At 38.8% G+C, this 72,089-nt stretch overlaps 1 protein-coding gene and 1 pseudogene across 1 annotated transcript; both read right to left on the bottom strand.

Annotated features, from left to right (window-relative positions):
• Positions 1 to 32,212: 32,212 nt before the first annotated feature.
• Positions 32,213 to 57,842, bottom strand: LOC149216411 (putative pre-mRNA-splicing factor ATP-dependent RNA helicase DEAH5 pseudogene; annotated as a pseudogene).
• A 5,734-nt stretch (positions 57,843 to 63,576) lies between these two features.
• Positions 63,577 to 64,218, bottom strand: LOC149216410 (uncharacterized). Its single transcript, XM_089389942.1, has one exon. The coding sequence runs from the start codon at positions 64,216 to 64,218 to the stop codon at positions 63,577 to 63,579; it is 642 nt and encodes a 213-aa protein (XP_089246068.1).
• Between the last annotated feature and the right edge of the window lie 7,871 nt (positions 64,219 to 72,089).

Genomic DNA, 72,089 nt, shown 5'->3' with positions numbered 1-72,089 from the left:
GAGGTAGCACCACCTACCGCCATCTCTTTGATTACTGCAAAACAATGCAGTAAGATCATTTCCAAAACTAGGAAATTTGTTTTCCTGATGATACGCCCTCAAGGAAAGAAGAAGACAGTGGCCGCGACCTCCAGACGGGGTCCCTCTGCACGACAACTACAGATGGACAAGGTTGTGGAGGAGTACGAGGACATCTTCACCTCCCCGGCAGGGGTTCCTCTACACTGTCAAGTCAAGCACTCCATCGATCTGACCCCAGGTGCGCCGCTACCCAATGGACCAATTTATCGGCGCTCTGTTCTGGAGAACGATGAAATAAAGAGGCAGATTCAGGAGCTCCTGCAGAAAGGTCACATCCGTCCAAGTTCATCGCCCTGTGGGAGCCCGATCGTGTTGGTACAGAAGAAGGATGGGACGTGGAGACTCTGTATTGACTATCGGGCGCTGAACAAGATCACTGTCCGTAATAGGTACCCGATCCCGTAGATTGATGACCTCCTAGACCAACTAAAGGGGGCAAAATATTTCAGCAAGATCGATCTGAACTCAAGATATCACCAGGTACCAATCGAACCCTCTGATTTGTGGAAGACTGCCTTCAAATCCAAGGAGGGCCTCTTCGAATGGTTGGTTATGCCTTTCGGATTGACGAATGCTCCTGCAACCTTCATGAGGCTAATGGATGACATCTTGCGGTCATTCACCAACTCCTTTGTAGTAGTATACTTGGATGACATTCTGATCTTCAGCCAGAGTTGGGAAGAGCACCTCCACCACATCCGACAGGTTCTCCGAACATGGCGGCAACACAAGCTATGTGCCAATTTGGAGAAATGCACTTTTGGCATGACCCAGGTTCAGTATCTGGGATACATCATTGATGAACAGGGGGTGCATGTTGATCCAGCCAAGATCCAAGTCATTCGGGATTGGCCCTCTCCAACCACTCTAACAGAGCTCCGCAGCTTTCTAGGTCTTGCCAACTTCTACCGCAGGTTTGTGTTGGGGTTTTCTCATATTTCTTGGCCCTTGAGTCGAGTCACCAAGGGAGGGGCGAAAGCAAAATTCTTTTGGTCTGAATCTCAACAGAAGGCATTCATGGAGTTGAAGGATCACCTCTGCACGGCACCAGTGCTCGCGTTACCAGATTTACAACAACCATTTGAGGTCGAGACAGATGCCTCTGACTATGCTATTGGGGCAGTCCTTACTCAACATGGACATCCAGTGGCATATCACAGTCCGGAAGTACCCCACTTAAGATAAAGAGATGTATTCCATTGTATAGGCCTGCCGACAATGGAAGCATTACATTTTGGGGAAGGAAACGGTCATCCACACAGACCACCGACCCCTGTAGTTCATACAGACCCAAGGGAAATTGTAGAATGATCACCATCAGAAGTGGTCTACATACCTGCAACAGTTCCACTTGAATATCAAGTATAAGAAGGGCAGCACCAATAATGTTGCAGATTGCCTCAGTCGACCAACGATCATGGCGTTAACCACTGTGCTCAACTCTTGTGGGCACAAGACTTATGATTGGCCACTTCTCTACAAAAGCAACCCAGAATTCGACCACACATACCAGACACTCTTGGAGGGTCGGCGTGTTCCAGATTTTCACCTTCAGGATGCCCTATTATGCCACCTCCGTCACCTTTGTGTTCCTTCAAGCGAGCGTGCCAAGATGATTTGGGAAGCCCACTACAGTCGGGCTGCTGGGCATATCGGGGTCGAGAAAACAGTGGCAATTCTGCAAAATTATTTCTATTGACCGAATCTTTGACAAGATGTTGGAAAGTACATCAGATCATGTACTACCTGTGCCATTGCCAAACCGACCATTAAGAAGCAAGGCCTCTATACCCCGTTGCCTACCCCAAGTCGACCTTGGGAATCCATCTCCATGGATTACATGTTAGGCCTTCCTTCCACCAAGCATGGAAATGACTGTGTTTTTGTGGTCGTCGACAAATTCTCGAAGATGGCCATTATGGTGGCCCGCAAGAAAAATATCACAGCAGAAGCCACTGCTAAACTCTTCTTTGAACGAGTGTGGGTGCACTTTGGGATCCCACAGTCTATCATCTCAGATCGGGACAGTCAGTTTCTCAGCACATTTTGGTCCAGTCTCTGGTCAATGCTGGACACCAAACTCACGAAGTCCACAGCCTTCCATCCTCAAACTGATGGCCAGACAGAGGTTGTCAATAGGATGATTGTGAACATTCTGCGCATGTATAACTCAAAGCATCCACGCACATGGGACGAGAGCCTCCCTTATGTTCAACACAACTACAACCGAGCTCTTCACAGCTCCACTGGCCATAGCCCTTTTCAGGTGGGTTTGGGATTCCAGCCACTATGCCCCATTGATGTGGCCATGCCACTTGCAGCTACTCACATAAATTCAGCTCATGTCCAATCCGAAACAGATAAGGCCACCAGCTTCATTGAGCGCATCCAACACATTCGCCAGCAAGTCCATGACATTCTTGAGAAATCAAATTCCAAGTACAAGCAGCGACATGATCAACATCGGGTGCCACACAAGTTTCAGGAGGGCGACAAAGTCTGGTTGCATTTGCAAAAGGAACGCCTTACTGGAGCATATTGGAAATTGATACCACTCTGATATGGTCCTTACACCATTAGTAAGGCTATGGGAGACAATGCATTTGAGCTCAGCATTCCCCCATTCCTTGGCCTGCACCCAGTGTTCAATGTGGACCGTCTTCGACCATACTTTCCACCATTGCTAGACACATCCGACATTGCAGAACAGCTGAAACCCACAGAATTAAATCCAGATTGCATGGAACAAGCTGCAACTGATCGGATCATGGACACACAGATCAAGAACACTCGCCAACAGAATATCCAACTGTATCGAGTTGCCAAAGCAGGCCAACTCCTTCAGCAGGGCAAGTGGCTCACCAGGGAACAAGTTCAGCAAAAGTTTCCTCATCTCATGGAGGAGCTCAACGCAATTCAGGACCATTGCTTCCTAAGGGGGGAGGAATTATCCAGGTGGATATTGGTGGCCACCTGCCAAGTCCACCTGGACCCCCACCATTGTTCTTCTTAGCATTTTCAGTTTCCTTAATTGTAGCACAATTTACTATTTTTAGCAGTTTTTCGGATCCTGAACTTCCGGAGCCGTTTTGAGGCCCTAAACGACGTTTTTTGGGGAATCCGGGGGCAACATGGGTCCATGGAATGGACCGATGTTGCTCGTTCCAACAATGATGGTGCTCGGATAGATCTTTCTAACGAGCTATTGTATGCATCAAACGGAGATCGTATGCCAAAGTTACGACCCCGGGAAGTTGATGTACCAACTTACCCCAAACGGGGCCCCATAGTTTGGCGTTTCATCTTCCAGGGTTAGGTTTTGGAATGTTAAGGGTTTTTCCACTGTTTCTCAACAATAAATAGGCCTTCGAGCCTCATTGTAAGACAGTTCAGAGGCATGTAGCCATCACATCTCTTCTCAGAGATAAGCTACCATCACCCTAGCTGGTTTATTTCCATTTCTGATTGTAAGCATATTTCAGTATTTTCCATTAATGAAATGAAGTATTATTTCCACTGCATCTTTGTGTATATGGTTTTCTCTGTAATTTGTTGCGTTCCTGTTTAAATCTAGATCATTGGTTTCACTTCCGGTCAGGAAACTGCTGAAATGCTCAATGCTCCTCATCACTCTCTGCTTTGCATTGAATATCAACCAAACATCCATATTTCTCTTCCTTCACTCAAACTACACGATCCCATCGCTCATATGTTGGAGTAATCTTACACAACAAGCACACATGCACAATGTAAGTGGTCTACCTTTCTCATGTTTGCTTGCTTATCACAGTCAAGAGAATACATACACTCGACATCAACATGTAGTGTAGCACAACACCATGGCAAGTCCACATAATTTATGTCAAGCGCTTTCACTCAGATTTGTTCTGTGGTCGCTTGTAAGCTTGAAGTGTGTCTGTCTTCACTGTTACATCTTTCTTGTTTGTTGGTTCACACAATTGCCTTGTTCAGGAACCATGCCTTCACCAACATGGGTCATCCAATGTGCCAATGGTTGCATTGGAAGTATCACTTCACATGAGATGACCCATTAACTGTTAGATTAGGAGTAGGAGTAGTGTTTTATTTTCAGTTAGTCTGTTTGCATGCTTGTTTGCTTACTTGCTTCATTTATTTGTTTGTTTTTCTGCTTTCTTGTTTGCTTACTCGCTTTGATTTTACTTTTTCTTTTGCTTTTTCTTTGCTTCATTGATTGTTAGTTCGCATGTTTTGTTCGTAGGATAGCTTTGCATGAAACCATGTATGACCCTTGAAGAAAGCTGTGTAAAATACACAAGACCTTGTACACCTATCACTAATTGGTTATCTGTCATCTCACCTCTGTATGAAGAACTTGTTATTTTTAGTCCGTGATACGTCGATGGAAAATATGTACTCTTCGAAGTGAACCTTGGTGAAAACACAATGTGTGCATACTAACTAGTATCACCTACTCTAGTCGGTTATTTTTGGGTTAACCCTTGTCAGCTTAGTCAAGTAGAGTAAGGTGAGGGGGAAAATATTAACAGGCACGTCAGAGGTATAATAAACTACTTGTCTACTCGAACAACCTCTTCTACTCTCAATTAGTTAGGATCCCTCTTCCGCCTATGAAATGAACAAGTGATATGCACAATTACGAAGATGAAAAATGAAAATAATGATAAAGTGAAAAAAGTTTGAAAAAATTAAAAATGAATAAGGTGAAATAAGAGAAAGGCTTCCTTTGCAAAGAGGTGATGCAAGTAACTCCACCGGGGTAGTGACCAGGCTCACTGGAAGTGGAGCCATTCTTGCATTCCTATGTGACTCTGTTTGAGTATTGTCCAAGCCTAATGGCAGTAGATCAACACTAGAGATGACACTAAGACTCTAACGACTATACTTCTTGTGAACCAATATACCCCTCAACCCCAATCGAAACAACTATGTTTCCTTGGCTTGGAATGTGTCAATCGACCAAGAGCTTCACAGATGCTACATCTTACAATCCATCTAGTGTGGAAACCAAGAGGAGTTGAGAACTGAATAATACTTACGGAGGTGTTAGACTTGCTTTTCATGAACAAGGTCAATTTCCCTATATTTGTGGCATGCACATCACAACCTCGATGTTATCAAAACTCATCAATCGAATGCCACAAAGCTCATTCCTCACATCAACCTTGCAACTCTGACACCCCACATCACATCTAGGAGTTGTCCGCACACTCGACTCAGCTGTTTTGGGGTAATCCTGATTTCCATGACTTGTGTTTCATTTTTGGCGCTTTTTGTGTTTCACTTCATATGAATGTTGTCTTCTTGATTTCAGTGAGCACTTACTGTCATTTTGATACATACTAGATTGTACTAGCACCATTTCAATTTTTGTCAACATCTCACTGTTGTCGCATGCATGAAATTATTTTTCACGAACGGTCGTTGATTCAACGACTCGCCTCACCCACATGCATGTTGTTCTGTTTCCTAAATCTGTCATTCACCATTTTCATGCATGATCATTCACTTACACTTACATTTAGTATCACCATGCATTCGCACTCACATTTACATTCAGTTTCCTGTCGGCGAGTCTGGGTAACCTTGGCCTAGACTCTGCCTTCACTGAGACAACATTGGGCAATCCTAGGAAGGAAAGCTATGTCGTCCTCTCTATAAATGTAGATGTCTGCCTATCCTCTAGGACTATTTTACACATTTTTGAGGGACAATGACTGTTGGCCCAGAAAATTGCACAACGCTGTCACTAAGCCTGCATCCATTGCCAGCTGAGATTGCGCATTGAAATTCTAACAGTAAACATCCAAAATAGACTATGCATTGTGTAGTTCCAGCAGTTAGTTAGCTTCCCAGTAGCCCAAACTATGCCTTGTGTAGTCTTAGCACTCAGTCTCCTGACCTCCCAGTGGAAATTGTGCGACCTTCATGATCAATCACATAGGTATGTTGGAGTTCAGTTCTCAAGTTCATTTTGGTTTTCGACTGACAAATTGCTTGCCATGAGTGTTTCCATGTCTCCAAGTATCACAGGTGTTCATCTACCTCTTAGCAACATAGGTACAATGGTTTCAGGAGAGAAGAGTCGAAGACACCGTTCAAAGCACACTTGGGGATGTAGTCGATCAAGTGCCTATAGACATGCCTACCCTCGTAGACAAGGACATCAATATATGACAACAGCAACATCATAGCGAGTAGCATCATGAATAGTAGTTGAAGGCAGCATACCGAATGCAATGAATGCAAGAGGAAGGTTCTTGACAACACGAAGGTGGAAAAAGGTTGCAAGCTCAAGCAGATCCATTGATGATGAAAGCAACTTTGGAGACTCAGGTTATGAGGTGATGGCGTGACATGAAGATTGCGCAAAGAGAGAGAATGGAACAAAGAAGGAGTTTCATGTGTTGAAGCAGCAACTCAAGGAAGAACATGAAGCTACATAGACAGACGAATGAGTTACAACAAGAACAGGAACAATAATTGGCGCAACATGAACTCATGGATGAAACTGCGTCTGTACATGTTACAAATCTATCCTAGCAGCTGGTACAGAGCAGACATGATGAACAATGTTGATCGCATGCAAGGGATTCAACATCATGCATGTCATTATGCACACACATGCGATCCAGCTCATTTAACACACTCACTAAGGCAAAGACAAGAAGCTGGTCCGACTGGAGATGAGCATGTAGTTGATAGTTGATATGCATGACCACCAGCACACATTGGAAGATCAACAAAAACACTATGCATGAGTGTGTTTCTGGTTTGGTTGCACCAAGAAGATCATGCGCATGCTAGGAGACGAGTGGGATGAAGGATCGATACCAATGCACCCAGATGTAGCAGAGGCAAGAGTTCACTTCAACAAGATGTCACCATGGGGTACATGCACACCATCACGGATGACCAAGCTTGGCATCAACGCACCACCTTCACCATCACAAGCATGTCAAAGATTTGGCCTCACCACAACGAACCGAGTGTCAGTGATGTCTTGCATGGCTTGCTCAAGACATTTTGTCTCACACGAGCACATGTTCATTGTAATGTAACGTCATGTCAAGTGGAAGTTCAAGTGTCAATAGTTGGATGTAACAGTCATAAAGTAGATGAAGAGTCATGATGGTAGATGAACTGTCACAAAGGGGAATGTCAAGGGTCACCCCATCCTTTGCCATAAATAGAACCTCATAACTCATTGTATATGCTTTTGGTCAACCAAGCTTTTGATAAGACTATCTTGGAAAGAGATTGGATAGTATTGTAACACGCCTTGGCTTCTCCACTGCATGGAGCTAGTACATCTCTTTGGAGGAGCAGGTGGATGTGGCTATAACGTTCCACTATGGGAGCTAGTAGTTGGAAATGGATGTATTATATGACTGTAACTTACATTTATTTATATAATAAGAGCTAACACGTTTCATGCATATGTTGTATTGTATTCTAGCTATCTTATTTACTCTAAATGGCATACGTATTGCTTTCTTACGCATGCATATATGGACTATTTTGTATGAGTATGTATGAATCTTTCTGAAATTTGTTGTTGGTTTAACCATCAGTTTGGATTGCCAGCTAACTTGCTTTCCATCTTGTGATGCATCTTCACTTGCGTTTTCCCTTCCCATCCGAGTACTATTACAGGTTGCCAAGGGGTGTACTGATCTCAACCCCCGTGTACCTTCCTTGACTCACTACACCTATCACACCCTTACTACCAACAGAGTTATCCTACTTGCCTTTATGTGAAATCATGGTCAAGGCACTACTGTACGACCCAATGCTGGGACTCCTACAAAAAATGGCCTAAGGTCTAATTGGGACTTCTTACTGGGGATATCGCCTTACATGTTGGTGGGTCCGGCATTGTCAACACTTTCTGAACCAAAAAAACCTAAGATTGGTCAAGAGGTTGGGCTTCTGGTGTCTTGATTCGCTTTGTACCCTCATCCACTTAGTAGTGGATACCTTCTTAAGGAGGTTTCCATTCTGACTCGTTTGCAGAAACAAAATACCATGTAAGGAAACACTATATTAATATCATAGATGACTGATTTCAAAGGAACTCATGCACATGCCTAGTCTACCTTTCTTGGTATAACTCCTGAACCTCCTCCTTTTCTTACTTGGTCGCTAGTGAGATCCTCGGAGCTAAATGAAGAGTTTGATGTTCGAGCCAAACATCCAGAGGGGGCACTTGGCTACATGCAAGACCCACTTGGAAGTTGGGCAGTTCACTTTATTTTTTGTTTTATTTTTAACCTTATTTATTAGCTATTATATTTACTTTTTTAATCTTTAATTTAAATATATTTAAAAAATAAACACCAATAGCTTTATTCAACACGCCTTGGCATGTAGGAGACGTATCTAGTGGATGTTAAACCTATTTGAAATTTTTGATTTTGATTCATTCCTCAATGAATTTCATTTATTGGCTTATTTTCCTATGAGTTTATTTTAGAATTGCTTCATGTTGGGTTTTGCCTTTATAACTTGGTTAAAAAACTGCAGAGGTCATTAAAATAGCGAGATAGCCATCAATTGGAACATACAGATCAAAATCTTGTGCTACGATTTAGCCTCGGTCTCGCTTCTATGTCAAGGTGAACGAGACAAATGTGAGTTGTCTTTGTATATGAGAATCATTATTGAACATATGCTAATTGTTGCTTTAATTTTCTTTGTCTTTGGTTTTATTTTTTACTGATATGTGTGTGCAACAAATCCTTGCCTATGTTGGGATTGTGACTATTTTGTAAATGGTAAAAAATCGCAAATAAAAAGTTCAGCAGGGATTCTTAGATGCGGTGATAAAGTCTATCTCTGCATATAAGAAGCACTATAACAAGAATTGTTATCTATTGAAAGGTGCTTTAGAGTCTGCCACTACATCTAAGAAGCATTGTTGAAAGGATGTTAATTCTTAATGTAATTATTTATGTCTCTACATTTGTTTCTTGACTACTATGTCCTTGTAGTATATCTTTGCCTATGTTGGGATCCTGTTTATTTTTTTTCACATTTTAGTCATGGCATATGACTAGTTTTGATTGACTTTAAGTAGATATAGACACGAATATAGAATAAAACTAGGCCATTTATCTTTTGGATCAAAATCAATGCTAAATTTGGAACTCATGCTTTTAGGATACAAGTTCCTGTAGAAACTATTCATCCTACTCAATCTTTTCCTCAATCTACAAGTCATCTTGCTCGATCTTTTCTTCAAACCCTGCTTAAGGAAGGGACTTGTTGCCCTATGACTTCCCTTGTTAAATATGTTTTGAATCATTCAAAAAGTTTAATTCCATGAGAAATCTTTTATATGTGTCCACTTTCGTGAATACACATCATTGTCAAACCGAAATGGAAATATTTGAACAATGAAGAAAATTTATATACTGAGATATTTATGAGGTATAAATAAGAAAGAATGTTTATATTTATAAATAAAATTTGTTCCCAAAGCCTCAACAGTCATGAGTTAACAAATATAATTAAGGTGCACTTGAGAAGTGCAAAAGAGCAAAAGATAGGAAATCAAAATCAGATTGTTTTCCTGTAAATGCTTGGTTTGATGAGGAATGCAAAATGGAAAGGAGAACCTTGAAAAAGTCAGGAAAGGAGAAGATAAATGTAAATTTATGTAAGTAGATTTTAAAAAGTAAAAAATATGAGTTCATGCAAACAAGATGAGAAGAGTTAATATATCTAGGAAAGAATAACCCAAAGTTTTTTTGGTAGGAACTTGTTGAGGCCTCAAATTTCTGCTGCTCCAACATGGGAGATAACCACCAAGTCCAGACCTTAAGAAAACTCCTTTTCCATTTAAAGTGGTGGCTCTAAATGGGGATGATGGGACCAGTTTCCCAGAATGGGTTTTAAAATGAGTGTGGGTTGTTTTCGAGTGATTGCAATAGAATAATGATAACTAAATGCCCTATTCTATCATGCAAATCTCTAGCTAAATTAATGTAATATAAATCGGGGTATTTATGTATAATATGTGATCTAAAAAGATATATACTTGACATGTGATAATAAAGATCAATCACATATAAAACATAGATGATAACGTGTAGAGATAATTTCTTTGACTAAATAGTTAGTCAAATAAATGTATAAACTATATCACATATATGATGATTTACATATGAAAATAAACAATTTCAGCGAGGAATCATACAATAGTGCAATTAAAGCTTAACAAAAATAACATATCTCATATAAAATTCATGAAAATAAAGTGTTGTAACTAATTAAATAGAAACAAAAAAGAGGCTTTTTTTCGCGTTGAAGAGCTGCCCTCACTGCGACTTGCGGCCTGACTGGGCGCTGCCCTCTCGGCTCTTCCGTCGCGACTCTGATCGCCTTTGCTGCGAGGCTGCCTGGATCTGCCAGGCTTGCTGCCTTGACCGAGTCCCCTGCAGCGGCTAGATCAGACTGCTCTGGAGGTCTGGATCGGCTCCTTTTTTCAGTGATTGAGATGCCTTGTTTCCTGTACCCACCTGGAGTAGATTGGGTTTGCTGATCCTTGCTCTACCATGGAGTCTCAAGGCTCGCCTACTGGTTCGCATGCATCTCCTCCGGAAGCTGAAGCAACCTTCTCCTCTCTCCTGGCTTCGCTGCCCAAAAAGAAGAAGCCTGAACTCTCCAAATTCGTCAAAAGGATCGAAGATGTTTCGGAAGTGAACCTGCCCCCTGAGGGCTCGATCTAGGTTGCCTTGTCTTTGGCAGATCGAGCCTTGGTGGGTCAATTCACGGGCCTCTGGCCCTCACCAAAATCGATGGAAAACTGGGTCATCAAGAACTGGGTTCCCCTGATCGAAAACAATGTCACCTCTTATTTTCTGGGTAGAGGCTTCTTCCTGTTCGAGTTCAACACAAAGGAGGACAAAGACCTTATCTTCAGGAACGGGCCATATTTTATGGGGCCTCAGGGTCTTTATCTTAACAAATGGACACCTGACTTCAACCCGACCATGGATGTCCCAACGACGGTCCCTGTCTAGGTTCGGCTCCCGAACCTCCTCGTGCATTGCTGGAATTGGGAGTCCCTCAAGCACATAGGGAACACTCTGGGAAAGTTCATTGATAGAGCAAACAACAATGACCAGTATGATTGCGCCCGTATCTGTGTCGAGGTAGACTTAGAGGTGGGGCTTCCGGAGGCCATCAAATTAAAGGTAGGCAGTTGGACGCATGTCCAAGTGTTGGACTATGAGCAGCTTCCTTTCAAATGTCGTAAATGCCATGTCTATGGCCATTTTGCAAGAGGGTGCCCGACCAAAGGGGAGGCAGAGAAGGGAAAGGAAGAAGGCTGGAACCAGGTCAAGAGATCAAAGGCATCCCAAAAGAAACCTGGGGCTCATGCACCCCATCCTGCCTCCACCCAGAATGCTCCCCTGTCAAACAGTCAGGAAAACAGGTATGTGGTCTTAAGCTCCGCTGAAGAGACTCTCCAGGCAGAAGATAAGCAAGATCCTCCATTAGACAAATCGTCCCCAGTAGAGGTAAGTCCTGACGAAACCATGGCAAGAAACAAAGAAAAACAACCAGAAGCATCCGAGGAGGAACATGGCTCAGAGGAGTCTGAGGAGGATGGAGAAATAGGAGACATGCAGACATCGGTCAGAAGATCTGCAAGAGGCCGTAAATCAACGAGAGAAAAGAGAGATCAGGAAACCTACAAGGACAACCTTCATGTTAGCCAGCCCACTCTGGAGAAACTCCTGGGGAAAAATCCGAAGACGAACAAAGGCCACATGGAGGGTTCCAAGGGAGCCCATCATCATAAAAATAAATGATGAAGATTCTCTCCTGGAGTTGCAGAGGAATGGGGAGCAAAGTGAAAGAAGAAGCTACAAGAAGTCTTATAAGAAGAGAATCCCCAGACATTCTTCTGATCCAGGAGACCAAAATGGAGGACAAGGAGTTTCTCGAGATCGGTAAAAAGTTTTGGAAAGGAAGCAGCAGACATGCAGTTTCAGCACGGGGAGCCTCTGGAGGCCTGGGCTCCCTCTGGAATCCTCTCAAGTATAGGCTGATCACCGAGTTGCACAACACCCATTGGCTATTCTTAAAGCTCCAGCCATTGGACTCAAGGGAGGTAGTCAGTCTTTTCAATGTCTACGTTCCAACAAATATAGGGGAGAAAAGAGAGTGTTGGGACTCCATCAGGTATCTGTCGGAGTCAGAAAATTTGGAAAACATCATTGTGGCAGGGGACTTAAACCTTACCATGCGCATGGAGGATAAGCGTGGAGGATCAATCGTAAGGGACCCCGCAAGGGAATGGGTGGAAGACCTCATGCAGGACTGGGATCTACTCGACATCCCTCCAGAAAATGGTAAGTATACTTGGTCTAACAAAAGAATAGGTCCAGGTCATATTGCTGCTAGACTTGACAGATGCTTGGTGCAGAGTTCCTTTCTTCTGCTAGGCTTAGAATCCAGATTGCATATCCTCCCATGCAGTGCTTCTGACCATAAGCCAATTTTGCTGGAGATGTTGAGCCATAAATACCTTGGTCTCATCCCCTTCAGATTTAACCCTCTTTGGGTTAAGGCACCAGAGTTCCTGAAGCTAGTTCAAGACTGCTAGAGTTTGCCTGTAAAAGGTTCCCCTTTATTCATATGGGAAGAAAATCTCAGAAGGTTGAAAGTGGTCCTCAAATCTTGGGACAAATCCCTTCCCTCCCCTGCAAAAGAGAGAAAGCAGGCTCAGGACAACCTCGCCCACCACATTGTCCAAAGTGAGGATGCAGAAATCACTAAAGACGTTCTAGACAAGGAAACAGAGCTCCAGAAAATCTTCCACAAAGCCTGCCTTTCGGAGGAAGAGCACTGGAGGCAGAAGTCAAGGAGTTTATGGCTTAAGGCAGGAGACATAAATACTACCTTCTTCCACAAACAGGCTCAAGCTAGAAAGAGCTACAACTCTATTGCAGAAATCAAATATGGCAGCTCAATCCACAAAGACTTCAACAGCATAAAGAGAGCAGCTTTCACCCATTTCCGAAATCTGTATAGAGAAGAGGGATAGACGGACCCTAACTCTAAATTCTTGGAAGCGACCCCTTCTTTGATCACTCCCACAATGAACCATAAACTTGAGGCAAAGATCTCTACTCAAGAAATTAAAGACGCTCTCTTCGACATTGCACCGGACAAAGCCCCGGGCCCGGATGGCTTTACTGCAAGATTTCTCCAAACCTGCTGGCAGATTGTAGAGAAAGACCTCTGCAAAATGGTTTTGAAATCGCAATCTTGCCAGAAAATCGGAGGCAGCACCAATTCAGCCTTCCTTGCCCTCATCCCCAAGGAAAAGGGTGCCAAAGATTTTAACAGGTTCCGCCCCATCTCTCTTTGCAACATTGGTTACAAATTGATCACAAAGGTCATAGCCAATAGGCTAAAAGGCATTCTTCCAGCCATCATTCTGGAGAACCAAGGCGGATTTGTTCAAGGGAGACAGCTTGTCGACAATTTCATCTTGGTTCAAGAGGCGATCCACTCGAGCCAGCTCCGCAAAGAGAAAGGTATGGTCATTAAACTAGATCTAGCTAATGCCTTTGATCGGGTCAGACTTAGCTTTCTTTGGGAGGTCCTGAGAAAATTCGGTTTCGGTATGGGTTTTTTAAATTGGATTCGTGCTTGTATTGCTGACCCTTGGATCGCTCCTCTTGTGAATGGGAGAGCAGCTGGTTTCTTTAAAGCCTCAAGGGGGCTTAGGCAGGGGTGCCCCCTCTCTCCTCTCCTCTTTGTTCTTCAGGTTTCTGTCCTGAGCTTCTATCTGGATCAGAAACTGGTAGATCAAGAGATCCTGGGGCTCAATATAGCTAGAGGAGTAAAAAATGTCAATCACACCCTGTTCGCGGATGATACCCTCCTCTTAGGGGCTGCCTCCGCCAGATCTGCTTCAAGTTTCAAGGAGGTCCTGGACGACTACAGTGAAGCTACAGGCAGTAGATTAAACAAGGGTAAGTGTAAAATCTTTTGTTGGAATATTTCCCCTTCTACCCTTACATCCATTTCAAGAATTATGGGCTTTACTGCATCCCTTAGCTGGTCCTCCTTCACATATTTGGGCCTCCCCATCTTCCGTAAATTGGCTTACAGCAAAGATTGGATCCCTCTGTTGGATAAATTTAAAACCAGAATTCAAGCCTGGGGGTTTTCATGGTTAAATCTCGCTGGCAAAACTGTCCTCATCAAATCTGTCCTCTGCAGCCTTCCCATTTTTCAATTCTCTATTATTCTAGCCCCTTCAGGTATCATAAAAAAAATGGAAGCCTACATCCGTAAGTTCTTCTGGAAAGGAGGAAATAATAATGACAGGAAAATCCCATTAGTCAATTGGGAGAAAATTTGCAAGCCCCAAAGCGAAGGAGGCCTCAACTTCAAGGATCTCAGCCTCCAAAACATAGCCATGGGTGCCAAGATTTTCTAGAGAGTCATTGGATCACATCTTGGTTGGGCTCAAAGAGCTCTCTGGAGGAAATACTTCAGGGGAAAGAGGAAGATATGCTTGGACGCCCCTCTTCCTTCCTCAGGCTCACAGCTGATCAAGCTCTATCAAAAAGTTGTTTCGTTAATCAGAGACAGAGCATTCTGGATCCCTGGCAATGGTAAAGATTGCAGGATATGGGAAGATAATATCATGATGAATCCTCCCTTATCGTCCCTCAGCTCCCTCCAACCGCTGCGCCTGTGGATGAACAACGCAGGCTGTAACTCTCTATGGGACATCTCGCAGTGGGAAGGCAGATCATGGCTGCGCTGGAGGCTCCCTCCCGTCCCTCCTGAACTTACTCAAGCCCGTGATCATTTCCTTGCAGCACTCAATGGGATGGCGCCTCTGTGCATGGGTAAGAAGGACGCACGTGGTTGGGGAGCCGCCCCAGGCCTGTACACAGTGGCGCAAGGTTACAAATGTCTGCAGATGCGGCCTCACGTCCCCCCGAATCCAGCAGTTTGGAATGGAATCTGGAATGTTAAAACCACTCCCAAGGTTGATGCCTTTTGCTGGCTGTTATGCCACAACGTGATTTTGACAACCGACAGACTGCAGAAAAAAGGCTTCCATGGCCCCTCCCGCTGTCACTTATGTTGTGAAAATGAGGAGAGCGCGCAACACATAATGCTGGACTGTAATTACTCAAAAAAAATATGGCAAGGCCTCCTGAGTTTCTGGGAATCCGATTTTACACTGCCCTTGACTATAACCGATCTCTTTGCAAATTGGAGGAATTATTATCCTGAAACTCTCCCAGAAAATGAAAGATTTAGAGCAGCCTGGCTCTCCCTGCCGAAATTCGCTTGCTGGCAGATCTGGCTCGAGCGTAACAGAAGAGTCTTCAGGGAGGAAAGACTCAATTCACAGGTTATTATCATTAAAACAAAGTGCCTTTGGAAAGAAAGTCTTGGGGATCATCTTTCGGAGTTGAACCTGAATCAGCGGGACTTAGATTGGGGCGCCTCGATGGGCCTTCATTTTTCTGAAGAAACTAGGCACCACAAGATCACAAAAGAATGGCAATTCAGGGGAAAGGAGAATGATCTGTCGGACTTGCTTCTCAGGCAATCCAGATCTGCTTTGTTCTTTGATGGAGCAGCGAAAGGCAATCCCGGACGGGCTGGAGCAGGAGGCATTATAAAAAACAAAGAGGGCATAACAGTGGCAAAGTTCGCCTGGGGGTTAGGGCAGTCAACCAGCATGCAAGCTGAAGCCTTGGCACTTCTGCAAGGCCTTAAGCAAGCAAAGGCTATGGACCTCTCAGAAGTCAGCATTATAGGAGATTCTCAAGCCATCATCAAAGTCTTAGTAGCGAACTCCTCTCTTGTAGACATCAGCCTGGCAAGAATCATTTCAAGAATCAGGACCTTGATGAAATCCTTCCGGACTACATCTCTCCTCCATGTTTTGAGAGAAAATAATAAAGATGCAGATATAGAAGCCAACATGGCAGTTCCTCTTTCCGCTGGCTGTCTCTTGGTAGACGAAATTGAGAGTTGGGACTCCATTCCATAACATTTGTCATGTTCTTCTACATATTGGAAGGAAATTTGAAGGGCTACGCCCGACCAAATGTAACCGTTGAATGGCATTTTGGCCAGAGATCAATATAATCACATACACGTTCCTGTTAAAAAAAAACTAATTAAATAGAAACAGGACTAATCATACAAGATAGAAGTACCATATACGTGAAGTTCTATTCATTTGACTAATGACATAGATCGACTCCTTTCTTCAGATCAAATTACCTTTCAAGTATACAATAGTGCATCAACAAAGGAAAGTAGTCTGATATTTAAAAGAAACGATCATGTTCCATAATTTCACCAAAGCATTCACAAAATTACAAAAGTGCATTCTTTGCAAATGTTTTTGATAAAATTTTGGACCCTTCTCTAAATGCATGAGAAGGGTATAAATACAATTCTAACTAATGTTCAAAAATAGATTATACAAAATTTGAGGAGGATTCAAACAACCTTCCTCCTAACTAGTTAACTAACTCTAAAAATAAAAAGTGACTTGATGAGCAGAGGCTATGATAATGATTTGCTGTCTGCCAGCTTGTCTTTCAAATCGCATATATCGACCATCGGTTTGACTTGAGGAGGTGCCCCAAACTGTGTTCTAACCTGTCCTACGAAAATTGCATCTGTGAGAGGTGGAAGCATTCGCTGAGTTGAATGGAGGGAGAAGTTAAGGGTCATGATTTGACTGTGTGGCCTAACGAGGTATTGCCAATATGACTCCCAATCAGTCTTTGCTAACTTTGTGATTGCTTCCCTTTGGATTTTTGATCTTTCCTCCCATTGTTTATGCAAATCATTTAAATTGGGAAGTTCTTTCAAGTTGCCTTCCTTCACCAGGTAGGTGGCAAACAAATTTTGGTTTATTTCCTTTACTATGTTCTTTGACACCCCAGCCACTCTTGCCACTGCTAGTTCAGCTTGTTTGATCCTTGCATCCAAATCCGTGAAAAGAATGTCCTTGTGTGTCTCTTCGATATTAGGTAGATTAGCCTTCCTCTCCTTTTCTCTTTCTTGCCACTCACTGAACTCTGAGATTATTTTGTTTAGATCAATAAACTCAGTTTTATAGTTAATCACTTTATCCGTTAGCTGGTCACTAGTGATCACATAAGGAGCGATATGTGACATCGTTTGGCGAAATTGTTCTTGTTTTTTTAATAGGAGGTAATTTAGTTCTAGCACCTCTTTGATGAATTCCTCGACACTAGGAACATCCTTATATCTTTCCATGGATCGTTGCAAGTCTTGGAGTTGCATGTTTTTGGCCGATATGTTTGCTTCATGGCTTATCTTCAATACCTCCATGCTCTATTATAATTGGCTAACTGCTCAGTGGCTTGCCTATTCACACTTTCCTTCTCTGTTTCGAGTTGTTGCTCGAGCTGTGTAATCTTCTCTTTGTTTTCCTTCAACAAAATAGATATCTCGGTAGCTTTTTCCATGGTGGCCGTTGTATACGCCCCTGTAAACTGTGACAATTTGGCCAAGTTTTTAGTTGGGTTGGAAGGAATTTCTTTCTAGACTATGTCCATCGATTCATTCCCAGGTGGGAGCTCAGTTGTTTCTATCCTTCTCCTTTTCTTCTGTCTCCTTAATACAGCCTTGTGCAGCAGGATGTAGAACAAATCAAGAGGAGGGATTCCAGTCACACTTAAGACAATTTCTGATGTGGATAGAGTGGGAATGATTTCAATCTGCTGAGACGTCGTCACTTGCTCATCCATCAGTTCAAACTTTGTGTTTTTATGAACATCCAAAGGAGTATGATACTCCAAAGTTTCTTGGGCATCTGTTTTCTTGGGAGTGTCTTGTCGTTTCTTATTGAATTGATCCCACTCCTACTCCAAACTACTTCTTTTGATCTCAGAAATGATATCTTTAGGTTGGGTGCTCATACCCCACTTTTTGGCTGACTTCTTGTTGGATTCTGTTGTATTCTCGGAGTCTTATGCCTTTCCTATATCCAGTGCTTTCCCTGTATCCACTTGAGACTCTACGTGAGAATTAGGTCCCTCTCTGTAGACAGTCACACTGGGCATAGGCTTGTCCTCGATTTTTATCAACTGTTGCATAATTATTTCGAGCGTTTTTTTTCTGAACTCCTGAAAGCTTTCAAAATCTCCTGGACTCAGATTTGTCCTTGTCCATTCGAACGATTGTTCGAAGGAATCAGCCGAGTGTAAAAGGTCTTCAAAATCATTAGCTTCATGGTTACAAGACTTGATATTTACTACAGTAGTGATGTTATATGCTATCTTGTCCAAATCAAATTGCCTTTTGTGAAAAGTATGGAGCTTGAGGCTTTCTAGGCTTACTGACTCCTTGATTGCATGGTTAAAATTTGCTAATGAAAAGGAACCACGCCTAATAGGAAAAGATTGCCATAATAACTTCTTACTTTCTTTGAGGACTTTGGTCAAGCCTTTTCCCACAGCCTGGTGGGCTATTTCTCTTGCTAATAATTTATCAAAGACATACAACTGGAGGACATGTGGGTCTATTGTACTACCAAAAATCCTGATGTATGTAAACCATTCTTCAACAAAATATTTTCCGACTGCACAAAGGTCTGTAGCAAATTCTTTGGAAAACCTGAGGGCTTTCTTATTGAAAATTAATTGATGCATTGGAAAAATAATAACATGGCATATTTTATAAAGATGGGGTATATAATAGGACTCCCAAATTTGTTTATGGCTGAGATAGATAGGGTAGGGGTCCTGCAAGTTCCATTTCCAACCCATGATTGGAAATTTAGTTCAAGAAACAGATGGCATCCATGATGTAGGCAGTAAAATAGAATGGAGGTTCTCTGGAGAGGAGGATCTCTTCTGGCGATATTCGGTGATGACAATGGCTAGGTTATCAAATAGGATGGTGGCCCAATTCATAATGTGGAAATTGACACAGGTATCAATCAAAGGAATTCATTTTATGGAAAACTTAGCATTGTTAGGTAACCTATATAGTGTACATAAAATAGCAGTTGCATAGTTTTAGGGGTTTTCCAAAGAGACTATAGGATACATACCTGTCTTTTCAAATTTGAACTTGACTCCAGTACCCTCCAGCCCTAGATCATCTTGAAAGGTTCTTCGTTCTTCTTTGTGAAGTTGGCCACGTATGATTTATCATATATGTCCTGAGGGTTAGGTATATGGTACATTTGCTTCAGGTCTTCCACTTTGAATGACCCCATGAGTTCCATTCTCGAGTTCTTGAATTGTCTATCTTCAATAGTGAGGTTTTCCACCACCCACCTAATCATATCAGTGTATGGGAGTATTTTTTCTCTCTCCTATTCCGTGCACAAAAGAATAGAAGCATCCTTGAATTGGAGTCCTGAAGGTTTTATTGAGTTAGCCGTCGCTTTTGTGACAATAATCTTGGGACGCTCATCCTCAAGCCTATTGTATATGACCTCCCAAGATGTTGCTCCCCCATCGGCACTGCAGACCGTATCAAAGAATATAGGAGACATTTCTGATAGCCCAGACTCTGTAATTATCTGCCTTTTCTATTTCAGCATCACTTTCCACAATGACATGTCTTTTGTAGCTTGCCTTAAATGGAAGAGATATATTTAGTGCAGACGATATAGGGCAATTAGCACTGAAAACTCTCTAAAATGACTTTGAATCATGGGAGGATTTCAAATGAGATATTCAACGTTAACTAGCAATAACTTGAAACATCATTACCTCTCCTTGAGCTGCTAAACATTAATTACCCTGTTGAACCATTCATTATTATATTAAAACACAATTACTTCCTATGCTTGGTGCTTTATTCGCGCATCGCAGCTTTTTAAACGATGCCATATAGTGTTTCCTGTTTATAATGTGAAATGAGATTGAAAATATTGCAATATTGCATTTCACAAATTATTAACGGATGACACAATGGCATGGCTTATTTATTTGCGGCTCCTATGAAATGTGATCGTGAATTATTAAGGTGTTTTGATCGGAATGTCACAGCGGGGGGATTGATCGCATATCGCAATTTCTTTAAGGTGTTTATGATTATCACATGGAAAAATGTGATTTATGATTTGCGATGAGGATCCTAAACTTGGGTTGTTTTCTAAGATTTTTCAAGGCAATTCTTAGAGTTAGGATTTATTTTTCAAAGACTAATAAAAAGGGTCCCCATTTATATTTCTAATGTCAATTATTACTATATATAAATGGGCGTGTGGGGGGTGTTACATAGTACAACATAACTTCAACCAAGGAAGAAGTAAACTGAAAACAATATTATATCCAATCAAGAGTTTGACTATGCAATACAACTCTATGAAAAAGAATGAGAGGTTAAGCCTCCCCCGAGGATCAACATAACTACAAATATTTTCACGTTGTTCGAGGTGGATAATGGAATTAAGAATTTGAGAACATGAAAGGCAAAAGAACTAGTTGAAGTTCAAGCAAGCACTAGTACAAAATGGCTAATTAGTTACTAAAAAAGTGACTAGTTTTTGCATATAAATGACCATTTTTTAGTCGGCAAACAATAGTGGCTAATTTATAGTATCTTATAACGCGACCAACTTTTAGTCGTATTTAGCTTAGTCATTAATTGGTTGTCTCAATTTTATTGTCTAGTAGTATATTTATTCATAAATTTGGTCATTAATTTAGTCATTAATTTCCACAATTAATGACCAAATACAAAAAAAAATATACTACTACATGATCACCTAAGAAAACCAATTAAGGACCAAATAAATATGACCAAAATGTTGGCCGCGTTAAAAGGTACTATAAATTAGCGAATAATAGTCATATATATGCAAATTTTAGTCATCGTTTGAAACCAATTAATGACCAAAGAAATATGACTAAATTTCGGTCGTGTTATAAGATACTGTAAATTAGCTACTAATAGTCGTATATATGCAAAATTTAGTTGTCATTTGTAACCATAAATTTATCATTTACAATAGTCATTTATCCTTTTTTGGTAGTTTCATATTCATTATATAAATCACTGATTTAACAGTTTATATTCATTTCATTTACTTTCATTAATAATCATTAACAACAACTAATTTAGTTGTTGTATACTCGTTTTATTTGCGTTCATCACTAATCAATATAAACTACTAATTTAGAGTTTTTGTTTTAGACTGATTTTATGTGTTTATTATTAATGAAGATAAATTAATTAGTATGATTTTACGACTAAATAAAAAAAAGTCATAAATGTGCTTTTTCACCTAATACGAAAACGCAAAGTTACACATGTTAATTACAATACTAAATAATATCAAGTACAACTATAAATAAATGCAATCACATAAACTATATCTTATGAAATAACAAGTATTACAATATGAGTTTCCAACTTATTATTGGTTGGGCTACAATTTACACATGAAATATTGTTTTATCACTCCAAACCATTATCATTGTGTTGTCAAGGCATTGTAGGTGAAGTCACCAACTCTAAAGACTTCACTATCAGTATGCATGATATCAGTTTTAAAGGCATCACTAGACCATTTCTCTTCTCTTTTTTTCTTTATTTGTCACTCCAGTGTTATTTTTCTCCTCTTTCTTCAATTCCTGCTTCTTACCATCAATATTGAGTTTCTCCTCTACAAATGAAAGAATATACAATGTAAAGTATAAGAAATGAGAGACAATGAACACTAGAATATAAACTAAATTAGACTATAAAATATTTATATGACATATACCTCAAATTCAACAATGTAAATGTCCTTTTTCTCCAGAAAAGAAAGAAACTTCAACAAATTTTCTTCAGTTGGGCGATAGTGGCCACTATGTGTCTAGATGACCTGTATAAACAAAGAAAATATGATGTCATCATAGAAAAGAATACATTAAAAACCTTCAGGAAAAGATTAGGCACAATCATGGAAACTAAGTTACATGCTAAAAAGCTCAAATTGTAGATAGCTTGTGAAAAACTTGAGTGTTTTGTAGTTGACTTAGTGATACAATCTTTGAAATTTATTTTGATTAGCTTTCCCTTTTTTTCAATGTAGTATTTTTAACAAAAGTTATATACTTAAAAATTTTCGCAAGGTTTGAAAAAAATTTGTAATATTCCTATTATAAATATTCTAAATATGATAAATAGTATACCATGGATATACAGAAGGGAAATTAGTGTTAGGAGTGGGATAGTGGAAGGAAATGTTCTTGATTTCAAATAGAGTGATAAGTGAAAGTCTTTGTCAATTTGAGGGATGGATTAACTATTGGTTATGAAGGAGTTAGCGAGATGGTTTTTTTTCTCTTTTAAAGCTCTAAATGACTTGAGTAATAAAGAATTTAGAATATATTTTAGTTGGGTAAGATATATATATATATATATATATATATATATATACAAAAACATTGAAAAAAAACAGAACATTTTCATTATTTTGATTTATATTTTAATAGTAGTAAAATATCAATAAGTTCCAAGTGCAGCTCAATTGAAAAGTACCAACCAAACCTAATTGCCTATTTCCCTAAATACAAATATATATGTAGATATAAACTTAACATTTAAAACTACTCAACTTAATTTTCTAAAAAACTAAATTTCAATTATTAAAAAATTATATTTACAAACTAAGCATTCGATTTTTATGAATATAGAAAATACAAAAAATAATTTTTTTAATGAAAATACATGCATTTATATTAGGTCACACAACCAACAAAAATGAAAATGAATGTTGCACATGATGAAGGTAACTTCGTTAAAAATAATTGAGGAGAAACCCTCATAAGGTGGGCCCTTCAATTTGTATGTCATTTGATTTTTATGAATATAAAAAATACAAAATATAGTTTTTTTTAATGAAAATACATTCATTTATATTAGGTCAAACAACCAATAAAAATGAAAATTAACATTACACATGATGAAGGTAACTTCATTAAAAATAATTGAGGAGAAACCCTCATAAGGTGGGCACTTCAATTTGTATATCAAATTGTTCGCCAACGTAGTGGAGGTGATTGTTAGCCAAGGATCAATCTCATTGAACAATTGGTCAACATGTGTGGAGTAGATACGCTTTCTCTAAAATTTATGTTTACAGTATCAATTGTGTGTTTTGCACCATGTGCACCGAGTTCATCGACTAGTTTTCAATAGTGAAATGAATCCTCACAGGAATGAATTAAAAGTGAGTAAAAAGGGAGTAAAGGATAGTTACTGTTAGACCATGAATTTGGAGTATATAATCAGTGGAAACGCTGCCCTATTTTCACAGTTCATTACAACCCCCCAAAGAGAGTATTTATTTTTTAATTCTTTAAACATCACTTATTTCACAGCATATGTAACTCTCGGGGTCTTTAAAAAAGGCTACATATCTTCCCTATTATCCATAAAACAAAACTCCACTACATGCCTTAATAATATATCAAACTGCATTCCCAAAGGCTCTCCATCCACTATAAATTTGGTGAATAACCCTTCACAAAAGAGGTTAGTTTTGTCTAAATGACTGGGGTACAATAACCCTTCCCTTTGCTTGTCTTTCCTAGAGACTTAGGGCTAGCAAGATACCCTAAGTGACTTTTGCTTGACTTCCTTTCTCTCTTTCCTCCAAGATCGAACAAAAGATAGCCTCAACTTCGACTTACATGTGGGAGAGGAGAACTAGCCCAAGCTCTTCAACCTTATTCAACCTCTTCTTCATCCTTCTTCTTCAACCTTTCTTATCCCTCTTCTTCACATAGAATGATATGTGAGTGAGTGAGGATAATGGAGGACGAGTTTCAATTTATATATAGGCTTCTTCAAGGGTAGATGTGCCTCTTCATGTAGGCCGATCTGATCTTGGAGGTATTTCGACACTTTAAAGACAAAATAATTTTTTCTTTACAAGATACAATGTTCCCATAGGGTCTTCAATATATGAAAATGTCTCTTAAACCTAGGAAAAACCCTAGAATCACTCCATGGGTGCTTGACCTATAAAATAAAAGAACTTGAGCATGAAACCCATGCTCCAATAATCACAATTTCTCTTCATTTTTAGGCTGATAGGCCTTCTTTTCAATCAGTGTATCTATGGTTTTTGTCTACACTTCTGGTTTCCATCTGAAATTTGTGCACAAATTTTTACGCCCACCCTTATGCTCCACTTGACATCTGTGTGCCTGGAGTTCCAGGAGGGTCCGACAACTCAGAGCATGCGTAGAAGATGAAATTGTTAGGAACTTACACTTCCTGTTAATGCCATGATCCTCTTAGCGGCTCAATCGTACTGATGTCGCCATGCATGCATTCATGTGTGTAATTAGGAGCAGGCTTAATTCGATCGAAAAGGTTTAACTATCATTAAATAATGGAGCGCTCCACTCCCACATGTGTAGCATCAATTAACCTGCACTCTGGAATAACTGGAATTATGTTTAAAGAAAATTTTCCTATATCAAGAAGAAATTAAATTCACTCCACTCCCACATTCCTAGCATCAATTAACCTGCACTTTGGAATAACTGGAATTCTGTTTGAAGAAAATTTTCCAGTATCAAGCATAAATTAAATTCATATAAAGCCCGTAACTATTTCTTTTAAAATCTTACAACTATTTCTTTTAAACTTGAACAAAAAATTTACATTCCAAACCTCACTCAATAGAATGAAAAATCTTATGGGATAATCATTGTCCTACGTCAAATTTTGTGATTTAGGAATTTATCTGCACCGTTGTTTGCAGCTAGCTTGTCCAATCTTGCAATATCTAAACAAAAAATAATCTTCATGAAGAATATTGTCTCACCAGGCAAGTGTTTTGAGCTTGGAACCTCTTATGATTTAGGAATCACCAGATAAGTTTTCCTAAATAACTGGAATTCTATTTGAAGATTTTTTTTAGTATTAAGAAAAAATTAAATTCATATAAAGACTGCAACTATTTCTTTGAACGCTAAACAGAAAATTTACATTCCAATCCTCAATCGAATGAAAAATATGATGGGATAATTGTTGTCCTACATCAAATTTTGAGATTTAGGCATTTATCTGCATAGCTTATCCAATCTTGCAATATATGAACGAAAAATAATCTTCATGAAGAATATTGTCTCACCTGTCAAGTGTTTCAATCTTGGCACCTCTTACGATTTAGAGATAACCAGATAAGTTTGTCGAGGGCCACTGACAATGCTAGCAAATGTGAAAATAATGAGAAATAGATTTAGTTATGAAGCAGTTATGAGCAGTTGATCAAAATAAAGTTTGTGAGGTTTTATGTTTTAATTTGGTATCAGAGCTCAGGGTCTGAGCTTGGGTGAGAGCGCAGGTGTGGAAGATCCGGCTCCCTGAGACCTGCGTGAGGCCAGACTTGCTGTGTGTGTACCCGAGTTGGCGTGGTGAACCCCAGTTCCTGAGGGCGTTGTGAGAGGCTGTGTAAAGCCGTGGCTGTGCGGCTGTGTAAAGCCGTGGCCCTGCGTGAAGGCTGATGTGGAGGCTCTGCGTGAAGGCGAGCATATTGCTGCGTGAAGGGAGAATCTGCCTGCGTTAGTGTTATTTCGCTGTTCGAACATTCGTGAGTGTTATTTTAGTAAATTAATCTGCCTGCGTGAGTGTTATTTTAGTAAAACTGTGTCACGGCTTCTGGTACCGTGCGTCACTTTGTTTGCTGTTCGAACATTCCTCATTCCTCTTGCAAGAACACTCAACCGTGCTGTCACCATAGAACTGGCCCGTTGCAGCCATCAAGGAGCTGTTGCTGCGTGGACTGAAGAACCGTCCGTCTGTTGTTGTGCGTTGAAGTTTTGAGTGAGGCCTGAAGCAAGGGTCTGAGTTGAAGGCTGTCAAGAACCGTTGAGTGTCGTGGATCGTGAGCAGAACCTGTTGCTGCGTGGACTGTAGATCTGTTGAGATCATTGCTGATCTTGTCCAGAATAGGTTCCAGAGAGCTGCCAGGTGTGAGAGGCTGTGTAAAGCCTGCGTAAGGCACCTCCTGATTCTTATGTTAAAAGGAACATTGTATGTCATTATTGTGGAAAACCTGGACATCTGGCAAAAGATTGCTATAGGAGAAAGAATAATGAACCAAATCAAAAACATAACTGGAATATACATCAAATGGATGTCAAATCTGCTTTTCTAAATGGTGATTTACAGGAAGAAGTTTATTTGGTTCAACCTGAAGGGTTTGTCAAACAGGGACAGGAGCATCTGGTTTGCAGGTTAAGAAAGGCATTGTATGGTTTGAAACAGGCACCAAGATCATGGTATGTAAAGATTGATACTTTCTTTCTTCAGAATGGGTTTGTGAAAAGCAAAAATGATCCTAACTTGTATGTAAAGAAAGATGAAAAAGGACATGTTGCTTTAATATCGTTATATGTGGATGATCTCATTATAATAGGCAGTGCTCACAAGTTAATTGAAGAAATTAAAGTTCAGTTGTCACAGGTTTTTGAAATGAAAGATTTGGGTGAAATGCATTACTGCTTCGGCATTGAGGTATGGAGAGAAACTGGTAAAACATTGATCACTCAAAGCAAATATACAAAGGAGATTCTTAAAAAGTTCAATATGATAGATTGTAAAGCTATGTCAACTCCCTTAGAACAGAATGCAAAGTTGTACAAAGAAGATGGTTCGAAAGAGGCAGATGGAACATTATATCGTCAGTTAGTGGGAAGTTTGAACTATCTCACCACTACTAGGCCAGACATTGCATACTCAGTCAGTATCCTTAGTCAATTCATGGCTAAGCCTTCAGGAAATCACTGGATTGCTGCAAAGAAAGTTCTCCGATACTTAAAGGGAACAGTGAATCTTGGTATTATGTATACTGATGTATCTGATGTTGTTCTGACAGGTTTTTCTGATTCAGATTGGGCAGGAAATCCAGATGACAGACGATCTACCTCTGGCTATGCATTCCATATTGGATCAGGGGTCGTATCTTGGAGCAGTAAGAAACAGCCAACTGTTTCTTTATCATCAACAGAATCAGAATACAAAGCTTTAACCAATGCCACCTGTGAAGCTATTTGGTTGCGGAGAGTTCTTGCTGATCTTGAAGAAGCACAAAGTGGTGCAACATGTATCAATTGTGATAATCAGAGTGCTATCAAATTAGCACATAATCCAGTTTACCATGCTAGAACAAAAACATGTTGAGTTACAGTACCACTTTGTACGTGAGAAAATTATGTCAAAAGAAATTGGATTGCTATTTTGTAACACCAAGGATAATGTGGCTGATATATTTACTACTAAGCCCCTTGGTAAAATCAAATTTGAAGTTTTTAGAAGTCAGTTAGGTATTGTAGAGAATCCATTTCTCCATTAAGGGAGGATGTGAAAATAATGAGAAATAGATTTAGTTATGAAGCAGTTATGAGCAGTTGATCAAAATAAAGTTTGTGAGGTTTTATGTTTTAATTGCAAACCCACTTGTCGAGGGTCACCTATAGTGCTGGAAAATGAGATTAATGCATACTAATAGCTTTGTTGCCTCATCTTTTTAAGTTTGGTAAAAATATGCATTTAGAATCCCTTATATTGAAGTGGAGTTCGAACTTAAAGAAGGTACAACATAAGTAACAAAGGAAATGCTAAAATCAAACAAAGGATTTCTTATTGAAACCACAAAATTTAAGGCCCATAGATAACATTCAAGGCCAGGCTTCTAACATCAAAGGTCACTTTTCTAGAAATCTTGACTTCAATTGTAACCACCAAATCAATTGTGGAAATCTTCACTTCCATCAATACTAGCATAAAAAACAATGAGCAACTCGGAAAACACCATAGATGAATTACAAATAAATGTTGTTGAGTGGAGCAATGTTGTTGCTCCTTTCCTTTAGAGCATTAATAATTTGACAAAACTTACATCTCACTTACCTAAAAAAATCTACAGTCTTTAGAAATAGCTATATTTGTCTTCAACTCCCATACGAAAATAACAAAATGTTGTACAACCAAACACAAAAAGGGATGCAAACACCAAAAACATGGCTCCCAACCTAATAACATCAACATGCTTTAGGATAGAAGGTATTGAAATGCTTCCAATTATAGAATCTCCAGTCAAGTATTTTGTTGCGTCCACCCATCTGTTATTACAAATGTTGAAAATGATAGAATATATCAGTTACACACTATAGAATTTGCAAAAATGCTGAATAGATTTGCTGTTGTAAAACATGCCCTCCACCTTCTGTGGAACTAATAACTGAAGAATCTACAGGTCCAAAAAATAACAATAGTATTGGAAACATTACATACATAATGGTTGTAAAAAAAACCCCACCTTCCAAAATTAGTTTCACACTAGTGTAGTTCATATCTTGAATTGTGTCTTCCATGATACCAACAGGAAAAAAAACCTCTGGTCTCAAAGAGACACAAGAAATTGTACCTGTTAGCATAGGTCACCAGTTCTTGTATAAAGCACAAGCCTTCTTGTCACATGAGCCCAAAAAAAACAAGGAAAACCAAAACAAAAAGCAATATTTGACAAAACCATACACAATATGAATAAAATCATAATTCCAGAAAAAAAGCTGCACAATAGAAATTGCAAAATGATTTCAACTGAAACCATAATTTCCAAAATAGAAAGCTTGCACGAATGCAAGCAATGTTGTACATATTTTGGCAAATCAGCCATCTAAGTCCTCCACAACATATAAGAATTTCAATGTCGAACCAATGTATTTACACCTACATTGATGCACAGAACATTGCCAATTGTGGTAACCATTTCAATGTCATTGTATATGCATCAGAAGAGAACAATATACATATTAAAATAAATTGTTTACGGTAAATTGATACAATGTTGCATTGTTTTAGCTTTTAAAGCTAGAATGCTGCAAAGCTCAGTAGAAATAGGTAACAAACTTGGGAACCGTGGGGATGGTGTGTCTCAGACTTTAGTATGAATCACAAATCAGTTATAAAAAAGCATAATATTTTAACTGGGTTTGAAACATTGCAGGGCTGAGCTCTTTTCACTTACACTGATGCATAGAACATGGCCAATTGTTGTAACCATTTCAGTGTAGTTGTAGATGCATCACAAGAGAACAATATACATATTAAAATAAATTGTTTACAGGAAGTTGATATAATATTGTAATGTTTCAACTTCCAATGTTAGAATTTTGCAAAGCTCAATAGAAATAGGGAACAAACTTGGGAACACTAAGAATGGTGTGACTCAAAGTATGAATCACAAATAAATTATAAAAAAGCATAATATTTTAACTGGGTTCAAGACATCGCAGCGCTGAGTTCCCAATTAGTCCATATGATAGAAAACTAGGAGCCTATGATGCCTTCATAAAAAAGAAACTGATTACCATGAATACGCATTAAAAAAATTAAAATTTTCAAACCAAGATAGTCTAAAAAAATAAAATTTGCAAATGGATAATTTTCAGATTTCTGAGTTTGGCTTCCATAAAGCACAACATAATGGGGATAATTTTGAGTCAATTGTTAAATTCTGCCAAGAAAATGTTTGAATTAAAAAGAGTGTTGTCTTTGACTCTTTCTAAGACTCTCCATGCCATATCCAACTATAATTGTATTCCATGAGGCCACGTTTCTTGCTAACATATTGTTAAATTTTTTCTTGTGCAATATGTATCTTCCCACATTTGGCATACATGTCGATAAGGGAAGTCCCAACAACAACATCCAACTCAAATCCATTTCTTAGTATATAACAATAAATAGACTTGTTGTAAAGTTGCTAAATGGGCACATGTTGGAAGCACACTCACCAGAGTCACAGAGTCAGGTAACTCATCAGGTTGCATTTGATTCAAGAGTGTGAAGGCCTTGTGGGCATGTCCACTTTGCACATAACCAACAATCATTGTATTCCATGAGACCACATTTGTTGTGGTCATACAATTGGCTTGCAGATTCTATGTCCCCACACCTGGCATACATGGCTACAAGGGAATTTTCTACAAAGATATATGTTTCAAAATTACTTTGAATCATGTAATCATGGATCCATTTTCCTTGTTACAGAGCCTCCGGATGGGAACATGCTGAGAGGGCACTCACGATGTTTCTTGAGTTCGGTTTTATAGATTTTAGTAGCATTTGATTAAAAACTTAAATTTAATATATCAATTGTTTTTTGCTTGATTATGGAAATTAAGTACAACTTCTTCAATTTAAAAAACCTATCAGTGTCTCCTTGCACCTTTTGAGGCAATTTCTAGTATAATTTATAAGAATACATTTCATACTTATGAAGACTGAACCTAGTTACACATTTTTTCAGCATTCCAATAATCAACACTTTGTGTGGCCTTTTAGAAACCAGTGAAACAATTATACATATTGAAGGCATATTTCCCAAGTGGTACTCATAATCTGTCACAACATACTTGTACTGATGCACCATTGCAGGCATATGAATTTGTTTGGGTACATTACATTCAACCCTCGAAATGCTATCTGGATGGCCCATGCATTGGAGACTAGAGGATTTTGTCTATTGCTTAAGATTTTAAATAACCTCAAGTTCCGCTTGGGTTCATTTTGTATTAAACTTCCACTTCATCCTATCCCTTACTTCAATAAAGTGGCCTCTAAGGTCACTTTCAATTTGAGAGCATTGGGAATGGAGGCAAGTATTGTTCCCATCCCTCTATGTGGAGATGCTCACGATATCTTGGAATTTTACAACTGCTTAACTTTCTTGCACTTCTTTCTTTTGGAGAAAATAAGTAAATAATACTAATCGCTCGTAGATATTTAAACTATTTGTGCCTTGGTACATGTTATAAAGTGAATTAATGGAATAATCATGATGGTGGATGCTTCTATATATTTATGATCTAAGCAACTATTACCCCTCAAAACGCATGTCTTTTTGAGGCACTTTACACAACAATGTGATGGAAATTTATAGTAGTTATATTCAACATTCCAAGAAGTAGTGTTTTATATACTAGTTGAGGTGTTTTCCATGAGAGTTCAATTGTTATAGGAAGGGTGTACACTCATGGTGGCTTAGTACTCCCATTTTTTCCCTCATCCAAAGATAGAAGTAAATCTAACAGGGATCATGAAGGAGAGGTAAAATAACTTGCCTTCTTTAGGTATATTTAAGGAAGGATTGGGTAGCAGTATTCCAAGACTTTCCAGAGATATACAAACCATAGACATCAAGCCACAATATAGTGGGGATATAGTCCACTTGGATAAAAATAAATAAATTGTTCATTCTAGGCATAAGGTAGTTATTCTTATCACTAGATCTGACTTTCTCCATAACTGTTTTCATGTTTGATGGGTTGAAAGTGTTAACAAGATCAAGTTTCAGACTTCTTCTCAATAAGGAATACACTTATTTTTTTCCCTTGAGAACTTTGAGTAGATGTTTCTAGCAGAATGAGGTCTTTATGCCAATTCCTTGAGGACAACTTGTGTCTTTGAAGCCTAGGGCTGACTTGTGTATTTTAATGATGAAAAAGTATTTGTATACCTATTTGGGGGCACCTTTTGGTTTTTTATTCGGTGGCTGGTTCAAAACAAAAGAATATTTATTGGGTGATTCTATTTCATTTTATTATCTCATATATATTTATCAAAATGGCACCATGGATTAAATATTTGGAGATAGAAAATTATGATACATGCACACAACCAGGAATCTTGCTTGGGGGCTAAATTGAAGGTGTTTACAAAGAACAAAAACTTCAAGGAATATGTGGAGGTGAACATTAGGGAAAATCTAGTGATAACTTGCATGGAAAGGCATACCCCAGATGTCACTAAAAGAAATATCTCAAAGCACAATCGAAGCTTGGCATAAGTGAGAAACTGAGATTTGTATGCAGGGAGGTACCCTTCTAGCATATTGTGGGAAGAAATATTTGGATATTTTGCAAGAGTCGAAAGAAAAAAAACCTAAGGATTGTATCAAAATTTCAACAGGAAATGAATAAAAAAGAATACCAAGAAGCTTGTAAACACACCTATCCATAATGGTCAACAATTTCTTTCTCACATCCTCGGCTCCCCTTAAAGAGTGGAATTACACAAAATTTTCAAAACACTAGGGACCTAAATTTTTTTTTGCCTTCTAGGCCTCATACATGGCTAATAATGTTAAGTGGTCCCCTTCTAGTTGGAAAAATTTTGCCCTTTTTTGGTCAGTCTGAGCTTGCTTCTCTCGAAGCATGTAGATTTTTTTTTGTGTCTGAAGCATTTCTATTATGGTCAAGATCTCATTACTACAACCAAGGTCAACACTGGAAAGGAGCATCTTTGACAAAGGAGGTTCCAGTGGAAATTCACCCATTTTCCTCCCCAATTTGGTTAGACGACCCTCCTCATCCAAAGCTCCTAAACTGTACAATTGTTCCATTGCAAATATGAGTGCTTGAGGAGGAGGGGGATCCATAAAATCAAAGGAGAGGATGTCATTGAGTTCCACCCCTCTCAACTCCTATGCAAGATGCCTCTCCCCCATATTTGGCATTGGATCCTCCCATGGTTGATTCAAATCCTTGGGAATGGAATCTAGTATGGTCCTTTGTTGTTATTCTCGAAGCTCCCTTCACTCCTTCACAATGCGCTAACTGCATCATCGCTTCTCTTTGTAGTGAACCATCGGGGTTCTTCACAATCTTCATAGGTGAAACATCTATCAAGTAACAAGTCTTCCCTTCCCAGAAAGCAGGCTCATCCTCATTCAACTTGATCTTGAGCTCCTCCTTAGCAGTATCCTCGTCTTGGTAAAGCATGCAATCACCATATTCATCATACATAGGATATTCCTTCACATCCAAGACCCTAGATGCAACCATCTACTTTGCTTCCCACTTCTCGGGAGGTCTCATTCTCTTCAAGGACCTTAGGGAAGGCATGTTTTTGTCCCCATCCACAATGGTGATACCTAAAAGTTCGGTCCTCTTTGTGGGAGGATGATTGGAACTACGAGGATTGTACCTTAGAGAATTATCATCGGTTCTTTTCTTCATTGGCAACAGGTCCTCACTGGCTTTCTGATCAACATCCCTCAAGGAAAGGCTCATTTTCTATCCCAATATAGAAATGACCTTTGAACCAAACCTCCTGATCTCTTTTAATGAATTCCTTTTCATTAACCACCCTCCTACTTGCAATATGTGAAATATGGACCAAATCCTCTTTCCCTCAAAAATCATTCAACATAACAAAGAACTCTATATCCATTACCCTGGAAACCTTACCTCGATAAACCTAAAATAACTTGAGCTCCTTATTATAGCTTGGTCTAACAAAGGCCTAGCTTGAGAACCTTGGCAAGGGAAAGCTTGAGAACCTTGGCAAGGGAAAGCTACAAAGGAACCAATGTCTCCCCATGTTGAAAAAAAAAAAAAATCACCATGTTGAAGAAGGCCCTGGACCTTAAAGTTGATAAAACGAGTCAAGAAGAAAGCATTTTTGGAGATCCTGCATTGCCGACTGACATTGAACCAACACAAAGATGAGGCTTCAGCTGTGAACAAATGGCTTGAAGAGCTGGAGGCTCTTCTCAATCAAGCATAAAAAATTGTGCATCAGTGTACGATACCAATGTGGGATGTTGTTTCTCGATATCAAACCAGCAAGAAGGTCACCGATTTGGTTACAGATATCGACAAACAACTAACACTGTCTCCTTTGGCTCACATGGTTCAAACTCAAAAGAAAATTCGGAATATTATGGAGGGACAAACGCAGATTAATAAGAATATAGAAGCTTTGGCTGCGTCTTCAAGCAGATTTGCAACCATTTCCCAAACGACTCATGCTCCAATGGGGTTAAGGGCTAAGTTGATTGACGAACGCCTTATCGTGAGACAAGAAAAATCTTTTGCAAATCTGGAGAAAATGGTAATAGATGATGTAGTTAGCAACATTGGCGTGCTTGGCAAGGGTGGATCGGGAAAAATTCTGCTTCTCAAGCAACTCTTCAACAGTGAAAAGGTGTGTAATCACTTTAGCGACGATTTATTACTTTGGCTCACTGTTTCGCAAAATCCAACTATTAAAGTTCGCAGAATGAGCTCTGCACACAAATAACCTTGCAAAAAAATGTGGATTTGGGTAAAAATATGGACGAAGATGATGTAAAAATATGGTTAGAAGACCAAATTATTCATGCCAACCATGTGATTCCGTTGTTGGTAGGAGAAGGGATGCTAGTAAGGAAGGATCACCATCGGCATAGCTACGAAAAATTCATGATGGGAAAGGTTTTTGTTAAAGATAAATATTAATAAAAATGGTTGAGAAAGCTTTGATTAAGGTGAATGGAGGTGTGATAATTTAAAAAAGGCTTTACCAAAACTATAAAATATTTGATTGAAAACCTAAATTTAGTTGGTTGAGAACCTCCAAATTTCAAAACCAAACTAATAAATTATTTCTTGAACACATATAGAAGGTAAAAAGTGGAGAAGACAATTGAAAATAGAGATTATGATAGTTACATCATGTAAAAAAATTGACAAAGAATGTGTATAAATATATTTTGATTGAAAACCTAATGTAGTTGGTTGAGAACCTCCAAATTTCAAAACCAAACTAATAAATTCTTTCTTCAACACATAGAGAAGGTAAAAAGTGGAGAATAAATTTGAAAATAGAGATTATGATAGTTACAAAATGTAAAAAAAATGTTTGTTCCAATATTGTATGGCAGATAGACGTGGGTCTTTGGTCTTTGTTGTTCAGGTCAACAAAATATTTATTGAGATGGGGCAATAATTAAATTGTGAGCTAATAAAAGAGTTTTTCTTATATTTTTATTTATTAGTAAATATTGAAGACTCTTTACATCCTTCTAATTGTGATAATTACTTTCAGTATTTGTGGTCCCATTTTGTTACACAGTAATTGGTTTTGCAAAGCACACACAAAACATCCCCTATGCCATATTCCAATAACTATCACAAAAACCCCAATCCTTTGAATTTTGGGTAAGTTAAATAGGTTTGTAATCTTTAAAGTCAAGAAGAAATCATTTTTGGCCCTCCATTTGAAAGTGATGAATAAGCAATTGAAGAAAATTTTCCAAATTCAATGTAAGGTCAAATTATGGTTATATGCATAGATCTTGAAATATTCTTGGGAAAAGTATATGTTGCACAACCTATATCCATGTCCAACCCTAATACAAGCCCTATTTTGTTTCAAGAGTAGACCCAAGCTTCTGTTTTCATATAGGAATTGAGTAATTTTGGTACATATTAGAGAATTTAGGATAACATTTTGTCATGTGATGGTTTTGGTACAGATTTGGGAATTTCCGATAATAATTTATCACATGATGGTTTTGTCCCCTCTCAAAATTGGGTTTGGTACAAGAATAGTAAAGAATGCAAAGTGAAACCTCAACGAGTATACTTGAGTCTATTCAAGATTCATTGTACATTAACACAACAAACAAGTCATCCCTAGTCATGTATATGAAAACAGAGTAATTATTTTAATATTTTTTAAGTGGGGGTAAAATCTGATGCATCCCATAAGTTGGAAAAAGCTTTTTCTTATTGCCCAGATTTTGAAAATCATGAAATCAACAATTTCTCACACATGCATTATCTTATGCCTTCATCTTTGATGATATGTCAATATTTGACACTGAGTGTGATAGTGAACAATACATTAATTTCATTAGTCATGTTCTAGGGTACCAGTGAAATATAGACAAAAAACTTTGTGGTAGATATTCACCTTGAGAACGAAATGGGTCTCTTTGAGGCAATCAATGAATATGTTGGCTTGGTGAATGAAGAAGAGAATGGTGAAAAATAAAAACTCTATTTGATGACATTTATTGACAAGGAACAAGCAAAAGAAAATGACCTCTAACAAAGATGAGGGAATCTAGTGTGAAGGCCCTTGAGAAAATATTAACTAGGATAATGGTGTCAAAATTGGATCTGGAAGGGCATATAAATCAAATGTAGATGGACCCACAAGCCAACCCAATGACCATACTCTTTCACTTGGTGACAATTGGATGAGATATTTTGGATATGGAAGATGGAGAGATCAATCATGTAACAACCTCAATCAATAGGCATATTGAAACAGACGTATCCTCTTGTTTCACCAATGACACTTTCCAACTTTCAAACCTAAAAAATACTTGCCCTTGATCTATGACTTCTAATCTCTGTGATATGGGTGATAACATTATGACTTATTTGATGCATATAAAAGGATCTAATTCCATGATGAATCACTACCCTGAGAAACAAATGGCCCCTGGTTTTAGAACAATTAGTGGGGATGATGTTTGCATTAGTTTTCCTGACCACATGTGCCTGGATGTAGAAAAAAAGATGATGAGAGAAAGGTATTTCTCTTTTATTTTCACTGATGTGCATATATTGGATTAATTCGTCATGTATTATCACATTAATAAAGAAACATCGATCTGTTGGTGGCATAAGAATCCAATGGAAAATGTTGTGGAGGAATGTTGTTGACAAAGATCCCTGGGATATAATATATGGAGAGATTGATCAGGTAACAACCTCAATCAGTAGGCATTTTGAAACAAAGGTCTCCTCTTGTTTCACCAATTACACTTTCCATTTTTCAAACCTAGAAAATCCTTTCCATTGATTTGTTACTTCTAATATATGTGATCAAGGTGATAACATTATGACTAAATTGACACATATGAAAGAATCTAGTTCCATGATGAATCACTGCCCTAAGAAACCAATGGCCTCTGTTTTTAGAGAAATCAAGGGGGATGATGTTTGCTTTAGTTTTCCTAACAATATGTACCTAGATGCAGAAAAAACAATAATGAGAGAAATGGATTGCTCTTGAATTTTCACCTTGGTTCATATAGTTGATTAGGTCATCATGTAGTATCACATTAATAAAGAAACATTGATTGGATGGTGGCATAAGCATCTAATGGAAAATGTTGTGGAGGTAAACACAACCACCCATTCTGGTGTCCCTCATGTTCATGATTAGTCACGTAGAGGTGAAAATGAGTTGTTAGATATATCTAAATCAAATACAAGTGGCTTTGTACACCAAGCCCAAAATGAGGTTGACAATTTAGATATTGGACAGAAACAATCATTCAAAGTTGTAATTGATGACATTGTTTCTAGAGACCAATCCTTCCCCAGGGAAATAGCTCAAATATGTAAAGAAATGTTTATGTGGAATATAGTTTATATAAATTCGAGCAAGAATGTTGAGATAATAAATGGTCTCCTCTTTTCCAGATCTTCGTGGAAACCTATGAAAAAACTTAAGGATATCTAGGGCACTATGGTATATCCTTGGTTTCAATTTTAGTCTTCAACACACTTCTTTTCTGAGTTTGGCACAACATTATATATACTTATATGACAACATAGTTTCATATCTACTTGGGATAAATTATTATTATACTAGATCAATCCTCAAGATAGAGTTGGAAGGAAAGCAAGGAAATATTTTGTGGTTTGATTAACATATCCCAATGCAAGGGTGGACCAACAAATCCTGTATCATTTCATGTCAACATTTGACATAATAGAAGATGTTTTTGATTGGCAGATACACATGTTTATTCACAACAAAGTGGTGACAAAAATTCCAACTTGCAACCATCCATATTTTGACATCTCACTGTTTCACTTGCTAATGAAGCACATACAAAAATCAAAGTGGATTGATGAATTATTGAAGTGGTTGCAATGGCTACCTGACTTCACTTAATATATTAATAGAGCGCCAATAGTGGTTTTCTCAATCTATTGGTTCTCTCTTACGAGTTTGGTAGAAAAAAAATAGGAACTATATGGGTTTCCACATATATCCAAGAGGATAAACCTTTTACATGGTAATATGAACCTTTTTGGAAATAATACTAAGATGGGGGGGTGAATGAGTAATATTCAAATCAATAAATTTTTATTTTCATACTCTGATTTATATACGCTACTTCAATGAAAGTAACTCGCGTGTACACATAACTATCTTTAAGGCAACCATCGTATATCCAACAAACTTATGATTCAGTTAATTCATCATATGTTGATCTTTAATCAGTACATCAATACTTCATTAACCATATAAATAGAAACCATGTGCAGTAATAACAGAAAAAACCATCACACATAAGAAAAACACATGAACACTAAGATTAAGGTGGAAACCCAATGCAGGACAAAAACCACCTGCTGCTCTCTTCTTTTAGTATAATAAAATCCTATTTACAATCTTGTACTGGTGAAGACTCATACCAGTATGCAGGAACCCAACTACAGAAGGCTACAACCTTCTCTCATTCTCCAAATTCTACTAGAAGGGAGCTACAACCCCTTAGCTCTTGTATTGGCCGATCTGTTTACTAGTACGTAGGCCCTGACCTACATAAGGCTCCAACCCTCACTCATTTTCCAGCTTCTACTATAAGGGAGCTCCAACCCCCTGGCTCTTGTACTTGCTGATATGTTTACCAGTATGTAGGCATTGGCCTACAGAAGACTAGGACCTTCTCTCTTCCTCCAGGGACCACGTTCATAAATTTTCAGGTTGGATACTCCTGGAACACAACACCACAATATGAAGGCCTTGTTTCATCAAATTTTCATACTGGATCCATCAGCAACATTGAAGCTCAAAATCAATCACCACTGCAATACAACCAATCACTAAAAATGCATCATCACTGAAGCAAATCACAATCAATCAATCCGAAGATTTAGAACAATGTAATCAAAACACAGTGACCAGAACACAAAGCAGAACTCAGTATTCTGCATCAACAACCATAACCAACTGCAACTTCAAATATCATATTTCATAATGTATACGCTACTTTTATGTGCCGAACCAGCATGTATACACGTTTTGACCAAACCAAACTAGCGTACAGATCTGTAAATGCTAACTTAAAACATCACAACTATTCCCGACTTCAACCATACCTACATCAAAACATTTATAGTGTAAATCATGGGTTAGCATTCAGATCTAGACTATCCATGATCAAAACATATAATAATAATTCATTTTAGGTCTCATGATCCTAATCCATCATTAGATCTCATCCCCCATCAGCTGCTAAGGTTCATCCTTTGTTTAGATCAAGAAAAGCACCATAACCCATAACATGCATATTTGCTTTTGATATCACTCTTCATAAGATATTCATTTCTTGCACACATTGGCCTAATGATCTTCTCCTCCTTATATAGTTTTAGTACTTTCTCAATACCTTGGACTAAATACCTCGGACCAAAACCTTGGTTTTCCAACATGTATGCGCTTTTCCTCCTGTGAAAGTGCATGTATACATATACACTCCTTTTGTTCTATTAACCCGCGTGTATATGCTCCTTGGAAAAAGTGAACCAACGTATACTTCTTAAACTACTCTCTTTCTTCAATCTTTGGAGTGTTAACCTGTTGCACTATGAACTTTCATCTGAGTGAGTTGCCATCAAGGACAACACCTGTATCATAATGCCAATAATCTCCCCCTTTGGATTTGATGGCAACAAAAACACCAAGGCACTATCCCCCTTTGACATCAAGGGAAAAGGGCAGACCAAGACATTCTCCCCCTTTGATATACATTATGTTGTCCATGCTCCCCCTAAGTACATGCTAAATTCTCTAATGAAGCTCCCCCTTTGTACATGTTGAGATGTGCTAAACCATCCATGCTCCCCCTGAGCACATGTAGAATCTATAAAAATATTTTCCAAAATAATAACATGACTCCATAACTCAAATAAGTGAGTATGACCTTCCTATCACCAATGACTAATACATACATCAATCTCGCAATCAATTGGGGATACACCAATTTTGACTCATCCACCCAACCAAGTGGGAATATACCAAATGTTTATACATGACTGAAATGGAAATTATTACGTCATCCTTCCCATGCATAGTGAGGTTAAAAATTAGGTCTTTTCATGACCATTACATCAAATTATATACATGACATTTATAACAAGGACCAACAATCTAAACAATACCATGATAGTCATCAGCAACTATTATACACCATATATGATATGCACCATTAGCATCAAGATCAATAATCTGTATATTTACATCATCAAAAGAGTCATCTGAATCAAAACACCTATGTGGATCAAGCAATATAAGAATCTTCATGTACCAAGGTCTTGTAATATAATGCCAACAACACATTATTAGAAACATATGCTCCCCTTGAACCTGTGCCAACTGTTTACTATCAGATCTGATCATTGCATTTATTGGTAAGAATCGTCAAGGCTTCTTCATCAACCAATTATTCATCAACTTATTAACAACTTATGAGGGCCAAAAAAACTTCCACATATCATCAATAGGCTATCATCATCATCAATCAGAACAGAATATATAATTGATTATTGACTGAACCATATAAGACCCCTTTTCCTGAGTCTATCCTGCTGCTTTTTCTTCAAAACACCATACACGCGATTGTGAAGGTTCTAACTCGCGTATATATGTCACTTTCTTCATAATAATTGTGTATGATAATTGAAATACTGAAGTTTTACACTTTCAGCTTCCCCTGGGTCTAATATGTTTGTAAATTGAGCTATGCCACATTTTTCTGACAACAATTCCTTCTTCTTCAATACCTTGGATTGTGATGATGTTTTCTCCTTTTGGTATGGTGGCCGAAATTTGCTCCTGCATTCCTTTTCTTTATGTCCAAACTTGTTACATGCATAGAATCTTACATGTTTCATATTCCTTCTATCGCAATCAATAGCTTTGTGACCAAACATATTGCAAGAAAAACAATATCCCTTAAAGTACCAGGAAACTAATGATCTTTATGTGTGATGGTATTGAACCATTCTACTTCTGCATCTGGCTAAAACATGTCCAAAATTATGACATTTAGAACATTCAAAATTATTTGTCCGAGAAAAGAAACAATTATCCCTTCCATAGTTAGGTGGAAATGTTTTTCTTTGAAGTCTTTCTTTCCTTGGTTGTTGATGGGGTTGACCTTTTATCTCCTTGTTGAGCATTTCAGATTTTTCATTGGAGTTCCTTACCTCATCTTGTGAGCTAGATTCACCTTCATGAAAACCAAGATCAGTCTTTATAATAGGAGAATGCTGAACTTTGATGATTTCATCTAACATTTCTGATCCTTTAGCAATTCTAAGATTTAGAGTCTTTGTCTTTCAAGTTCTTTTCTTAGACATATTACTTCACATTTTAACACTTCATTGTGTTTGTATTTTTCATTGAGTTGATGTGTCACTATGTTTATGACTCTATCCTTTTTTTCCAAACTGATTTTGAGTTGACTGATTTCTCTAAGGAAATCTTCCTTTTGTAAAGCATCTTTTTCATACGCCATGAGTAGTTTAATTTCTTGATCATCTTCATCACTATTGGACAAGAAATCACTATCATCATGAGTATAATAACTTCTATTACCTATTGCGGACATCTTTCCTTTGACACGAGGGCATCTAGCAACATAATGACCAACTCTACCACAAGAAAAGAATTTGAATGGTAGCTTACCTCTGAATCTTATGGAACCTCGTTGAAGCTTCTTGACAAAATTTACCTCATCTTATTCTTCTAAAATTTGTCCTGATTCATTGTGCCCTTCCTTTTCTTTTCCCTTTGTTGATGCTTTGAAAGCGCATTCTCTCATATTTGATGGAGCTCCTTTTCTCATTTCAAAGCCAGTTAGGATTCCATGGAGTTGAGTCACACTAATAGTTTGAAGATCCTGTTTTTCTTTTATGGCAGACACTTTCGACTCAAATTTAGAAGACAAATATCTTCAAATTTTCTCAACTAAAGTAGCTTCCTTTATCTCTTCGCCTAGATTTCTCATATTATTTACAATCCCATCTACTCGCAAGAAATAACTATAAATGCTTTCATCACTATGCATCTTGAGAGTTTCATACCGGATTTTGAGAGTTTGTAGTTTAACACATTTTACCTCGAAGTCACCTTCGTAGCTCTGAATGATTATGTCGCACATTTCATTGGTTGTGTTTAGCTACATGACTTTGATGAATTCAGATTCTGATAGACTTCCCAATAAGGCATTGACAACTTTGGCATTGATTTCATATGTTTTCCTTTCTGCTGGATCTGTGGGGACTGCTGCTGGATATTGATATCCTTTCTCCACAATTGCCCAAACATCAACTCCAAGTGACTGAAGATATGCTCTAGTTTGTGTTTTCCAATATACCAAGTTGTTCCCATTGAGGATTGGTGGTCTAATAGATCCCATGCCTTCGTGATCGTTCATTTTGAAAGATCTCCCTTCAAGCGATCAAGCTTCTTCTAAAGGACCTTCTCTGATACCAATTGTTGGAAATAATACTGTGAGAGGGGGGTGAATCAGTATTAGTCAAATCAATAAATTTTTCTTTTCATACTCTGATTTATATACACTACTTCAATGAAGGTAACTCACGTGTACACACAATTGCATTTAAGGCAACCAGCGTATATCCAACAAACTTATGATTTAGTTAATTTGTCATATGTTGATCTTTAATCAGTGCATCAATACTTCATTAACCATATAAACAGTAACCATGTGCAGTATTAACAGAAAAAACCATCACACATACGAAACACACATGAACACCAAGATTTAAGGTGGAAACTCAATGCGGGACAAAATCCACCTGCTACTGTCTTCTTTTAGTATAAGAAAAACCTATTTATAATCTTGTACTGGTGCAGACTCATACCAGTATGCAGGCATCCACCTGTAGAAGCCTACAACCTTCTCTCATTCTCCATCTTCTATTGGAAGGGAGCTACAACCCCTTAGCTCTTGTACTAGCCGATCCATTTACTAGTATGTAGGCATCGACCTACAAAAGGCACCAACCTTTACTCGTTTTCCAGCTTCTACTGGAAGGGTGCTCCAACCACCTAGCTCTTGTATTGGCTGATATGTTTACTAGTACGTAGGTGTTGGCCTACAGAAGGCTACGACCTTCTCTCTTCCTCCAGGGACCATGTTTCATAAATTTTCAAACTGGATACTCCTGGAAAACAACACCACAATCTAAAGGCCGCGTTTCATCAAATTTTCATACTGGACCCATAAACAACACTGAAGCTCAAAATAAATCACCACTGAAATACAACCAATCACTGAAACCCCATCATCACTAAATAAAATCACAATCAATCAATCTGAATATTCAAAAAATTGTCATCAAAACAAAGTCACCAGAACACAAATCAGAACCTAAAATTCAGCATCAACAACCATAACCAACTGCAACTTCAAATATCATATTTCATAATGTATACGCTACTTTGATGTGTCGAACCAACATGTATACGTGCTTTTACCAAAGCAAACCAGCATACAGATCTGTAAATGCTAACTTACAACATCACAACTATTCCATACTTCAGTCATACCTAGATCAGAAAATTTATAGTGTAAATCACGCGTTAGCATTCAGTTTTAGACTATCCATGATCAAACCATATAATAATAATAATTCATTTTAGGCCTCATGATCCTTATCCAACATTATATCTCATCCCCCATCAACCACTAAGGTTCATCCTTAGCTCAGATCAAGCAAAGCACCATAAACCCATAACATGCATATTTGTTTTTGATCTCACTCTTCATAAGATATTCATTACTTGCACACCTTGGCCTAATGATATTCTCCTCCTTATATAGTTTTAGGCCTTTCTCAATACCTTGGACCAAAACCACTTAGGACCAATACCTTGGACCAAATACCTAGGTTCAATACCTCAGACCAATACCTTGGATCAATACCTTGGACCAAAATACCTTGGACTAAATACCTCATACCAAAACCTTGGTTTTCCAACATGTATGCGCTTTTCCTCATGTGAAAGTGTGTGTATATGTTTACGCTCCTTTTGTTCTATTAACCCGCGTGTATACGCTACTTGGACAAAGTGAACCAGCGTATACTTCTTAAAATACTCTCTTTCTTCAATCTCTGGAGTGTTAACCTGCTGCACTATGAACTATCATCTGAGTGAGTTGCCATCAAGGACAACACTTGTATCATAATGCCAACAATTTGACACAATATATAGAAAAATCTATTCCTATTCCTATTTAACCTAAGCTCATAAAGTTCCTATTCATCCTATTCTAACCCTCCAATTGAGTCCAAGGTTACATTAGTATCATCTCTATTTATAACATAACAAGCTATCACATCATGTAAGAGAAAGGAATCACAATCCAAAAACCACAATGCACAATTAAATGACTAACATAAATGACTAATTTGTATTATTGTAGTACTTTTTAAGCAGTCATATTTTGTTCCTAAACTAAATTAGTCATTCACGTTAGTCATTTTTAGTCGCATTACTTATTATATAGTCGTATATTTTAACCCAATACTAAATTAGTCATTTATGTTAGTCATTTTTAGTTGGGTCACTTAAGATTGCTCATTTTTTGTAGTATTTAACTTGGAAAATTTGTGGTGACTAACGTTTTTAGTCACCTAGTCACTAATTTCATCATTTTCTACTAGTGAAGATATATAAATTTGGGAATGAACACTCTTACACCACACATCATAGAAATATCCAACAACATCATTTGGAAAGGATTCCTAAGAGATTAGACAAATAGCCTAGCAATAACCCTTTTTAATAGTGGATACATTAATAATCCTTCCAACTATTGAACCATTATGATAAATCATTTGTTTTCAAATATTTTTGATAGCATGGTAGAAAATAGAATTAGTAAGTGGGCAGAAGTAAAAGAAAAAAGGGCAAAAGGGAAAGTGGGTTTTAGGCCAAAGCATTCTAAAGTGGATCATGGTATCACGCTGAGACACATTATTGAAAAGGGTTGGGGGGCGCGGGGGGGAGAATAAGTATTTTATTGTTTTTTCAACTTCAAAAAGGCATTTGAGATGGTCCCTAGAGATAAGTGGTGGCATAGAACAAAAGAAATTGAAATTCCTGTTCATTATAGATTCGTTGTTCATAGGCTCTATGAAGACTAGGTGAAAGTAAAAATTAGAACTTCAACAAACATTTCAGAAAGCTTTAGAAGTGAAATTAGAGTCAAGAAAGGTTTCCCTTTATCCCCAATTGTTTTTGGTTTATATATTGATAAACTAAAAAAGTGGCTAAATATGAAAGGTGGAGATAGTGTTTATTTGGGTGAGTTTATGATCAATATTCTTTTATATGTTGATAACCTTGCACTGATTGTTAAATTAGACTATGGATTGCAAATGCACTTATATGCCCTTGAGAATTTTAGTAGAGAACTGGAGATGTAATTCAATACTAGCAAGACAAAAATAATGATTTTCTCTAATAAAAGAAAGCAGAGCCAATATACATTCTCTTTTCAAGGCAACATTCTTTAAGAAGTAAATGAGTACAAGTACCTCAGGTTTGATTTCAACAACAAGCTTAATTGGGAGGATTAGAGAAAGAAAGAAAAAAATAGGAGGTGGAAAACATTATATGCTCTTCAAAAAAGATGTAGAAAGGTAGAGTTATTGGATTGGAAAATGAGTGAAGTTATTTTTGGACTCCTATTTTGTCTAGTGATGTCGTATGGGTGTGAATTATGGGCTAGCAACACCCCCGTCACAAAATGGAAACAAATTAGAAAATCCAAAAACTCTTGATCATGAGTAAGTTCAAAATAAAAAGTTCGGTTCCTTATGAGATCATGTTGAGTGAAAGTGTAACATCCCCTGGTTAAAAGTTCATGTAATAAAAGTTTATATAGGAGAAATAAGACCACAGTTAAGGGACATGTATTCCAATTTGAATGTTGGGAAAAGATACCCTAGTGGGCATCACTAGATGTGTTTATGGCTAAGGGAAATTGGCAAAGGCAATGGAAAAGGCATTAAAAAGGAAAAAAAGTATTTTGGAACATTTATTTATGAAAATAAAGGAAATTAGGAGAAAAGCAAGGTGAAAGGTCACAGGTTGCATCTGAGGAGGAAATTGAAGGAAAACAATGGAAAATGAAGAAAATAGAGGTGTCATTGATAAAAAGGCTTCTGACGATTAGTTGGAAGTTTTTTGTCAGAGTTAAGATTTTTGTCATAGTTAAGCTTTTGCTCAAATTTGGAGCAAGGAAGGGAAAAGCAAGCAAAGGAAGGACAAGGAAAAATAAAGGAAAGAAAAGATTAAGAAATGAGGAGCATGATCAAGTAGCTTCAACAGGAATATTTGTAGGTAACATATTGCATGTTTGATTTCCTAGTTTGTTTTGACATGCATGGATTTTCATGTTGATATATGGTTCTCTTGTCGTTGGTGGCATGGTTTTTTTGAGTTATGACAATGGTTTTCCACCTTGCCTTGCTTTTTTCTGGATAGCCCTGGTGTGATTAGATTGTTTTCTCGGTTTGAGCTTTGGAATTTTCAAATGGGTTCAGAATCTGGGGCAGAGGTGGTCTCGGGAGTCTCAGTTTAGGTGGTCTAGGAGTCTCAATGGGGGTGGTATACATGGTAAATCCTGAGGGTGGAGTCTTAGTTTAGGTCCTAGTGATCCAGTGTTGATTGCGATAAATCCTAAGAGACCAATGTCTCATCTTAGGGCATAGGGATCTCGTGTGGATTGCAGTAGAACCTGAGAGACAAGGAGACAGAAAATTCATCAAGGATAGTGATAGGGTCCTGTTGGAGAGGTAAATCCCCTCTACGGATAGAGGCGATCCCTACTAGCCCAGAACGGGTCTAGCAACAATCAGTCAATGCTACTATGCAAGTTCCTAATTGCAAATAAAAGGTAGGCAATGAACACCTACTTGGATTCCAACGCTGTTTTTTGATGAAGAGATGCCGCTCTCACTCCTTTGCTTTGGCCGGTCACGATCCTCCATGATCCCCGTGAATAGATACCTGCACACACGAAGAGAAACACAAACACAAGCGTGAAATCTAATAAAGGCAATTATACATTAGTCAGAAAGGACATAACTCACATTAACCATTACAAAGACAAATGAGAGTGGAACCATAATAATAGTCATCTATTATTAATCAATAACAGAGAAGGGTACAACCAAAGTTCTGACGTTCAATCCTTCTCAAGAGGGTCCAGACAGCAAGTCTCTTAAGCATTCACCCTTGGAGGTAGATCTCCCAAAACAAGAACTCTCTCTCACACAAGCATCACTTCACAACCTTCCTTAAGCTCTCTAGCAATCCCACACTTATCACACCAACTACCTACTAGCAGTAGCACTCTAAGCACTATCAACTCCACACTATCAAAAACTAGCTGCTCATGGCAATGGTAGAGGCTTAAATAGGAGAAGGAGTCTCCATGAATGGTGGGAGGATGAGCTTATCTCCAAGGAAGGTGGCTCAAATGACGAACATACATGCCATAGAAGGGAGGGCGACATTTACAAGGCCAACAACCAGGTTTGGAGTCATCTGGAAGGCTGGCTGTTAGAACAAACTCGCCCAAACTGGATCAGCGCGGGTGTATAACTGCACTGGAGCGCTGACATCGCATCTAAATAACGGAGAAGGTTGTGTCAGCGCGACTCAATACAAACATAGGATGCGCTGGCTCATGAAATTCGACCAGCGCAGAAAACACGTGTGCTTCCGTGCTGGCAGCGCATTCGTTGCACTATGAGGCGCCAGTCAGCGCAGTTATTTTAATAACAGTCTCGATGATGGAAGAAACTTTGGCAAAGTGGGTCATTTGGCTAGATTAGAGAGCATGAGCATGATTAATTTGAATTCATGACACAGTAGGGAGACTGACAGAGAGACAGTGACAAATTACTGTGTAACAGATGCCCCCTAAAGCATGAAGCCCGAGAGAGTGGGAGGGGTGAAATGCTTTACAAAACTCGCTGAACTGGAACACCACCAGGAAGATCCTGCACGTATGTACAACTGATATCTCTATTACATGTAGTCTAGGCATGGGCGCAGCCATCCAAAAGACATACGAAGAAGGTCTGGGGTATGGACGTAGCCACCAATCTGAAGAGACTATGATGATAGAAAGGTATGGTCGCAGCCATCCCAAAAGACTCAGGTATGGGCGCAACCATCCATCAATGAGTCATGTAATAATAATCCACAAAATCGCAACCTGGTTCGCAACAGACAAAAACCAGGGTCTTGCGCTCCATCCCGACCCGAACAAAGTACAAGTCCAAGCATGTGAATACATGAGCTGAAGTCGAACATGCATGAACATCGTCTGATTACCAGCCAATAATGAAAACTGTTAACAGACGCGAGAGGTACCACCAATAATGACAATGGTCCTCAAGGTAATTATAGGTACAATCCGCGGCGTGTGAATCAATGAGCTGGTGTCGAACACCCACAGAATCATTCGATCGGAGGCCAATGATGAAAACCTCGCGTTGAACACGAAGAACCTGCCATTGAGGCATACAGGCTCTAAGGCACTTGAAGGGAGTCTCTGAGTCACCTTCCTGGATAATGAGTTGAAGTCGATAGGAAGTAACCTTGATCGAAGGTGGGCCATAATGCTTCCCACATCATTGACACGAGACAGAGAAGGATAAGATATTTTGTGCAAGACATCAGAAGGAGGTGGTAAGTTTGCAGAGGTCAAATTCTCTTGAACATATTGGTGGCACGACAGCGGGTTTGGCAGTATCTGACATCAAATGAGCAGAGGTCATGGTGACAAGGCAATGAGCAGATGAGAGGTCAAAATAGGGTAACCCAAACCCATGGAGGCTAGTGTAAAACAAGATGAGAAATCCCCACCCAGACATGAATGCAGACTAGTGCCATGTTCAAGAGCGACATACTGCCGACACGACAATTATTACAGTTCTATTTTCCCCACCATTTCTGGCGAGTACCCCGATTATTTTTGGATGACAAGCTTGACGGGGATAGCATATGCTTGGAAAGCGTCATTTCGATGGTGTTCGATGTCATTAATTTTTAACGAGTCTGACAAAGGAAGAACTCGACATCTTTTCTTGTTTAGAGAGTCTGAAAAGACAGCGGAAAAGAAAACTTCAGGGGGTCCTTTTTCGTAAAGTTGTGTCTCTCGAGCCCGAAAAAGTATAAAACAATGCTCGAAAGAACCGCCCGACCAGTATGATCGAGGAGTACTTTTCGTAAGTAGTGACTTCGACTCGAAAAAGTAGAAAAGCGGTCAGAAGCACGTCGTTTTGGAGCCAATAACGATTTCGAAACGACAAACACCCGACAATCATTTTAGTTTAAACGGTCGAAAAAAGAGCTTAACGACGACCGCCTCTCGCTTTTTTTAACGAGTTGAGAGGGAGACTCAGCTATCATTTCGTCTTTAAACGGTCGGAAAAGAGCCGAAAGCAGACCTCCATTTTTATTCTCTTTAACGAGTCAAAAAGGGAAAAATACTCGGCAATCTTTTCACATTTTACGAGTTAGAAAAGAGCTTAAATGTGACTCATCCTAGAGGAACGAGTGGTATAAAGGGTAGCAATTGGTTCCGGCAATGGTGGAACTGCTCAAAACATGTAATGGTCAAGAGGCTGGCTAATAAAACCACTCATCGTTGCGGTTCCTCAGGAAAGGATAAACAACCAAGTGAGAGCATATGATCGGCCAAAGAGATGGTAGCAATGGAATGAAACAACCAAGGCTCATCTAGCAGAATTCAGCGGATAAAAAATGGCAATCACGAGCTGTAAATCGGGTATGGGTTCAGTTTTACACAAGCTTGAACCATGGAGAACTTTTCTTGGATTCTATTTCATGTTTACACAAGCTTGAAACGACAAACTATGCTTGTTATAAGTTCGCATGCCCCCAACATAATGACGCAAATCGAGGTACATGCCCCCCAAGCTTCATTGCATTCAACAAAGTGGATGGAATGAAGGTTCACTCTCGAGATCTATGAAAGAGTCGACTTGTATTTTACGAGATCTTAATCAAAAGACTCGATTTGGAAAGGGATTTGTTTGATTTTTTAATGAGGTTGACACAGTAAAAGAACTATCCTCATAACCTTTGTTTCATTTTTGAACGAGGTCGCCACAAGATCAAAGCTATCCTCGGGCAGATCTAGTTTCATTTTTCAAGGAGCTTGACATAGGAAAGGAACTATGCTCCGAACGAACTTCATCATAATGAACAAGAAGTCAGGGCTTCCAAGATTGTCACTCCCAGTGCAAGGGAAACATCTTGGAAGTCGGGGTCCAATGCCCCCAGGACACTATGCACGATGGCGGCATCACTGGATCCAGGCATGGGATAGGTGGTCACATAGTTGATCTGTGGTGGGGGAGATGCAACTGGTGGATGAAAACTAGGAGGGGATGACAACGGCACAGGATGCATCGGGGGACTGACGAATGACACTTGATCGATAGCCACAATTATTCCATCATGCGGAAAGCAAACCACACGGAAAAGAAAAGAAATGAGGGCCCCCATGGCGTAAACATAGTCGCAACCAAGGAGAAGACTAAAGTCTAAAACACCTTCGGTAACCAAGACGTCTATATAGACGGTTTTTCCTCCCAAAGTAATAGGGAACTTTGGGAGAACTCCTAGAGATGGACAGGCTCCTCCGTCGAAGGCCAACAGATTCTGGGTGACTGGCCCAAGCTGCGGGGAACCTAAAGCTTGCCAGGTAGTGTACGGCATAAGACTGAGAGATGCCCCTTCATCCAAAACAGTGCCAGGTACTGCCTTAGCACAGGCATGTACTGTGATCTGGAAAGGCATATGGGATGGAAGGCGACCGGCGATCAGGCGATTCCAATCAAAGGAAGCAACCAGACTACTTGTTGGGGGAATCGTATGACTGCCCCCATGTGCTAAAGGAACCGAAGGAGAACCTTCTGGAGTAGCTGGGTTAGGAGAGTCATTTCGGGACTCAGGAGAATCTGAAGAGACGAAAAGAACATGGGCATGATTCTCTTCCGAAACAAAGTGAGCGAGCGGCAGACTCGAGTCGACACTCTCTCCGACCAATGGTTGGTCTGGAACAGGCTGGACACAGCCGGGTTCGGGAAGAGGGGCCTGGACAAGAGAAGAATGTGAACCAATCTCATTGTCGGGAGGCAGATGATCTGTAGCTGCAGAAAGACGTTGATATCCAACAGGGAATTGGGGTGAGGGAGCTGGGAGACTTTCCAAGACACTGGAGGCTTTATCCATGAGTGGACAAAGGTGAAGGGGATGATTACCTTCACAAAGTCTACAGGGGATTCGAATCTTCCCTTTTCCCTTACCATTCCCAACTGATAAGGTAGCATCGCCGTGAGCTTCAGAGGACGATGAGGGGTGGGTCGGATCGCGAGACCATACTTCTAGTACCCTGGGAATGCTAGGACAATCACGAAGAAGATGGTCCTCCTTACATAATCGACAAGGAAACTTGACCTTCCGCGGAGGAGCGGAAGGGGGCCCGACTTCAGGTGTACTCGAGGGAGTAACAATTATACTTGTAGCCTCTCCCTTAGGAGACTTCTTCTTCTTGGTCTTCTTCTTCTTCTTCTTCTTAGCCACCTGGTTATTCGAATCGAGACTTTCACCAGGCGAAGTACAAGAGGAAGACGTAGAAGTAGGGATCGAAGGGGAGAGATCCACCTTAGGATCAACATGATGTTGTTCAGGTGGAGGGACTGATGGACTAGCAGCCGATACGGCAGGGACCAAAGAGGTTGAAAACAACCAAACAGGCAACCCGACAGTTAACCCCGGAAGGGATAACGTTGCCATATAAGGAGCACCAACATTCCCGAGAGGAGGGAAATGACCAGGATTCCCGTCAGGAGGGGAACTTGGGTTGGTGAACCCTGGAAAAGTTGCCATGGCAAACAAAAAGAAACCTACTCAAGCTAACGCACACAAGATCTAACCAGGTAACGTTAATCGTGGCCAAATAAATTTTTAAGACACAGGAACTAAACTTGACCTTTTCATGTTTCAAGAGTCGAGAAAAGGATGAAAAGATGACTCTAGTCTCCTTCGAATGTTTAATGAGCACGAAGTGACAAGACGCTCACTGGCACCTTTTCTTTTAAGGAGTCCGAAAAGGATCAAAAGTGACTACTCCGGAGACTCTAGGCAAAGGGTTTACCAAGCAATCCGTAAAACTGCTTATACACCTTGGCAATCGTATGAGAACCAAGGACTTTCCGTACTGCAGTCAATCTTCTCGAATGCTGTGTTCGGTGCATTACGGTTCACAAGGCGACAGACTCAGCTCCCTATGGATCAAGGATAAAAGCCTAGTGGGGTCTCCCTATATACACGACGGTACGTGGGAGCGAGTCACAGAAGGAGGAATCACCCAACCGTAATGTGAAACAATAGTGACTATGTTTAAAGACGCCGGAACACGTCTCTAGCCTAGACCTCTAGATGTTTGCGTTAAGTTCCAATGCGTTTTTAGGTTTATTCAGTTTATTTTATGGCTGATCTCGAATTAAGTTTCGGTTTCAGGCCCTATCGTGTGATCTCTCACAATTACCTAGATGCAAACTACATGCCAAAGAATACCATTTCGTTCGATGAATTCTAACTATGAGAGGGTTAAGAGTTTTCAATCAAACAAAATGAACTCAATCAATCAAACAATCTAATGCAGCTAATGGCAAAGAAATGAGATTTTCCTTTTGAGAACACAAATCAATGAAATGCTCTTTTTCCCATTAACTATTGAATGCAAAAGATATTAGTTCGATTTCTTTTTCCAATGGCACAATGCACTTAAAATGAATTTTGAGAGACAGCAACACCGAGTAAAGAGAAATAAAATCACTCAATGAAAAACACAACAAGTGTGAAAAGAGTCGGTTGAACCCAAGCAACTGTAATCCGTGTCTGGGTAGTGAGAAGTAATCGAAACAATCCGAGGACTGGTTCAATGACAATCACCTAAACAACCAAGCAAAGAAAGCAAAAGAGGAAGGTTTTCGCAAAAGCAAAGGCAAGTAGTAACGAATCTTTGTGAACGAGTGATAAAACAAAGTCAATCCAGCGAAAACGGGATGATAACACCAGGTCACAGGACACAAAACAAGATCTGCCCGACAAGACTTCGCAAGCAAGTGCTTCACAGTTCAAACAATAGAAATCAAGTCATAAACCAGGTGGAAAGAGTAGGAGATAGTCAAACCAATAGGCTCAGGAGGCAAAATTGAAACAAATTCAATTCTACAGGATCAGCGCAGGTGGTACTCAGCAACAAAGCGCTGACCGTAAACCACGCGTAGCAACAAAGCGATGTCAGCGCGGAAGTACACGGCTTAGCCGCGCTGGTTCGTTTTTTGGAATCGTCGTGACTGTTAAATGTACAAGCGTGATGACCACGAAGTCAAAGAAACAACTATGCGATGTCAGCGCGACTGTTTTGATATAAACCGCGCTGAGGCTAAAAAACAGGCACAAGCAAGCCAAAAGCTCCCAAACCAAGGCAATAACTCTTTAAACAATCAAGGCACCTCCCAGATTGAACTAGGAAGTCTAAAAGCAGAGGACTAATCCCCGATATTTAAAAAGAGAGTAACAATCAAACTCAAAGCAAGAATGAACAAAAAGAGACAAAGGCCAGCTCCCCATCGGAGTCGCCAAATTGTTGGAGAGTTAAATCCCCTCTACGGATAGAGGCGATCCCTACTAGCCCAGAACGGGTCTAACAACAATCAGTCAATGCTACTATGCAAGTTCCTAATTGCAAATAAAAGGTAGGCAATGAACACCTACTTGGATTCCAACGTTGTTGTTTGATGAAGAGATGTCGCTCTTGCTCCTTCGCTTTGGCCGGTCACGATCCTCCACGATCCCCGTGAATAGATACCTGCACACACGAAGAGAAACACAAACACAAGCGTGAAATCTAATAAAGGCAATTATACATCAGTTAGAAAGGACATAACTCACATTAACCATTACAAAGACAAATGAGAGTGGAACCATAATAGTAGTCAGCTATTATTAATCAATAACAGAGAAGGGTACAACCAAAGTTCTGACGTTGAATCCTTCTCAAGAGGGTCCAGATAGCAAGTCTCTTAAGAATTCACCCTTGTAGGTAGATCTCCCAAAACAAGAACTCTCTCTCACACAAGCAACACTTCACAACCTTCCTTAAGCTCTCTAGCAATCCCACACTTATCACACCAACTACCTACTAGCAGCAGCACTCTAAGCACTATCAACTCCACACTATCAAAAACTAGCTGCTCATGGCAATGGTAGAGGCTTAAATAGGAGAAGGAGTCTCCATGAATGGTGGGAGGATGAGCTTATCTCCAAGGAAGGTGGCTCAAATGACGAACAAACATGCCATAGAAGGGAGGGCGACATTTACAAGGCCAACAACCAGGTCTGGAGTCATCTGGAAGGCTGGCTGTTAGAACAAACTCGCCCAAACTGGATCAGCGCGGGTGTATAACTGCACTGGAGCACTGACATCGCATCTGAATAACGGAGAAGGTTGTGTCAGCGCGACTCAATACAAACATAGGATGCACTGGCTCATGAAATTCGACGAACGCAGAAAACACGTGTGCTTCCGCGCTGGCAGCGCATTCGTTGCACTATGAGGCGCCAGTCAGCGCGATTATTTTAATAACAGTCACGATGATGGAAGAAACTTTGGCAAAGTGGGTCATTTGGCCATATTAGAGAGAATGAGCATGATTAATTTGAATTCATGACACAGTAGGGAGACTGACAGAGAGACAATGACAAATTACTGTGTAACAGGTCCAAAGACATTCTTAGCTCGGTTTGGTTTTGTGATCTCGGTGCTGGTTTTGCTGAGATCGCGGTTTGGTGAGGGTGGAGGTGGTTTAACCTATGGATTCCCTTAGCTTCTTTTGGATTGTTTTATCCATTAGATCCCACATTCATGCTTGGAATATGGCATGTGGGTGATTGACTGAAATAAAGATTTAGTTCATCCATGTCTATGGTCGAGTGGTACGTGGAAGTCCCAAACCTGGTCAAATTTTGCCTATGTTTAATAAAATTTAAGTTCTCTTTCTTTTATACTTGTTATTATGTGACCTTAATAATTGTTATCTCATTGTTATTTTCATGGTTTAATGCTGGTTATAAGCATGGTGATATGACTGGTTATTGCCATGGTTATTTCATGTATTTACTTGTAACTGAAAGGATAATGAATGGAAGACCTAATGTCAGTCCCAGGTAGGGATGTTCAGGCCTAGTCCTAGAGTTGGTTTTTTATTTTTAGGTCTTTTCATGATGCAATTTATGGATTCTAAAAGCTATAGGGGTTTTTTGGTAGTGGCTTGAAAAATGGCACAAATTCAGGAGACGCAATCAAAACACTAGGAAAAAAAAGTCCCCAAACACATGCATGTCCATGTCGTGGGATCGTCTAGAGGATCCCAGATGCATCCTTTTCCATATCAAGGAAGCGTACATGGGTTTGATGCACTAAAACTTTAGTTGGTCTCAGGGGATGGTTACCTCAGTGGTTGGGATGGCTCCTGGGAGTTATGTTGTTGATGTGGAAGGTTTGTGTGATGTGTTCCACCGGTTCCACTTCCTTAACTGACACATAGGGAGTCAAATCATATGATAGTAACTTATCGTCACATTTTTACCTTGGTTTGGTGGTTACTTGGGTAGATGTGGGAGGAGGGTCATTACAGAAACAAGAGCAAATCCCATCGAAGTGATTACTATGGTGCGTCATAAGGTATCTAAAAGGAATTAAGCAAATGGGAGTAGGTAAATGGGATAAATTTATGTTCAATGATGGCATGCGTGAAAGATATAAAACATGGATGAGATAAAACAACAAATGGATGGAAAAATGGAATAAATACCTCAATTTCTGCCCCACAAATAGCAAGGAGTTAAATAATTTGTTTATCGAGAAGTTTTGTAAGCGTATATGGGGAAAAGACTTGGGTAGAAAGAAGAAGTACTATGTTGAGGATTTCAACCCCGCTTGTTATCTCCAACAAAAAGAGTACATTGGAGCTAGCATTTCGTGGAGAGAAAGGATTCTTATTGCTCAATTTAAAAACTAACTCGCACCAACTTTGGTGTGAAACAGGATGGTGGAAAATACCTAAAGAAGCTTGGAAAGAACAGGTGTGTATTTTTTTCACTTATGAGGGAGTGGAATTGGAAAAATAAGATCATTTTGGAATGTGATTCTTTTAGAGACATCAAGGATAGTTATGGAAATATGTTAGCATCGATCCTTTGGCATTGTCTTTTCAATGAGGGGATTGTTAAAAGGATGGGCCAACTCATGATCATGAATTTGAATAAGAAAAATATTGAATTGCAAAAGATGAAAAGCGGGGAAGCTAGTGGTCCCTTAGATTATTTTAATCTCATGGACATTAAAATATCATTCCTTCATTCATTATTGTAATTACTATTATTTTTAGTATATGAATATAGACATTTATTAAGGTTGTTTTTTTTAAATGAATATAAAATAAAATTCAAACATTTATATATAATAATGTATTTTAAAATAAGATTTAATAATTATATGGTTTTACGTGTAACGATGCATTGTTTATAAATATTAAATCCATATGTAAGCAACCCGATGTTTGTTAAATTGAATAAAACAATACAAATCATATAATTATGAAACTATTATTTTATATTTTTATGAATTTAAGAAATGGGATTAAAATCATATGATTTTTATAATTCTTGAAGAGAATATTTGGCTACAATCCTTGCATTTCAAACCATTCAGACATATATTATATTCGCCTTGGTCTACAAAAAGCACTTGATGTTAAACATGTAAATCATTTTGATTTAAAGATATCTTAGCTTGATATTATTAAGGTTGATACCATTAACATTGATATTAATATTAAAGTTAATAAAATTAATAATATATTATCTTAATATTAAGGATGTTTGTTTGGGGTAGCTCAATTGGCAATGGCCGTGGAAATGAAGTCTTACTAAACTGAAATTCTTGGGTTCAAATCTTGTGCTATCCCCCGATTGAGGTGAGAAGTTGGAAATTATGAAGATGTAGTCCTACCAAGCTTACAAAAATATATATTAATATTAAGGATAATAACATTAATATTAACATCAATATCAATATTTTACTTTAATATTAATATTAAGATTAATAATAGTAATATACGTATTAATAATGTTATTAATATATTTTTTTTTGTAAATCAGCAAATTATATTAGTATCATAATACAAATTTTACAAAAAGTCTGCTCAAGCAGACACAGGACTTCCATCCTACTAAGCCAGCACCTTGTCATGATCCAAAAGAGCTTCCCCAAGACCCTGGGGCACACCACGCAGGGCGGCAGAGAAAATTGGGGGTTGACATAAACAACAGTAACCAAACAACAATTCTCATAAAGCCGAGGACATCCATAGTTGAGCCTAGAGAAAAATTTGAGACAACAAAGAAAAACCAAGGTTGAAAGAAACAAAACCAAACCATCCCTCAGGAATTCAGCAAGAACAGACAGCAGAGACTCATTACATTTCAAGAACAATATAATTCTTGGAGGTATCCGGACCAGTCGACGCTTTGGTTTTGCCTGCTTGAGATGGCGCCGGAAGTGTACTCTGATTATCTCCTGTGTGCCTCTCCATATTTTCCCCAGCATTCCTGGCATCTTGACTTATAGTATGACGCAAGAGACTGATCAGGACTGAGAGTTTCTTTGAAATACTGCCAAATTGTTGCTCCAGTCCGTTGATCTTGAACTCCAGACTCTCCAGAATCGCCATGTGCTCCTCTTTCGTGACTGCAATTGCCTGTTGAGCTTGACGAACTTGGTTAGCATATTCTCCCTACATGCTAATGGCCTTAGCCAACATTGTTTTCATCCTCCACATCTCTGCTTGCGTACACACATACTGAGTCGCACGCGTTGTTACTGTGCCAGGGTCCTGAACCCAATCCATTTCCTTCTCCATCTCCTTTGCTTCCAAATTTTCCTCCTCCTCAGTGACAATGGCCTCCAATTCCTCGATTCTTCATTTTTCTTTTTGCGAGGTTCGAGTTTCATATGCTTCCCGAGCTCGTTTCAGATCTCGGTTGGCTAATGCACTTCAGCTCCCCTCACCCACCATTATCTTACCCACACACGATAGATAGCTCAGCATTTTGAGGATTAGGGAAACTATTTTCAGCCTACAACTCGAAGAAACAGTGGCTTTGCCTTTGCCAGGGGCTGAGAATAAATAGATGAGATTTGAAATATTACTGGGTACATTCCGACCTATCCCTTGTTGCCCGCAGGTCTTATCATGATTATTCCTACTTGGTGATTTGTATTTTCGGTAATGACCCGATTTCCTGCTCTTACGGTCACCTTTCTTGCCTTCCTTTGAAGCATGCCAAGTGTCCCATCTTCTATATGGGCATCGGCGACGCTCATTGTTTTTGATCATATATCTTATGGGAATGACTCCCTCCTGCTCAAGCATTGAATGCTCCTGTTCTGCCTGTCCTTCGCTTTTTTGCCAACCTTTAATTCTTCCCTCAGTACGCATTATCCTCATCATTTCGTTAAGCCTGCATAGATCGCCGACTCTTCGTCCTTACCTTTCATTCACCAAATCCTGCCTCGAGAGCAGGGTACACTTATTTCTTAATTCCGGGCAGATAACGTCCTGCCAACAGCTGTCCAATATGCTAGTGGGGTTCTCTATACCATAATTCGCCAGATGGTCTGCAGTTGCATTGGCTTTACGACGAACCGCCTGAAAGATTAAACCTTTCAACCACCCCAAATTCTCATCTATACTCTCTGTCACTTTATCCAGTCGCCAGTGTTGAGTAACCCTGCTAGCTTTGGCTCCCGCATACATCCTTCTGGCTGTTGTTATTGCGAGCTGGGAATCCCCCTCAACTACTGCTCTGCCTGCCTGCAAATTTCTAAGAATTCTGAACCCCTGTTCCATTGATCCAAACTCCATCTCATTGATCGTTCCTTCCCCTAAGGCTCTGCTGTAGATGTGCAGAATTTCTCCTTCGCTATTTCTTATAATGCCACCGATACCAGCCATTCCTGGATTACCCCTCGATGCACCATCGAAATTTAGCTTGAGGAAGCCTAAAGGTGGTCGTTTCCATATGTTTAAAGTGGAGCTTATCTCCTGTTGGCGATTCACTGTAGCCATGCAGGTTCCATTATCCAGGTCAAAGGCTTTTAAAATCTGTAAGTCCCGATTTGAAACTTTACTATCTTGATCTACTTTGCTTTTGACAAGAACCAATTGTCTTATATTCTGTATGATAACTTCTATTGAGTGATTTATGTCCCTGGTTTCGTTTAAGAATACTCATCTGTTCTGTTATTTCTAGATTATCCATGTTATAAACCCTGGCATTATTTTCCAAATGAGATTGACCCTTTGATTACTGGAGAAATTGCCTCAGCAATTCTCGATGGTCTCTTAGATGGAATCTCTGGTTCTGTCCGTTTGTTGTAATATATTCTCCGCCCAATTCCATATTAGGCTTGCCGATTCGCAGGTGTTGAAGAGATGGTTTATAGTTTCTTCTTCCTTGTTGCACATGGGACACCTAGAAGGGCCATAAAACCCTTTCTTGCGGAGATTCTCCCAAGTTAAGGTTTTCCTGTGCATTAGGAGCCAGAGGAAGATTTTAATTTTTGTCCAGAACAGAGAATCCCAGACCTTGCTACACCATTGTACCTGTTCAATTTGCTCTGTATCTTCGATACAATTTCTGGCTTCTTTGAGCGTGAAATTTCCCCCTCCTTTCTTTCCCCATCTTAGTTGGTCGTTATCATCTGCCTTCCTAATTCTTCTTTTATTTAATATATTTTGCAGGTCCCTGACGTCGTTGTTTGCTGCAGTTATGTTCTTTGTTTCATTGATTGCCCAATTTCTCCATTCCGGATCCCTGTTATTAGGATTCCAATAATGATTTACCGTTGTCTTCCCAAGCCCTTGATAATTTCTTTGCAGCTCTGCAAACTCTGGCCTCTCTAACTTATGGAATTGTTGCCAGGCATCCTCCCAGAAAAGGGCCGTTTTACCATTGCGGATTTTCCAAAATCTATTCTCCTGTATAATTACTCGATTTCTCCTTGCTAGGTTCCAGATTGGTGAACCCTCTGGACTCTCTTGCATTCTGATCAAGTTCTGAGTGTTGTGCATTGGGGCGTATTTCTCCTTCCAATGTCTAGCCTAAGGAAGATTAGGTTCCTTCAGCCATTTCCACCAAAGCTTAGCCCCACAAGCCCTATTGATGGTGAAGGGGTCTAGCAAGTTTAACCCTCCCAAATGTTTGGGTTTGCATAATTTATTCCATGCGACTAGTGCCCATTTTCTCTTCTCTGCATTTCCTGTCCACAAGAAAGTTCTCTGAATCACTCTCATTCGCTGCAGGACTCCTTTGGGAGCCAGGATTATGGAGAGCATATATTGAGGAATAGCTTGCAGTACAACTTTGGTTAAAACTAGCCTCCCTGCTAAATTGAGGGCCCTATGGGTCCAGTGATTACATCTTTTCTCTAAACTGGCTAGGATCTTCTCCCAATGAATTTTTTGCCAAGGTTTATCCGTTAGAGGTGCTCCTAGGTACCTTGAGGGCAGACTGCCTCTCCGGAAACCTAGAATGATAGAGAGATTTTTTTGCACAGCTAAATGCGTATTGAAAAAGAAGATGGTGGATTTGGATAGATTAATTTCCATACCTGAGGCTTCACTGAAAAGATTGAGGATCCTTTTATAGCCCAGGGCTTCTTTGACTGTAGGAGAACCATGTAACATTGTATCATCAATGAATTGTTGGTGAGTAGTCGCTGGAATGGAAGGTAAGGGCTACAATCCTCTGATCTTTTCTTCCTCTTTAGCGCTACGAATGAGTTTGCTTAAACCTTCCATCAGGATGACAAAAAGAAAAGGTGATAATGGGTCTCCTTGCCTGAGTCCTCGTGAGGGGGAGAATTGGTTGGCGGGGGCACCATTTACCAGTATAGAAAATTTAGTAGATTTGATCAGAGCTAAAATCCACTTTATCCATTGATTTGCGAAACCGAAAGCTTCTAAGATTGCTTCTAGGTAATTCCAGTTGACTTTGTCATAAGCCTTTGATAAGTCAAGTTGCATCATCATGCCTGTAATTTTCCTGGAGTGAAGTGTGTGAATCATTTCCTGTGCTAGTAAAATATTGTCCAGAATTTCTCTTCCCTCAACATATCCTGACTGTTCTTCTGAGATGAGCCCTGGGAGAATAGGTTTCAATCTGTTAGCAATGACTTTAGAGATAATCTTATAGATGACATTGCACAAGGTAATAGGCCGAAATTTAGCTGGGGTGTTGGCCTCTTCTTCTTTTGGAATCAGGGCCAGGAAATTTGAATTTAGAGATTTGAGAATTGAGGCCGAATGCCGAGAGTCCTCCACCACTTCCCAGACCTCAGTTTTAACAATTTCCCATCAAGCCTTGTAAAATTTGATAGTAAAGCCGTCGGGCCCAGGCACTTTGTCATTTGGCATGTTCTTCACCGCTTCTTCCACTTCTTCCAAAGAAATTTCTCTAGTTAGTGTAAGGTTTTGCTCATTGGTGATTGTTTTGGGAATGGATTTGATAAGTTCAGCGATTGCCTCTGTTCTGTCTACCTCTGGCTCCTGTGCTATGCTGCTAAAATGCGTAGTAAGCAAGGTTGAAATTCCTTGATGATTCTGGAGAAAGTCCCCCTGTTTTTTTCTGAGACTGAGGATTTTATTGGCGCCTCTGTAGTCCAGTGCAGATCTATGAAAGAATTTGGTGTTCTGTTCCACTTCCTTGAGCCACTGAATCTAGGACTTTTGTTTCCAAAGGGTTTCTTCCTCTTGGAAACGAAGCTGCCATTTTTGCATCAAAATTTTTTCTTTGTTTGCAGTTTCTAGGTCGCTATTTCCAGTTATCCAGCCTTTGTGAATCTCCTCTAGCTGCTCCTCTATCTTGGATTTTTCTTTGAGTATGTTCCCAAAAAATGTTATATTCCGAGTTTTGATTTTATTCTTGATGTATCTAAATTTACCCTGTAGTTTGTACATTTTGGTACCTCTAATATCTATCGATTCATGCCACCATTTCTCAACAAGTTGAACAAAGTCCGGATGGTTAAGCCAAAATTTATCAAATCAGAATGGCTTATTTCTGGGAGTGCCCAGGATAGCAGCAATTTGAGAAATGGGCCAATGGTCTGACCCTCCACTAGGTAGAATGTTTGATTCTATCACTCCCTCCAACAGAATACTTTCAAATATTAGAAATCTGTCAAGACGAGAGGCAATTTGTCTTTCCCCTCCCCTTCTATTATTCCAAGTAAAAGCCCCACTCTTGGGGTGGACATCCACTAGTTTAGTTGTGTTGATGAAATCTAAGAATGCTTCAGAATCTTTGTTGAGTTTCCTAATCCCTCCTTTCTTCTCCAATAGTGTAGTTATCATATTGAAATCCCCGCCTATGATTGCCTTCGCATTGGGATATCTGAGCTTCAGATTCAATAAAGTTATAAGAAAAATGTATTTCTCTTCTAACTTCTAAGGCCCGTAAACATTGGTGCACAGATAGGTTTCTGAATTGCCTATCACTTGAACTTCTATGGCTATAAAGGACCTGGTAGCTTCAAATGAGAGGATTTTGATTACATGCGGATTCCACAGGGTAACTAAACCCCCCTCCCATCCATGACTAGTGGTTTCGATGTATTCCATTTGTCTACCTAGCTTCTTGCTTGCATTATAAATAGTATTGCTTGCGCATTTGGTTTCTTGCACAAATATAATGTCAGGTTTTTCCTTTTGGACCTTCCTCTTTAAGAGTCTTTGTTTTATTTGGCTATTAAGCCCTCTAGCATTCCAAGAGATTACTTTCATTTTAACATAAAAGATTAGTAGATAAGAGAAAAGGCTTCCAGGGCTTTCATCTTACCAGAGTTTAAAAGCATATGTCCCAGTTCCTGCAGTGCCTCATTATTGGTTTTGCGCTCTCTCTTCTTCTTTTGTTTGGAGCTGGTGGATGTTTGAAGTAGGCTTTTTGTTCGGAGTCCCATTCCTTTTGCCACGCCCAGATTCTTGTTTCGCTTATCAATCTCTGCTTTATGTTTTGCCATGAATATTTCATTAACTAAATCCTAACTTCCTCTTCCGATATGTTTTCCATCCCCTTCTTTTTCCAGTCTTCCACCATGTCTGGTAGGTCAACTCCTTACTGGTCTAATACCTCATTGAGCTCCATTTCCTCACTTCCGTTGTCACTTGAGAGCATTTCTGAATCTTCCTCTGCCTCTTCTGTTACTTCCTGAGTTTGTGCTGTAGTGTTTTGTGTATTTTCCTCCCTTGCTTTGGTAGCATACTCTGCTGTAGTTTTGTTTGCTTCAGAGGTATTTTGTACCTTATTTTGGTCCTCTGATTCGGTCTCAGTCTCCAAAACTTCAAAAGCATTACTAGTATTACCTTGTGTTGTGCTTGTTCTGATTGGGCGTTTGCTGTTTGCTCACTGTCTTGCTCTTGGCTGAATGAAGGTTTCCCTGTTCTTTTCTACCTGATCTCCCTTGTGTTCTTCCGTTGTTCTATTTAATGGAAATTCTCTGATTAAATGTCCATGCTCATGACACTTCCTGCAGCGAAATGGAATTTGCTCATAGTCAATGGCTTGGAAATAGTCCTCATCCCTGTATTCCAACCACAGTCCTTCATGCAATGCCCCCGATACATCCAACTCCACATAGATTCGAGCACAGGAAGTGTATCTTCTCTGCATAGTGGCTTCTGAAGCTTTGATGAAAGTCCCCAACTTGTCACCTATCTGTTTTAGAGCTGAATGTCCCCAATAGTCTATTGGTAGTGCGAAGAGGCGAATCCAGACTGGCACTTGCTTGAAGGTTTCTTTTTCTGGCACAAAGTTGGGCTTCCAAGGCCTCATATAGAGGCCCGCTGAAGTGAAGAAATAAGGTCCACCATCAAATATTCTATCCTTATCCTCTAGATTTGAAAAAACAACAGTGAAAAAACCTTTGGCTCCTAGGTGCAGTCTAACATCACCTTTGGGTTTCCATTGATGCTTTATCCATTGACACAGTGCCCTTTCTGTTGGCCAGAGTCCCATGAACTTGCAAATCACTGCATGTTCAGTCATGTGTTCTCTGTAGGCTTGAATTTTTGGGTCTATTATCACCACCCTTAGGGCTTCTGCTGTTTTAGGCTTGCATGGGCCTTGAGTCGTTTTGCTATTGAGGTTTTCTGGTTTTTTCCCCTTCTCCTCGCTTTATTTTTCTGGGGCTCCCTTTCCACCATCTTCTTGCTCCTTCTCTTGGTCGCTCTCATGTGCGGGATGTGCCTGCGCTTCCTTCTTCTTGCTTCTATTGTCTGTTCTATCGTCGTTCTCCTTACCTTTCAGTTTTTGAGTGTTGTGTTCCTTCTTTTCCTCATATCTTCTCCTATCCTTGCTGGTCCCATCCTCGTTTTGTGACCTTTCACACCCTGCAATTTGCACACCTTCATGTGTTGTTTGTTTGTGCATGATTATCTGTTTGTAAGTAGGGGTCCCTATGGACCCCTCGTTTACCATCTATCGGGTTAGGATCTGTCCCCTCTTGAAAATTTCTGCCACTCTGACCCTGTTCCTTTCCAGTTCAAACCCTAGGACTGCAAATTCCGAGAATTGTAAACCCCTGTTTCTCCTAAGTTCGTCCCGTGTGCATCTCTCTGAAAGGTGAGCGGGCTTGGCCCAGGTAAGCTTTTTCTTGTGACTAGTCAACGCCCTCGCTCAGGTTTGAGCACAAGACCTCACCGTATTAACGAGTCTGACTTTACCAACCAGCCGCCTCCGTCGACCTTATGTTATTAATATTAATATTAAGATGTAGTATTTATTTATTAATAGCATTAATATATACATTAACACATTAATAATACATTTGTCTACACATAAAAACTTGTTAATAACATATTAATCTATACATTAACACATGTCAATTATGATTGACTTGGTCAACCATAGTCAACATGGATATCATGTCCAATCATGATTAAATATAGGCATTATGTTCAACATGCCTATAATTAACCATAGATATCATGCCTAACACACCCATTGTCAACCTTGATCAACCATAGTCAACCATAGTTAAGGTTTAAAAAGGTTTAATAATAATAATAATACTTTTAAAACATTTTTTAACAATGAAACCATATTGAACCATGGTCAAAGTAGGTTAACTATTGTTAACTGTGTTCACCATGGTCATTTATAGTTAACATGGCCAACCATAATGAGCATGGTCAATCATATTCATTTATAGTTAAATTTTGATAACCATGGTCAACGATGTTCATCCATACTCAACAATGTCAATCATGATTGATTTGGTCAACCATCATCAACAAGGACATCATGTTTAGCCCTGATTAACAATAGGAATCATCTTCAACATGCCTATAGTTAACCATAGAAATCATGCCCAACATACTCATTTCCAACTTTAGCCAACCTTATTCAACTATAGTAAATCATGGTTAACCATAGTTAGTCAACCATAGTCAAGGTTTTAAAAAGTTTAATAATAATAATACTTTTATTAAAAAATTCAATAGTGCAACCATATTCAACCTTGGTCAAACTAACTCAACTATGGTTAACCATAGTGAACATGGCCAACCATATTCATTTATAGTTAAACATTGACAACTATAGTTAGCAATAGCCACCCATAGTCAACCACAGTGGACCATAGACAACCATGTTCAAGAATTGGCATTATAATGTGACAAATAAATATCAATGTCACAATGTATCAAACAAAAAGCAATGTTATAAATTAATGAACAAAATTTAGCATCACAATGTGATGAACAAAAATTAACATCGTATGTGATGAGTAAAAAATCCATGTGGCATTGTGATGAAAAATTCAATGTCACAATATAGTAAAGAAAAAATCATCATAATATGGCAAATAAAAAAGTCAACATCAACATCAAAATTAAAGTCAACCATAGTTAACATGGATGTGATAATCAACATGAACATCAAAGTCAACCATAATTAACATCGGTGGCATGGTGAACCATAGTCACCATGTCCATTTTTCAAAATATTATTGCATAAATAGGTAAGCGTAAATTCAAATCATTAATATTCTTTGAAAAAAAATCCAAACCATTAATATCTTTCATAAAAAAATAATTGTTAATATATTTTTATATTTAGTCTTTCTTGGTCATCTCCATGACTAGAGGTCCCCTATAATTTATGCATGCATTTACATTTTCCTTGAATTTTCCATCTCATTAAAACCATTTTTTTAAATGTTCTTAAAATGAATACAATTTAAAATTTAAAATTTCTGTAAGATGATAGTACCAAATATAAAGATCAAGATGAAAGTAGACACTTGTAACCATGGTCCTTGAATTTTCCATCTTGATTAAAACCCAATAAAATTTTCAATGTTCTTATAATAAAGACAACTTGGAAGTCAAAATTTCCATGAGATGATACTAGCAAATATAAATATCGAAATGAAAGTAGACTCTATTTAGCCATTTTTAAAAGCACCGTAAATGTGGTTTTGGATCATGATGAGAGTAGATAATATCAATTTAAATTTTTATCGTTGTAGGGATATTTTATAATACAATCTGTCAAAAATAGTACCTCATAAAAAAAATAAAACAAAAAAGGTAAGCTATCATTTTACTAGTGGAAATGTAAAAGTAACAAGAAAAAGGAATTAACTATAAACTTATATATTCCAATACAGTGGTAGTTTTAACATTAGAACAAAGTTAAATTTTAAGTTTGTTGTTCCAATATGTGTGCGTTGCATTAGAGAAAAGTTAAATGTTTAATTTGTTGTTCCAATATATTTAATTTGCATATTAACTTCATTTTGATGTTCTCTCTATTCATGAGATTTGAGCATCATTATTATTATCTAATTTTTAATGTGAAATTACCTCTCTCTCTTACATATATAATTTTTTTAATAAACTATTATAGTGAAAGAGTTCACCTACTTAAATTATACAAATATTTCTTAATACAAATTTTTAAAAGAAATGACACATGTTTTGAAATTATTACAATGGACAACTTCGCCAAAGTATCACCTCATGGTCTGCATCCTTCACTTTCACCATATCAATCATGGTGGAAGGAGTCACATTACTAAATCATGCATCAAATTTTCCTTTGTATTAAAAAATACCTCATCAGTAAGCATAGCCCAAACAATATCTCTATTATATAAAATAGTGAGCTAGTGAGCTAGTTGTAGATAGTTGGTATGTGCTTTTGTTAGAAATGGAAACACAGTTTTCTATATTAGAGTAGGATTTTCTTATTATTATTTGAAGACGTGATTGATAGGGAGTGTTGAACACTACATTCAGTGGTAGGATGTTTGGGAAATTTTTTATTAGAAAAACTCAGATAATAAATAATAAATGCATTAAAAGTTATTACATTTTTTTGCCTAAGTACAATTATCTTATTGTTGCAAAATGAGATATATATAATTTTAGTTATTTCTTATTTTTTACTTCAAATTAACCATACTTAAACTAAACAACATTTAATAACACTTGTTTTTAAATAAATAAATAAATATAAAATATCTACTTACTAAACATTAACGAGTGTTTTCCTTTAATTTGAAATTTAAAGTTTGTTATTGTAGGTTGTATTTCTAAAACAAAACTTGATTCATGGAGGTTATCATCTCATTAAATGGAAAACTCTTGTTGAGCCAAATAATAAAGGGGATTGGGTCTCAAACATGTTATTTATTTGGAAATTCTCTAGTTTTTAAAAGTTGTGGAATCCTATTAATATAGAAAGTCTTTGGTGAACATATTTTGTGTAAAAATACCTCATTTTAGAAACACTCTTGGATTTGGTTAGTAATGATAGCACGATTATTAGAATTGTCTTTAATAATTAAAAGTTCATGTTTTTATCCTTTCCCATTATTGTTCATTTTTTAGCCTATAAGGTTGGTAATGGAAGGCTTATTTCTATTGAAGTTGACATAATAGTAGAATGTGGGAAGGGTATGTATCTTTCTTCTAGAAGAGATGATTCAATGTTTGCATGTTTACAATATATTTATTTGAAACAAAATAATAGTAGAAATTATATAGATATGTGGCATTAAGGATGACTATCGACTCGTGCATTGAGATTTGCATACATTTTTTAGTCCCTGCCATCCAGGCATGGACTATAGTAATCGGAAATGAGCACTTTAGCATTATTAGTGCTGCTTTTACTCCTTGCTTATCAACTATAAACCAAGTTTTGTAGACACATATTGATAAATCATGTTATTTGGCCTCTTCCCAAGGACCGAAGCTAATCCGAAGCTAAAGCATATGTTATAATTTTGTGTTTGCTTGATATTTTGAAACTGGTAAAAATACTACCTAATCTAATGTTGGCATTAGTCGATGGCACTAAATGTTAGCTCCGCTATTTTGGATTTCCATGGACTGCATGGTATAATAGAGGAAGCATCAGCCCTGCTTGTACGCCAAGGTACGCCTGCCACCACTACTTATCACTGCTTGTACGCCTACCACTCCTACCTGCCACAACTTCCAGGTGCCATCTCTTATGTTTGCATGTAACCAGGTGTAATCTTATTCCAAATCTTATTGCAGGACTGGCAGCACTGGAAACTCGCCATACAGGGGGAATGATTCATGAAGAAAGGAAAATGAATCATGAAGAAAAAAATACAGAAGTTACCTCCTGCTTCTACCCATCACCAGCGCTCTGTGATTGACCCTGCTCAACTGCTGAATGCAACCCTACTCAACTGCTGAATGCTTTTACAGTATTGTTGTATTATCCAGCCTACAGCCTTGGAATATTCCAGGGTTCATCTAATTGTGTCATTGACTAGTACAGGGTTGGCTCTGAAGGAGAAGGAAGGAGAAGGAAGGAATAAGCCTTTACCCGGGAGCCTTTCACCTTCTGCCTTCAACTTGGAACCACTTCTATGGACAAGAACCCGCATCTGCTTCACATTTGGCCAATCCGAAATTGGTGATCTTTGCTCGAAAATTCTTGTCCAGAAAAATATTGCGGCTATTAAGGTCCTTGTGAACACAGGTGGGAGTTGATGCAGATACTCCAACCCCTCTGCGATGTCCAGAGTGATCTGCAGCCTCTGGTTCCATGACAGGTTCGAACCCCCTGCATGTGACCATGCACTATGGATATAGTCACTAAGGGACCCATTTTCGGCGTACTCGAAGACAAGGTACGAGTCGATGCCGAGTAGAGTGACAAGACTCATGTGGTGGAATCTGTGAAGGGCATTGATCTCCTTTGATACCTGCCCTCTCATCTATTTGATCGCCACTCTGTTTCCATGCAGAACCGCTTGGAAGATGGAATTCTTGATTTTGTGCGCCCTGCTGAAATTGTCAGTGGCCTTCTAAAGTTATTTAAAGGACAATCCTATCAATCTTTCCAATGCCAACAATTCTGACATGTTCGAAAGAAGGCTCGATTCAATCTCAAAACCCTTCGCATCGCCTGCGTCTGGCTTTATTGTCTTTGGTTTGCTTCGCCTTTTTCTTGAAAGAAAATGGCTCCCAAAAGCCCTAGTCCAAGAAGTAGCACTCCTCCTACGGATGCAATAATTGGTACATTAATATGGCTAGAGCTCTTGTGGGAGGAAGGTGCGCGGTTATAAACGAAGGCAGACGCCTTTGCTATAGCAGGAGGAAGGGGTGGAGAGAATGGGGTAGAAGGGGGAATCACAACATTGTGGTCGAGGGGGATTAGCAGAGTTGTGCAGTAATGGCTGCGGGGACATTGGGTTGATAGTTTATACTGTCAATGAAAAAGATGGAGGCAGTGGTGGTGGCGCTAGCAATGGCAATGGTAACAATAACAGTAACAGCAACCCATATGGGCTCAGACACTGGCAAAGTCTGTGCCGGAGAAGAAATTGGAAGTGAGGCATGCATTTGAGATAAGGCAGGCAATACTTGATCTCCATACCTCTGACACCTAGGAAGCATGCTCTTAGCGTGGCAACATCTCTTTTTAATTTAATTTAATTCACTTTATTATTTTTATTTTTTAACATTCTCATATCTAATGGCTTGGTTCAATCTTCATGGGACTTTCTTATGGCTTCTTCTTCGGGAATGGCCTTACTTCTGGTGGTCTTCATGCTCAGTGGGGTATGGACTTAGAACAGCCATGATTGAAAACTGGTGAGTTGTTGAATTCTTCTTTCTGTCACAAATGTAATGGAAATGGTATGGCTTAGCTAGAGGGAATGAACCATTTTAGGTTTCACAATTTGTAGCATCTAATAATGCACAAATTCACATATCTGCACCGTCAAGGTCTATGCAAACAAACTTTCCAATGCAAGTGGCATTGGAAACTTTGGAGGACATGTATTTAGCTTGCTACAGGGGAGAAATTTCAAAGCGTCTCAAGCTGCAAGCTCACAAGATATCCAAGGCACCATAGATTTGATGTGCATGTCCTCAGAAACACAAAACGATTCTCATGATCAACATGGTATGGTGCACCGGGGAAGTAGATAGTTTACTGACGTGCAGTTGTTGAAGTCTTTTGAATCATCTATTTACGACAGTCATCAACTGTTGTAGCTCTAATCTGTTTGGTCATATGGCAGTATTTTCTTTGCCGTCAGACTTGAAGCTAACTATTAAAACTTCATTATGACAATTATCTATATTCTCTAGTTGCAAACAATTACTTTTAAGTTGCAGTTACTCTTTCTTAATTTGCTTGTTACCATGTGTGGTCCTGGTTGTTGTCTTTATCTAGAGTAAAATATCATATTCAAATGGGTTTTGCTAATTTAGGTCAATATGGGTAAAATCATCTATGCACATGGCATCAATTTGATGATTACATTAATAGGTTGAACTCAAGGAATGGGTTTTTAAGTTGCCCTCTATTTTTATTGAATTTTTTAGCACTATTTTGTTTACGGATTTGATTCGACCTCATCATTTCATGGAGAGACAATGATACCAGGTAATTGACATTAATTTGGAGTTGTGTAGGATCTTTTCCATTTTGTACGCAATTTCCAGCCCAGCAATCGCCAAATCTCCTATTATTACAATATTTGGGTGCCTATTGTAGTAGTTATTGGTTATCAGTTTGGAGATTTATCCAAGAAGGCCATGATCTCTCTTCTTGATGTATGTGATGGTTTAAAATTGAGGAATATGGACTTGTGTGTATGGCATCTCATTAAATGATCAATATCTGATCTCCCTTTAATCTTTATGTACATTCAACAATATCATATTTTGACTTGTTATACGTATATTTCATATTATAACTTCTTAATTTTCTTCTTAATATTTATGTATATTCAACGGTATCATATTTTGTTTTGACCTGTTATATGTATATTTCATATTATAACTTGTTAATTTTCTTCTTAGATGTCCACTATGGCAAACACTATCCACCATGCAGACTCACCTGCCCGGCATTCGCAGGGCAAGTTGAAATCATTCATGGTTCATGGTGGTTCCAACCTATTTGGTGATACTTTGAGTCAGTTCCATTTAATTTTGTAGCAATCTTATCTTCCATTGTCGGAATCTGGTGATATAAGAATCGAAGTTTCTATTGATCCAAAACTTTAATTGACATTTCGATATAGGTTGGGGCAAAAGTTTAGCATAACTCAAAGTTTGGGTCAGTTCCGTCTAATTTTGTAGCAATCTTATCTTCCATTGTCGGAATCTGGTGATATAAGAAATCGAAGTTCCTATTGATCCAAAAATTGCATTCTTATTAAATTTGTGACTAGAAAAAGTTGGTATTGTCTATAATATTAACTTGTATTTGAACCTTAGTATAGCATTTAGTTAAATGATCAATTATTGATGTTTCTTAATTCATTAAGAAACCTAATTTCTTTCAATATATTTGATATATTTTAGCCTCTTGCAAATTTAGTTACTAAGAGGATGAAGTATCTCATTACA

Source organism: Pinus tabuliformis, chromosome 1_1 (genome assembly GCF_031772625.1).
Source record: "Pinus tabuliformis cultivar Carrire ecotype Pingquan chromosome 1_1, CPIR1, whole genome shotgun sequence".
NCBI classification, from domain to species: Eukaryota; Viridiplantae; Streptophyta; class Pinopsida; order Pinales; family Pinaceae; genus Pinus; species Pinus tabuliformis.
This window is presented reverse-complemented; position numbering and strand designations above follow the sequence as displayed.

Bases quoted from the DNA above. Each gene is read 5' to 3' on its own strand.
- LOC149216410 (XM_089389942.1), bottom strand. From the start codon at position 64,218: ATGACTGAACATGCAGTGATTTGCAAGTTCATGGGACTCTGGCCAACA.